The sequence below is a fragment of the Gossypium raimondii genome, chromosome 8 (genome assembly GCF_025698545.1).
Source record: "Gossypium raimondii isolate GPD5lz chromosome 8, ASM2569854v1, whole genome shotgun sequence".
Lineage (NCBI taxonomy): Eukaryota > Viridiplantae > Streptophyta > Magnoliopsida > Malvales > Malvaceae > Gossypium > Gossypium raimondii.
This window is the reverse complement of record NC_068572.1, coordinates 56,549,302-56,620,967: the sequence shown is the minus strand read 5'-3', so window position 1 is coordinate 56,620,967 and position 71,666 is coordinate 56,549,302. Positions and strand designations below refer to the sequence as shown.

Here is a 71,666-nt window from a genome sequence, read left to right as displayed (position 1 = left end):
ATTTTAATATATTGGAGGAAAATATTATATTAAACGAAACGCCAAATGTTATCATCTAATTGGTTCATCAATTTATTTTAACATTCAACATGATCAACGGAAAGGCTTAATTGGATGCGAATTTAATATATAGACGTATAAGAGTTTATTTAAGCAAGATAAGTATAGATACAAAACAAATTAGGAGTTTGTTTAAGCAAAAGTATGGATAGAAGGTAATGTTTTAAGAATAGGATTGTTGATTAAAATGATAAATTATCAATTTAATTATTTTAAAAATAAAAATTAGAAAATAATCTAATAATTAAATAACCTGTAAAATAATGAAGACAGATATGATATATGACATCAAGAGCAGAAACTAAGATAACATATGTATTTATACATAGGCAAGCTCCGTCGTTCCAAACCCTAGCCATTCCTCCAAATAAAACCCTAATTTTTAAGGGAAATATCCATTTCATCCATGGCCAAAAAGCGAAAGCAACGATCCTCCGAACCCCAACCCACCAAAACAACGCCGGATCCTCAACCAATCCAACAACAACCCGAATATGTACCCGACGAAGATCCGAACCCCAAAGTAGAAGAGGAACTGCAACTACAGGAAGTGGAAGAGGAAGTAGAAGTGGAAGAAGAAGTTGAAGTAGAAGAGGAAGTTGAAGAAGAAGACGACGATGACGACGATGAAGAAGCTCAAAATCAAACCCTAGTCGGTTCCTCTAACGCCAACGGAGCCCCGAAAGAAACGGGTCAAGAAGAGGATTTGGACGACGAGCCGTTCGAGAAACTTCTGGAACCATTCGGGAAAGATCAATTGATTACCCTTATCAGGAGAGCCGTTGATAAGCACCCGGAATTTATCTCGTCAGTTCGGGAGTTCGCAGATGCGGACCCGTCCCATCGGAAGATCTTCGTTCATGGGCTAAGTTGGGATACCACTGCGGAAACCCTCACCGCCGAATTTTGTAAGTATGGGGAAATCGAAGAATGCAAAGCTGTTACCGATAGGGTTTCTGGGAAATCTAAAGGTTACGCCTTTATTCTATTTAAGCATCGTAGTGGGGCACGCCGGGCTTTGAAACAACCCCAGAAGAAGATTGGAAATCGAACTACTTCTTGCCAGTTGGCTTCACAGGGGCCGGTTCCGGCGCCGCCTCCTACGGCTCCTCCTGTTTCCGAGTATACTCAAAGGAAGATTTTTGTTAGCAATGTGTCAGCTGACTTGGACCCGGAGAAGTTGCTTGAGTTTTTTAAGCAGTATGGGGAAGTTGAGGAAGGTCCATTGGGGCTCGATAAGCAGACGGGGAAACCAAAGGGGTTTGCCCTTTTTGTATACAGGTCGGTTGAGAGTGCGAGGAAAGCGTTAGAAGAGCCTCATAAAAATTTTGAAGGTCATGTTTTGCATTGCCAAAAAGCCATTGATGGGCCGAAATCGACTAAAGGGGGTTACGGAGGAGGTACTTCCGGTGGGCATCATCAGCAGTACCAACAGCATCAGCATCAGCAAGGACATCAGATTCAGTCTCATTTCCATCATGCTAAGAAGGGAAAGTACTCATCTGGTGGATCAGAGACTGGTCATTTGATGGCTCCATCTGGACCTACTGCAGTTGGGTTCAACCCTGGAGTTGCTGCTGGTGGGTTTAACCCTGCTGCTGCTGCACCTGCTTTAAACCCAGCGCTTGGACAGGCTTTGACTGCATTGCTTGCTGGCCAGGGTGGTTTGGGGCTTGGTAATCTGCTTGGAGGGCTTAGTGGCGCCCCTGTGAACCAAGGGACACCTGCTGCAGGGTATGGGAATCAGGTTGCTGGAGGCTATGGAGTGCAGGGTGGATATCAGAACCCACAGATGGGTCAGGGCGGCGCTGGTAGGAATCAACCTGGTAGTGGTGCTCCTTACATGGGACATTAGGTATGGCCTAAGGTAACCAGATATGATCTTTTGCATGATTTATGGACTTCATTAATGTTACATTTGCATGATTTTCATGCACGATAGAATTAACTAATGCGGATTCAAATCTAATTAAGTAAAGTGTGCTGTATACTGCTAAACATGACCTCACATTTGTGTGTGAGGGGTTGTGGCTAGTGTTTAGGATCAGGTTTGTGTGAGAGCTGTACCAGATTGCTTTTAATTGTTGTTGAGGCTCAACAGAATTGAATTGTTAATGTATGAATAGAGTTCTTAGTATGCTTCAACTTTTAAGTTAATCATTTGGGCGAGTTACTTAGTTCTACAAAGTTTATTTGTTTTAACTGTTGGAGAAAGGGTGGTTATAGGATTTGGTATGTTGATGAGTCTGGTCTTTTCTTTTTCTTCTTCATACAAAGGTTTCATAACAAATTTTATAAATGCCCCCATTTCTTTTTATTTGTTGGTGTTTTTTAGTTGCCTTTCTAAAATTGTAATGAAACAATCTTCTTGGTTTGATCTTACTTTATGTTGTTTATTGAACTCCATTTTGGATTCTTCCATTGCTGTCCATCATGTTTTATTTGGTTAGACTTTATTAACTCAAAATCTTATTTGTTTTTGCCAAAGTTATGAAACTTGTTAAAGGTCATTTTCTCATGCATCTTTTTCCATAAATATTTTGTTTTCAAAACTTGTCTTTTTATGCTTTACTATTCATTGTGCAGATGCTCTCATAGATGCATCAATCATTTTATTTTCGACTCTGGTGATTCTGAAGTTCCAGGCACTCATGCAAACGTGGTCTTTAAATTTGTAACAAAAAGTTGTTACTGTTTGCCCGCTATAAAGATCTGAAATCCTAAACCTGTATTTTCATATTTAATTTTGTACTCTTTCCCCTTCACATGTTTTCAAAAAGGTGTAGAAGAAAAATGTTGGGGGAACAGGTAGAATTTTCATGCGGACGCTACTATGCCTTTTCATGTTTTTCGAGTGTGACTCAAACAATGCCTTTTCTGCCCCCCCCTAAATAGACTGATACACTCGTCTTGTGGCGACTGTTTCTTATGTGAATCAGAAGGTTCTTAATTTAGTTTAAATGTGACAACAATTTTGGGGTTATTCCACATTTTCTTGAATTGTGGTTTTGTAAATGTGTTGATGGGTTGACCTTGTGAATGTTGTTTAGCTTTTGTTTGGTTTCCCCTAATTTTTTAACTTCCATGTGGATTGCTGTGCCCATTATTTTGATGAAGTCATTAAATAATGCTATATTGGAGGAGATGAATTTCCGAATTGCAGGTGCAAAAAATATATATGGTCTCTCACTGCCGCTTTCATGCGTAACATATGGTTAACAGCAGCACGTCCAGCACCTACCCCTTCTCCTGGATATTGCTCTCATTGGTTTTACAACCCTGGGCCTTACAATGGGAACAAATAGAGTTGGGGAACCGGTTAACAAAGTTTTGTTGATGTAAAACTGGAAAACATGGTGTGAAGTGTGGTGTAATCAGCCACAACTTGGGGCTGGGCAGATTTGAAATGTTGGTCCTAGATATTGTTTTGCATTGCATATAAACCTGTTGTTTTTGTAAAAGTATATGTCGTAACTGTCTATTGAACCCCCTCTCCTCATCTCTCAAGGAGTTGTTGGAAAGTTCGTGGCATGCAATGCAAATGCAAAGCACCTGGTAATGATGCGGCTCTTCATTGCTCCTCTGTTCTGTGATCTTTCCCTTCAATGGAAAATGACTCCTGCCATATGCGCTCATGCTTTCTCTTGTCCAGTGGGGAGGAGACTCTTGTGAAAGGAGCTTGGTTGGAGCATCTTTGGCTTCTTTCAGTGGCGATGGTGTACGGTGCCTTAGGCTTTTTTCTAGCTAGAATGTTTTTAGCTCTGATGTTTGGGTTTGATTTTCGGTTGAACCATCATAATGGTATGGTATGTGCTTGACAACAGTTGACCTATCTGTGCGGCTCTGCTTTCATTGATTTATAACTGTTTTCATACAACTCAGGGCAAATCCCATCTTATATGATGGATATCCCACGTTCCACAGCATACAAAGCAGGTTTTAAGTTAACGATAGCTGAGGCTATGCATTGATTATCACCAAACAGGATTACGGGTACTACAGAGGCGAAAGCCATTTAACAAGTGCTAGTCAAACATACCTTCATAGATCCTACAAACAGCAGGGCCAAACACCCAAAAGGGGTGATGTTTCAACCACCACCACATCAATGATAACCCTACTTTTTTTAACTTTCATATAACTTAAAAACGTTTCAGTCATTTTGGTAACAACCAAAAGCCTATACAAAACATGGGGGATCAGCAGAAGAACATGGAATTGCAGACGTTCTCCTTCAACCTCGGCAGCTGAGGGACAGAAATGGCTCCAGGTGCGGTAACTCCACCATGACTCGAGTTTGTCTCTGAGGCATCTTCAAACTTCATGAATGTACCCACCTGTGCGGCTGCCAAATGTGCATAGCAAATAGGAGCAACTACAACACACGTCATGTTGTCATATTAGCAATCCGTAAAACATCACAAACAATCGCTTCAGAAAAAATTGAATTACGAAATCAAACAACTGGCTGGAAGCTTTCACAAACAGAGGTCAAAGCTAAATCAGAATTCTCACCTACAGATATGGCAGTGGTGCTCCTTTGATACCTGCAATAGACAGTTTATAAGGAATCCAGCATTGGTTAGAGATCAAAACATTAGCGGAGCAATTACTATACATGATTGAACACTTACACATACGACAGAGAGTGGACTAGTTCCTGCAGATCATCAGCCGAAAACCCAATCTGATCTAAGAGAACATGATAATGAGTAGGCCTCGTGGTTCCCTGAAAAGCAAACACAAATTATATAAAGAAATGAACATTACAAGGAACAGGAGGCCATCAAGGTTCAGAATAGCAATTTCTCTGATTATTCAACTGCAAGCTTATTGAAAAAAGTCAAAAGAATAGAAATCAGAGCCTTGATTCAATTTTAAAAGGAGACTCAACTTCGTATAAAGGGACAAAAAAGCATAACTACAGAATCAGTAATCAAGAAAACTAAATTCTCGAAGAACTTACAATCATTCCAGCATGGGCACAAAGATAGAAGTCATTGTTCTTAGGATGACAGATTTTGTTGTCTATAACGGTTCCTGCATAAAGGAAAACAGGATAAATTGTGAAAACTATAACCAAGGTACCAAATGACATGCACCAAATCATGACTGAGACTCACCAGGCGGGACATTGTCAGGAGATCCCTGCTGGAAAAACTTAGTATGATGGTTTTTCTGTGCCACAATGACCACAAACTTGGGGTTCCAACTCTCATCAAGAAATTTGCAAGCCTATAAAGTAGAAACGTTAACAACTGATGATTTATCCCAATCACTGTCATCTTTAAGACAATGATTTATCACCAGCAATGTAATCTTACTGCATACCTCAATTACTTGATCCAGTTCAATGTTCAATACTTGATTGAACTGTGACTCGCTAACTCCATCCCTGAGTTGAACCAAGAATAATGAGCAAGGAAGCAATATTCCATCAGCATCTCAATAAAATGTAACAGAAACATCAGCACAATAATCACAAACCAGCTAATAACAAAACGCATGAGAGACATGATTAATCATAAGATAAAACAAAAACTTGCAGCGAAGAACCCTTAAAAACAGGATATGTTTGATATATAGATTAACCAAGCACCATAAGCTTTTATGATAAAATACACAATTCTGAAATGAAAAAGCACTTTTACATAGCAGATATGATAGATTAACCAAGCAGCATAAACACAAACATTTATGAGAAAAAAAACAAAATTCTAAAATGCAAAAATGCTTTTACATGGCAGGTATTATACTCCCATAACATAATTAGACAACACAGATGTGCAAATGATAGACGGAATATCACAACAATCAAAGCTATATAGCAAGAGAAATAAATTAGGAATGTAGACGAGGCTAAAGAATGATAGAGATCTAAGCATTCCAAATTGCAGGAAGCAAGAAACATTCTAGGATGATTAGAAGCTCAAAAAGGACATTCAACTTGTATAATCTGTAAGCAGCACAAAAACACCATGCAGGTAAAAGATGCTTGAATATACAATATTCCCCAAATAACTGTTACATGTTTAGCAAATAAAAGATGATTAGATAGGTAAATATATAATTGCTAAGAAGTCCATACAAATAGTTTGCAAGCAGAGAAGCAATGCGAATTAAGAAACAGGAACACCAAAATTTTGTCTTCGCAAGTTACTTGAAAACGTACTACTCCATTTGAGTTAGAATATGTTATATTTTATAGAGATTGAATATGAGAAACAGCAAAACCTGAATATGATAATTTGATCAGGCTTCCTCTTTCCTGAACTTGTATAAAAGTCCAAGAGAACCTCCCTGTGATTAAAAAAATATTAATTAGGAACACAACCATAAACACTACTAGACCCAAAAGTTAAGATGCTAGACATGAATGTTCAACAAGAGCAACACATAATTTTTTAACTAAAAAGAAATAAATTAAAAAGAAAGAAAAAAGATGTAAAAATTAAATCTGAAAAGAAAGGAACTTCATTGCTGGCGCACCTCATGATACCTTCATCCTCCTTGTCAGACACTTTTTTGAATAGAGAATCTATCATTTCAAGCTTAGGAGATTGTGTACGAACAGATGCTCTATAGCGGGAAATCAAAGGCCACTGCCTGGAGCTGACCACCTAGAAATTCAACAAAAGGAACTCTAAAATAAGTACAGGTCAAGAAGCTACCTCGAGAGGAAATAGTTATGTAGAGTACAGAATGCAGAATCACATATCCATAACTGCCATTACAAGTAGCTAGCAGTTGATGGAAACCCAAGAAACACAAAGATATTGAACAATATCATCCCTACCGCAGCAATTGATGGAATATCGGACTGCCCAGGAGAGCCATGAGACACATCCATTCCAAGGATGATGGTTGGAACCTTTGAAACAACTGGAATTGAAGGTGTTTGCTCAATTGCTAGCATGGAATTCAGTCCTCCAAGCTGCGTAGAGGTAATTAGCAGGTTAGTGTTTAATCTTCCCAAGTTCAAAAAATAAAGAAGAATAAATTTGATGAGAGCATACCTTTGCATTGATTTTTAGAAGCAGGTTTGTAAGGTACTGATCATTGACCCTAGTTGGAGCCATGCACTGAGTGACTATGCCAAACTCAGAAAGATTCTTCTTCTTCCATGGACCTTCAAAAAGTCAAATTTTAGATGCAAGGAAGACTTCAAGAGAAAGAAAAGCACAGTTAACGCACAAACAGGTGAGATTTTGAATACCATAAAGATCAGAATTTTTCCTATCAGGTAAAAGACAAAGAAGAAACTGTGGAGCTCCAGGAAGTTTAGATTGGATATCCTCAAACATTTTCTCGACTCTAACCAAAGGAGAGCAACGTCTGTTCTGATTGGACTCTTGGAACACATCAAATGGAGGGTCTATCCGCTAAAATAGAGACAAGGAAAACAACTTTAGCCCACAAGTTCAATTTATAACCTTGTATATGCCAAGTGACAACCGTCACAACAAAATTTAAAAAAAAAAACTTGGTCAAACTTACAATTCCTTTCATGTCTCCACATCTAATCAGATCCCGGACAAGGCTATTCGTATCACATCGTGCAGAGAAGTTGACAACAGCCCATCTTTCAATCTTAGTTGGCTCCACTAATTTCTACAAAAGCATACACTGTTGAGAAACAATAGATAAACATATATAAAATAGAAAGTTTCAATACAAAAGGGAGCAAAAACCTTGTTATTAAAATTCCATCTCCCGTTCCGAGGAAAGAAATCTTCACCATTCCCCACTTTTAACTGTCAAAAAGAAAAATTAGAATGTAGATCCAACCAAAATCATTAGGATAACTCTAAACACCCAACATAAATGCATGACATATCAATGGATGAAAAAAAGAATTAATCCAGCCAAATATGACTCTACCCTTGGCGCTGGCAGAACACGACCTTCGACTTGGGTGAAATTAGTGCTGATAGAAATACCACAAGAACGCAGCATTGGCTCAGCACCATAGTTGCTCCTCTGTAAAGCCTGCACAAAATTTGCAACAACACTCATTGACATGTATTTTACAGCACAATAAATATGAAGTGAGTCAAAAGCTTAGAGAAAAGACCTACACTGGATAAGACTGTCATTCTTTCCTGAGGCTTCTGTCTTGATTTTTCAACCAAAGAAGCTCTCTGGAAAGTGGTTAGCGCTTTGGTGTAACGTTGCAAAGACACCAGGGAACAGAGCTATTGCAACAGGTGCCCAACAAACCATAGACAAGTATTAGTTACAAAACATAGATTCCATAAACAAACAAAATCACAGTATTAGTTACAAAACATAGATTCCATAGACAAGTATTAGTTACAAAACATAGATTCCATAAACAAACAAAATCACAGTCCATGAATTCACCTCCAAAGGAATATATGTCGGCCGTTTTGGCTTTCCGACATTAATGCATGGCAGGTCTGCAGAATAGCGCAACTGTATGTTGCGATGGTTGACAAAATAATCATAAACAGTAATCTCTAGATTCTCAGCTTCACCATTATCATTCTTCATGCTTTTCTGCTTCAATGAAAACCTACATAAAGGACACAAACATGCAACAAATAAAAAAAGTAATTACTTAAAACTGAAGCATAAGACAAGACTCCATCAGACAAAAACAAATACTAGCTGATTTAAAACAGATTGAAGAAAAAGCAATGGTCTGAAATCAGGAAACCATACAACTGATCTTTGCACAACTGCTCGCTCAATCCAGTGATCTTGTACTCCTGATTGGATGGACTGACCTTTATCCTCAGGTTCTTAAGGCTTCGTTTAGCCTATACAGGGGGAACCAAGCAATAAAGGTTCAATAATTGATGCAAGGTAACTCAAATTCACTTGGAGACAGAGAAGGTTATTGGTTACCTTGGTCCAGTCCAGGGAGTACGGATCTCTAGCATTCTGATTGGCAAGCAAAAAGTCCACAACAGGACCAGGACGAATTATCATGGTAGTTGAGACATCTAAAATAGAAATAAATTGAGTAATTAAAAGAAAAACACAAAGTAATAAATGCATAAGAGTCAGAGGTAAGATTCCAAGTTCCAACCAATATTCAGGGAAAGGCCCCCTTGAGAGGCTCTGAAGCTAGAATGGAAACCCCTGCAGCCCAGGACACCACCTCCAATGTCTGTAAAATTATCAGGATTATTTTGAAAGAATGATTGGCGAACGAGTAGACATCCCCTATAAAATTCAAGTTAATGTCAGAATAAATTTAACATCCAGGACCAAAACCTTAAGTGGAAAAAAAATGACATACAGGCTGATATTTTTAACTCACTGTTTTGCAGCATGCTGCCGTAAAATGATATCCAACACCCTTAGGGCCTCTTGTGAGTTTTCTGATTCCTGTCCACGCAGAGCATTTTGAATCGCTTGCATGGGAATCTTTGCAGCAAAGCTGATCTCCACTTTAAAGGTCTTTGACTGATAAGGCCGTTTAATTCTCTTCCTGTCTTGCCCATTTGAGTCATCGTGGACATCAGGGCTTGCATTCCCGTTGTTTCTATAAATGAGAAGGTCCACAATCCACATTTAGAACTTAATTATCAATAAATGGGAGAATTTATACTAAAAACCAGTCTTACGAGCATGTCTACCTGTTAGATGTAACATCCTCAAGTACAACTGTAAACTCATGCTTGTTATTTGGAAGAGCACCAACAGTAAATAAACTTTTCTCCCCATCATAAGCAAAGTCCTTTCCAGCCAATTCATTGCCATAGGTCTCTTGCACCCTCTCTATCACTTTTCTTCCAACACCCTTGCCATCAACTGGACGGCCATCTTCATAATAAAGAGAAACCTGTTGAACCAAATACAAAAGAAGAAGCTTGCATCAATAACTACCATTAACAAAAACCTGAGGACTATTAATGGAAAAGCATAGAGTGAAGGAATCAAATAGCATACACAGTAATGGAAGAAGTGTCCATCAGAGCTTCCAACATTCACTTTGAAGTGATTGGTGAGAAGAGTTATCTTCTGCCCTTTAGATCCAAGACCACGCCTGGCCATTGGGACTCGCACAACCTTCTTCTTTGCAGGTTCAGGTTCTGCTTTGATAGGCACCACATCAGGAGGCACAGGTGGGGGTGGAGGCAGAGAGTCAGGTGCCGCCCCATTTCCATCCTGCTCAAACGAGTCCATGTCCTAAAACAAAGAAAACAATATGTAATGCAACGAAGAAGAGAAAATACTAGGAAGTACCAAGATTGGTCATATAATCATTTTGAAGGAAGACCGCTTTGAACGAAAACCGCTTTGAAGGAAGATAAGGAATAGTATCATATAATCATTTCAGGCAGAAAACAGTATAGTATTTTTGAGTTGACACATTGGTCATTATTATTAACAAAAGAGAGAAAAAAAGGGGAAAAAAAAAAAAAGAGAAGCAATTACACTTGACATATAACAAGCCAATAACTTTAAGAGAAACGTAAACATGCATTCAGGGAATTCAGTGAACTGAATAATGGCTAAAAGATCTTACTATATTTGTAGAGTGGAACAGGCGAACAGTCAGACATTCAAACACCCAAAAACAGAAGCAAAGTCATGACAACAAAACACTATGATCATGCAGTTCAAAAATGAAGTTTTTCTCTTACAATGTGCTAAGAAATCCAACATGCAAGCATCGGAAAGCCATATTTACAATGAATACAAATATTACCTAGAAATTAGACGATCTGCAGCAAAATAAGCGTATTCTTGAAGACAGCTGGAACACCAACAAGAAAAATTCCGGAAATGAGCATAAATGGTAAAAAAAAAGGAAAAAGATTACCCTTCAGAGTGCAAAATAAAGCACATCTAAGAATATGAGCTTAAGACGCACATACAGGCACACCAAAGTTAACATTAAGTGGCAAATGAAGCCAAAATGTTACAGGTTTTTAATAGTCTCGCTCACAAAAATGAGAAGAAAATTTTTTATAACAAAAAAAAAACCTAGATAAAAAAAAATAACAGGATTCTGAAAAAGCTTACTAAAGTAGCTAAAAAAGACCAAAAAATAGTTACGTCAGAGGGGGAAAAAAGCTAAAAACGTATGAACTTGAACGTTGACTTAAAACTAGAAGCAAAAAACAGGGAATTAGTGTACTCAGATAGTAGTTAAAAAGAAGGAAAAAAACCACTGGAAGAAAAACACACCAAGTGAAGCAGGCATTGCACGGAAAAAGGTTGAAAAAGAAATCCAGAATTTTTTTAAATTACCTCAAAAACCCAGAGAAAACCACCAAATCAGAAAAATACAAGCCCAGAAAACTGAAACTGAAGAGGTTTTGAGAGGAATTTACCTGAAATTTACAGAGAAAACAAGGATAGAAACCCTAAAACATGAAAGAGAAATGTGAAGTTCAAGGCTCCCGTCTGTGTCTCCCTCTTTTTACTTACCTCTCACTCGAAAAACTAAAAATTAAAGACAGTGAAATAATATAAAAACTTTAAGGGCCACTCTTTTTGGTCTCTCCGTTAAGTACAATGTTTTTCTCCTCTACATCGCGCCTTACACCTTTTACTCTACATTTTACATATCTCTACAAAATTATAGTAATTTATGTGTTAAATATTTTAAATCTTCGTTTAACTAAAGATTTGTTTTTTATAAAAAAACATTTGTTTAACTAAGATTTTATATTTAATTTGATAAAATATATTTATTTAATTTCAAATATTGAATTTACAAAAAATTAATTAATTGTGAAATTGTATAACATCTTGCACCCTTAAAAAACACAAAATGAAATTTAAAATTATTCTAGCAAAAAAACACATTAATTAAAAATATATATATAATTAACAATATCCTTGTGAGTTTTTTATTATATTTTTGTCTAGGAGATATAACAAGTTATTCTTACGAACAAGTTAACTAATTAGATAAATTTAATTTTAAAAATTGCATCAAATATTCTTAAATTATGATTTCTATTTTAAATTGGTCCTCAAATTATAAAATATTATAATTAAATTCCTAAATTATTGATGTCATATCAATAAGGTCATTACTAATATTGTTAATTTAATTGTTGAATGAGACATTAGATCTTATATGATGTAAATTAAATGAAAAACTTAAAAGGTAAAATATTGTAAAATTTTAGTTTTGAGGTTTTAAAGCTTTTAGAGAAACTTTCTTTACTCTCTTTATTTTTCGATTTTACTTTATTTTTAGTTTTTAATTTTAAAATTATGTGCCAACACTTTACTTTCTTTTAATATTTTTGTTTTAATTGCGTCATGTAAGATTTTATATATCTTTTAATGATTAAATTAACTATTTCATTAATAGAAGGACCTAATTGATATAATACCAATAATTCAGAGATGTAATTAGAATGTTATGAAATTAGGGACCTATTTAAAATGAGTTTCATAATTTGGGGATGTATGACACAATTAACTCCTATTTAATTAATGTAAATATTATATGAAAATAACGTGTTAAATGAAAAGAATCTTAAAATAATATATTTTTCACTACATTCGAAGATCAATGATGGACGTCTCTGATGTGACCAGTTGGTGAGTGAGATCCGCATAGGAACACCTCTCCACTTTGGGGTACCAACGGATTTGTCACTACCTCGGGTATGGAGATCCGGTATTTTTTCACTGTATATTTACTTGACAGCGCGCATTGAAATTTGAGAATCACAGATTTATCATGAATCCGGAACGCGGCAGTGATTATAGCTGTGACGATATTTCAATAACACGTGGGTGAGATTAGGATTTTCTTTATTTGGTAGGTAATTTTGGGAAATCCTGAATTAGACGCTTTGAATGTGGGACCGAAAAGAAAATATAGCTTTGAATGCGTATTTAACTAGATTTTAGAATTTATCACGTCCATAGGATTCGGTGAATTTTGTTTCCCTTCTTATTAAATTTATCCACCGAAGTAGGGTGGAGTTTGAATCAATCATCCATTTCCAATTTTACAATTTTAAGATGGTGGATTATTTATGTTAATTTTCTTGGTTTTCCTTTTTGATAATTTAGAAATATTTTTTTATTTTTCATTCAAATAAATATTGAACCCTCAACCAATTGTTATTTATAAATTACTTTTCTACCATAAAAAATATGAGAAATAAAATAAAATGATTATATATATATATAAATTCAAACTAATGTATCAAATTTAATATTTTTATTCTTTTCTGATCCATACGTATCTTTATTTTTATTTTCCAAAAATCATTTTAAAAAGATGTGTTGTTTCATATTTTCCATTTTTCATGAAAACGTAAACGTTTTTGTGAAACCAAATGAGGACATTTTCTATGTTTCATTTTGTTATGGTACCTGACGTCAACAATGATCAACATACACAACTTCGTACAATGTGGGGCCACTTTACATCCAGTAGACAATCAGGAGCAATTTTGTGGGCCAAACATAAGACTGATAGAGTATGGGAGCCCAATCCTCTACAAAAAGCTCATCTAACAAGCTCTACTTTGGATGGATCTGGGCATTCTCAGAATTGAGGAAGATGATCGATATTTTGAATTCTAGGAAATCTTGGTTCCAGATCGAATTTCTTGAAGCGAGTCATGCTTGAACGGCCTTCTATAAGCTTAATAGAGTCAAAGATTTGAAGAAAGCGAGCTTCAACGATCCATTTAAACTGTTTTATTTCAACCCAATTATTTTATTTTCATGTTAAAATTCGGTACATGCCCATTCTTTGGACGCATTCCTCTTAGTTTCTACACCTAGTTTATTTTTACTTTCATGTAATTACGATTTTTACTTTCTACCCACTAAGCAAGTAATTCTAGTTGCATTACGCCTCTAGTTTTAACCTAATTTCCCCCATAAATAGGCTATGGCCACCCTATGTATCATACACATTTCTCATTTTATTAATTTTACAACTCTTTGAGTTTTCTCTTCACGACTTTTCTCTTGTTGAGTTTTACAACTTGTATTGGTTGCATAGCTCTAAATATTACATCTCTTAAACAGATCTTTCTTCTCAAAATTAATTGTGTTTCTCTTGATCTATTGGCTATTTTCTCTAATTCTGTTTTGGTGTCTATTTTCCATATATGGCTTGGGCCCTTTTTTTCTCATCAAGAATAGTTTCTTTCTTCATCCAAACAACTTAAGTTTAATCTTGACCGTTGTCCTGTATCACTAGAGGTATCAGTCCCTTAAGAAAACTATTCACATTGACTTAAGTCTTACTTTGCTTTCTCTATTACCCAGTTCCACATTGACTTAAGTATCAGATAACATCTCAAACTATAAGTTTCGACACTCTCAAAATTTACCTTCATATTGCACTAATTTGAGAACATGCGAATCTATTTACAAATCTAAATCATCTCAAAGTGATTATAACAATTGATGTCGTTTGTGAGTATCGAGCAAAATCTATCCCTCAAACCGACAAAGCTTTCCATACTCTTTACTTTCCATCTCTATTTTTTGTTTTGAGTTTCCTCCCACATTATTTTAGGGTTCTATAGCTCCCATTTTTTTATCCTCCATATCTATTTTGCGGTTCATGTTTGATGTTTTTCAACATACTTTTTGTTTTGAGTTTCTTCTCATGTTATGGAGAAGTTTTTTTAAGTTTTCTCTATTTTTGAGGTTTCTTGAAGCTTCACCAATATACTTAATTTATCTTTATTTCTGCGGTTTCTTGAAGCTCCCATCTTTGGGTTTCAAAAACTTTCCAATTTAATCCAAAATTTTTTTGAAGCTCCCTCCACTTTTAAGTTTCTGTAAGATTTTCCAACATATCTCATCTTCATTTTTTAGTTTATCGAAGTTCCATTCATTCCCTTGAAGCTTTGCCAACACTTGCATTATTTTTTAGTCTTTTGAATCTCCCTCAACACTTGCTATTTTTGGATTTCTCTACAATTTCAATGGTACTTTGAGGCCGCGTTTATCAGAATACCACTTTGGAACCACGAATTCTACAGTCTCTATTCTACAACAACACACATCAATTTCTGAGGATATGATTTTATTTCCTCAAGGAACACATTTTCATTTTTTCACGAGATACATTCTCAATCCTCCATGGAGCACAAGGGGATACAAAAATCTATGATGCTCTCTGTACCTATCTAACCAACTGATTTATTCAAATCTTGCTTTACATTTGATAGTTTTTCATCTTGTCACTTTATAATCTACCTCAAACCTAATGAGTAGAGGTGATCATGGGCTGGGCCGAGTTTGGGCCGGGCCCAGATAAATTTTTAGGCCATTCTCTAGTCCTGAGCTTGGCCCGGCCCGAAATATGGACCTAAAAATTTGTCCAAACCTATCCCGAGAGAAAATTGTTAAGCTCGAGCTCGGTCCGGCCCATATTAAATATATATTTAATATATATAATTCGGGCTGGGCCAAAAAAGTTTTACTCGAGGCCCAGCCCATTTTCTAAACAGGCCTCATTTTTTTGCTCAAACCCATATTTCAGGCCTATATTTTTACCCGAACTCTCCCATTTTTCGAGCGGGAAGTCAGGCCGGGTTGGGTAGCCCAACCCATAATCACCTTATAATATATATGTGAATAGGGACAAAAGCGTGACCGTAAGCCGAAGCCTTAAGACCAATCATAAGGCTAGTGCTCTCCCCATTCCCATCTTCCTATATTTCTTTTTCATCTTCAACCCTCCCATTATCTTACATTATTCTTAAGCTTAAGGATTGACTTAAGCAGAGGAAAGTGTCTTGAAGTAAAAACTTCATATTGGTACAGCTTGAGAATATACAAATTCATCTTCAAATTTGATCCATTTAATAGTGACTGAAATAATCATTTAAAAGTGTTCATAATATTTCTTTTCTTTTTAGTATTTTCTCTTCATTTCACTTTCTTTTTTGATATGGGAATAAAAATTCGATCAATATTGATCAATATTGCTAATTTAACACGTAACAATTCTATATATATATATATATATAAAAAGAGTAGCTGTGCTTTATACGTAACAATTCATAATATTTTTTTGCTTGTTGGATATTTACTCATCCGTTGTTAGTCACTTCGCACTCTTTGCTTTTGGCTTGCAAGGAAGCATCCTTTCTAAACTTGAAGAGCCTCATCAGTTTTGGACCAATATAACAACATCCCCACCTTCACTAGGCAAATTCCTTTAGCTAATACATTGCATCGGTGCTTAAGCTTAAATAAACATGGTCGGTTATCTGCTAGTGTTGGGTGCCACCATGCAATGATTCTCCAACTCAATCAATCCCTTTCTTTTGGTGATTGGTTTGTATGTATTTTTAACCTCCCTTCGCTGGTCTCTAGAAAGTTTGCCCTTCCTTTCTCATCTATAACAAATATATTGTTTTTATCTGTTAATAGTTCATGATAGGTTACAAGGATGCTAGTGATATATGCTTGGTGTTCTGCAGTTATTTACCTTGGAAGCATCTTGTTTACTAGTCTTGAACTAGATCGATTGTAGCCCATCTTCATCCTGATAATTTTGATAAGTCGATCTAGCTTCGAGAATAACCCTCGACTCGAAGGTCCAAAATGACACCAACTTGGGATTAGCTATATGTAGTCAAAAGATTTCAAGCGTATACCATCACACGATATAAAGGATTTTTTCTCAAATGCAATCCCCTCGTCTAAATACCAGCTTGGGGTGTATTAGCATATGTCATGTCAACTGTATAATATGTCTGGATTCCACTGAAAATTGTATGCTTGATGGCAATTACATTTTCTTTTTCTCTTCTTTCTGTTTTAATTAATTAAAATAAATGAAATGATAAAAAATAATAAAAAAAGGAAACATATGAAAATAAATAAAATATATTTTAACAATTAAACTATTTTTGAAAAAATATTTTGATTAATAAAATTATAAAATTAATTATATCTCTAAAATGATAAAATTTGTTTTCCAAATTCATTTATATAAGTTTATTCTTAGTAAAATTCCACTGATAATAGTTATATTTTCATATTTTCCTTTTCTTTTATTGCTATACTTTTTTTATTTTTAATCAATTTCTTTATCATTGGAGTTTTCCCAGTAAAAATAAAGTTAACATATAATTGAAGTAAACATAAGTTTTTAATAAATTCAATATTTACTTGAATTAAATTGTAATTTAATTTTACAGCAGTTAAAAGGTAATTATAGAACAATTAAAATTATATATTTTTAATTATAAGCGAAGAAAAATGAACAAAGATAAAAAAAATACATAATTAATAATGGCATAATTATGTTTTCATTTTAAATTTATATAGTATAACCCTTCGGGGGTTTGTGTTTTCTATCAAACTTTGAGGGTAAATAGGTATTTTTCAATTTATACATTCATGTTGGTAGTGTGAGATTTGAGGAATGTGATTGTCAAACATTTTCATGAGACCGTAATTTCACATGCCCAATAATAATGTCGAGATTTTAAAATACATGGGCTAATCTTAATACCACATCTTCATTGCATTCCAGTCAGAATCTTAAATTTTGAATAAATTTACCTTTATATTATTTTAATCAATTTCATCTTTTTCTATGCAAATAAAATATAAGTAAAATTCAAACACTGTTTTATCCACCTATTTATCAAACACTTTCATGAATTGTTATAATTATAAATTATAAAATTATTTCAGTACCATATATTTTCTTATTAATATATAAATTACAATAAAAATAAAATTTATCATAATTTTATACAAATTGAGACTAGAAAAATTACTAAAGGAACTGAACATGTTAAAATAAATTCTATAAGGATAATTTAATAAAATGTATTTTTAAGTAATCTTACATTTCGTCAACTAAACACTAAAACCTTACATATCAGTCAAATGAACCAAATAGCGTAATGTAACAAATGTAACAAGTGTTTTTAAACCGGATCGGTGATCGAACTAGTCAAGCCATCAATTCGTCGATCTAACTAGTTCAATTAAAAAAAATAAAATACTCGATTCTACCAATTCTCGGTCTAACAGGTTCAAAACCACTTTCTGGATCGATCTCCAACTGATTCTCAGTCCAACAATCCGACTGACATATTCAATCTAATTTAAACAACAATGAATATAGCATACCCAATAATGTGCTAAGTAATTTTATATTCATTTGAACGAAACAGAAGGTGAGTGCAGGTTGGTGGATTTTACCTATAGGTCAAATTAGACAATATTAAAATAGAGGGATTAAAGAAAAGTTAGACCATTAACTTTTAAATGGTCTATTGTTTAGAATAAATATTAATAAAATATATATGTTTTCATTTTATTTCAAAAGCAATCAGGATGGTTGAGTGATCTAAAGCGCTAGACTCAAGTTTTGGCCTTCATGAGAGGGCTTGGGGTTCAAATCCCACTTTTGACAGAAATTTAAAATTTTAATGAAGTTGAAAAGAACTGCAGGAAGAGGATTAAGAATAGAGATGATAGCAAGTATGCTATGCCAAAACGAGGCCCCTTCCATAGCCATAAACAAATAGGTACTGCCTTTTAGTTGTCAACTCTTTACTCAAAATACTTCCTGAGTCTTTTAACAATTAATATCATTTGATCTAAGCTTAATTTCTGATGTGCAAGATCTATAGTATGGTAAGCACAAAGCATACTCATAAACTCATGAGAGATTCATTCTCAAATTACTTGAGGCTTTGCTCAGAAAAGAAAGAAGGAGAGAGTTGTAGTGAGACATGGGTTTTAAGAAAACACTTTGAAATTTTTTTTGATAGATTTCACTCTTTCTACAACTAAGTATCTTTCTCTCTTTTATAGGAAAACTTGGATAAGATTCTCCTACAACTGATAAGAGAAAAATGAACTTTCTGACTATTAAGGAGATAATGAGGACTTTTAATTACTGTATTCAGTACTGACATCTGATATGAGGTTTTGCTCTTCAATCCTTATTTCTTTGTCTAGCTTTGCCCTGTAGAGTTTTTCTTCCCATTTGCTTTCATTTGGTGAGCTGTCAAGGTCCATTAATGTTGATTTGTCCTTATCCTAAGCTGGTGTGACTTTCCATGCATTGCTGCAAAACCATGGGTAATCTTGTTACCACTCTTTTGAATCTGGAATATTTTCTTGATATTCTTTGAGTGCCTTTTTTAACTCCATTTGATAGGGTGTTGGTGGTTCTATATCAAAGTCCCAAGGTGCTAGTACATCTCCTAGTAGCCATATTTCTATGGGAATGGTTCTATTGAGTTGGCAGAGATATTTTTGCAGCGTTTTGTAGTTATAGGGATTTGTATCAACCTCTGAGCTGTATGTTTTGTAAATCCAAACTGTTGGAAATGCTCCTAATTATTGGGTTGATGCACCATTTTGCATGAAATATTGTGGTTCATAGAAAATAATTACTACAATTGAAGGAGGTGTTCTTTTGGATTGTTCAAGTGTCAAGGTACAATGGTTTAATGTTATATTAATATAATTTTATACTATATTTAAAAATTAAATATTTATTGAAATATATATATGATAATAATTTAATTTATTAAATGTTATGTTTTAAAAAGTTTATTTTATGAAATATTATAGAATAAAATAATAATATTTAAAAATTAAATTAAATAAAAATATAATATTTTTTTTATCAATATAATATTGCGGACCATCTGGCAAATGTTTGCCTTGCATAGAAGTCTAGCTTACAAATCTTAATTGTGCCTCCTAATGAGGTATTGAGGACTCTTTAACAATATAAAGACTGTGGTGCGATTGAGTAATTGATTAAATATAATTTAACTTTTTACTTAAAAAAACCACAAATGTGAACAAATTTTTATCCCAATTCTCAAGAAAAAATAAACAAAAATAGTTTAAAGTTTAAACGTGGATGCAAAAACTCTTATTTTAGAAAAAAGACAGTTTAAAGCAAAAAACTTAAAAAATACACTAACGACTCAAAGCAAGAATATAATCCGCCTCAATTAAACTTTATGCTGATTGCGGGGTTCTTCAAATCAATGAATTTATGTGGAATTAGTCGCCATATACTTGGACATATGATCAGTTACTGTATTTTGCGACCTCGGAATATGACGAACAAGGACCTTCCAATTTCGACTCAATAAATGATGGATAAGACACATTTCAATCAAATGACTATGTGCAACTCCGCCAGCTAAAATCAATAATGCATTGTATAAAAATACGAAATTGAAAGTTATTTTTATATGATTGATAACCCATTCTTGTTATATAAGAAATCAAAACCTTTTTAAAAAATTGCCTTAGGTATTCTGTAAAAAAACCAATCTAATATTCTTAAAATACAATTTATTTTATTTATTACGTTAATTTAAAGAAAAATTCCAAATCTAAATTGACCAAAATCGTTTTAGAGATTTCTTACAAATCAGATAAGCACCCAAAACAGTCCCTAAGTTGATTTATAAAAGGGGAATTGATGCTTCAGTTACACTTAACGTGTGACAGTTAAGAAAATATGCGCAATATTTGCGCACAATTTCCAGCAAGCACCACAATTTAGCCACCAACGCGCACCATCTTCACCAAGTTTACATTTAAAGCCCACTTTAAATAATATAACTCATTTTTCAAAATTTTGGATCTTTCATATTACAAAATTTAAAATTTTTACAAATTATTAATTTTTAAAGTTACGTGAAATTACATCAACTTCAACGAAGTTACAGTTGGCATCAGCGAACCCACTTCCTTCAATAGGCTTAGTGAACCCACTTTCTCAGCAAATTAAAAAAGGACAATTTATAACCTCCCCTCATCGAGGGAGAAATTGTTATAGCACCTCCGAGAGTTCCCTATATGTGTCATTAACAGGCGAATTACATATCAAACAAGTGTCTGTATCAAGTAAACCTTGAGCATCTGACAACACCATGACCAACCCTCGCTAAACCATTTTCTTCAAGTTGATATGAAGTCTCGGGCTCATTGACCCAACTGTCTTTAAGATATCATATCTTTAGCCTAAAATATCACATCATCACCACTGCAAGAAAATAAAATAGGACTATACCGTCAACAAACTCAAGACGTGCAGACACTCTTGTCTCCCGTATATATAAGCCTAGTCATAATTGCCACCATCATAGTCATCCATTGCCCCTTGTTGATCCTACTCGTCAACAAGCTTTTTTATTTATGAATCTTTCAGAATGAAATAAAAAAATTACTTGGGCAAATATACAACTCTGGAAATATTTGCTAAATTTGAATAGTTGGATAAATTCAAATTGTATTGTTGAATCAAACTCAGCAATTGCACTTACATATGGTAATCCCAATGGTCGACGTTGGTTTTTTTCAAGAGGTCTTTAAAGCATTGTTGTTTGAACTAGATTGAACAGATCGATCGAATTGGTTGGACTGAGAATCAGCTAAGGGATCCATCCAGAGAGTGGTTTTGAATCAATTAAACTGGAAATCGGTACGAATTGATTAAACCGATGGAACAAGCAACAGAATCGGCTAAAAACTTGATTGAACCAATTTTTTTAATTTTTAATTTTTTTAATCAAACCTGTTGGGCGGACAAACTGGTGGCTTGATTGGTTCTATCACCGGTTCAATTTAAAAAACATTGCTTTAAAGTCATTGACATTCAACTAGTTTTGGTCTTTGGTTTTTGGTGTTGTGTTGCTTTGATAGCATCTTCGGTTTGATTTTGGACTGCTAGTGTCGTATTGGATGTAAGAACATTTTGATGCAAAGCGATGTTGGTTGGCAACATCACCTTCTTTTTATTTCAAATTACCTTTCTTCTTTTTATTCTTTAGAGTAAGTTCGTAGATTGATTACAGTCTTTTGTTTTCTAGATTGCTTCTATAACTACACGAATGCAACTATTGTTATCATAGCTTTTGGAGACTAACTACTTTGAGGTTTATTTGTGGGTATTGGCGTTAGAATACCATTTTGCTAGACCATGAACACTACACCAAAATAGGTTTTTAGCGGCGTTTTATTAGGCGCGGCAAAAAATGCCGCTGTTGTCAATGCCGCTAACATTTACGGCGTTTATTTTTATAAACGCTGCTAAAGACCATGTACTTTAGCGGCATTTTTCCCACAAACGCCGCTAATGGTCATGTTCTTTAGCGGCGCCGCTGTCACAAACGCCGCTAAAGGTCATGTTCTGTAGCAGCACTTTTATAACAAACGCCGCTAAATGTCATGTTCTTTAGCGGCGCTTCTATAACAAACGTCACTAAAGGTCATGTTCTTTAGTGGTGCTTCTATAACAAACGCCGCTAAATGTCATGTTCTTTAGCGGCGCTTCCCTCACAAACACCGCTATTGTTTGATGACCTTTAGCTGCGCTTTTCCTAAAAACGCCACTAATTTTGGAATTTTGGCAAAATTAAATTTTTTTTATATTTTCAGCCATCCTGCAGCAACAAATCAAAAACAACCCAATCTAAACCAGCCAAAAGCAATAAATCTATATAATATTTTAAATTAAATGATTAAAATAATATTAATATCAATAAATAAAATATAATTCATATTATTTTTACAAAAATGTTAAAAGTTAAAATGATAAAAATATTTATACAATACACTATGACGGCGGATGTTGCGATTCCTGAAATATCTTCATCTTTTTCTGAAGCTGCTGTTGGAGTTCATCGTACTTTCTACTCTGCTCTGCTTCCCTCGCTACCGCCTCTGCTTCCCTCGCTGCCACCTCTGCTTTAAGTTGTAGCTAGAGTTCTTCATATTTCTTTTGAACCTCAATTGTGGTTGCTTGCATCTGAGCCATCTGGTCTTTTAACCTCTGAACTTCAGCTTGAGACTGACTCGTCGAAGGCATGTATTGCCGCGAGCTGGATCCAAAATATTGGGTTGGGTTAATAAAAGATCCTTGAAATCTAACCCGACCATACCTTTCAGGACCCAAAACTTCACAATAATCGGTTATCAATGTCTTCAAGATGAGCAGAACTTTCTTTGGAAGCAATCGCTTCAGATTCGCTTTTATCATTTAGTTTTCCTAATAAATAAATCACATAGTTAGAATTCAATATATATTAAAAAACAAATGCAACATAACTTAATAATAGTCGCATTACAAGCAATGAATTAAACCATTAAAAAATAAACACTATAAATAACTAAAACAAGTCAAATCGTATTAAGTAAACGTACCATAATTTCACCAGCTTCAGGAGTCATAGGAGACCCATCTTTCTTCCTATGTGTAATTTCAAAAAGTTGAAGGCGTCCAACTTTTTGACCGGGCGACAATTCCTACAATATAGTAGTAAAAATATTATTTAATGGAAAGTTATACATATTTGACAGTATTAAAAATACCTCCGCCTCAGCTACACATGCAAAACTTTTCAACCTGGCTGTGTGAGTGAATTTTTGTTTCTGCCTGCTGCTTTTTCCAACTCGTTCACGATTCTACGTTATGAAATTTTTAGTATGTAAATAGTAAATACTATAAACCAAAATAATTACAAGAGTTTGGAAGTACGTCATACCTCGCCTTTCTTCGATTGCCAAAATCTAACCGCTTCTTCCCATTGGTACCTCAGCATACCTGGCGGGGCATTTTGCAATTTCTCTTCGAGGGTTGTTTTTGTCTTATAATAATCTTTCTTTAAAGTACTTTTATGGTCTCTCCATCTTTTTCCCAATGCCTTCTTTACATAAGTATCCGAGACCTCTAAAGCAAACATCGACTACAAAAAACACAAGTTAAGAAAATAAATATAAATGAAACTTAAACCTAAGTATTACAGATGACATTAACGTTTTGTTACCTTAATATTATCGAGGGTTTGGTTTTGTTACTATCGGGCATTTTATGCCATGACTCGTAGTTGATAGGCAACATATTCGCATTTCGTGCTAAAATGTCCAAGTATCCTGCTAAAAGTTGAGCTTCTGATCCAACAGGCTGACCAAAACTGTTTCGTCCAACTTTGACATGCTCGACTGGATCTAACTCGTATAATTCTCTAAGTAGCGTACGTCCTCGACTTCTGCGCATCCCACCATTTTCAGCTGAAAAATGGTATATTATAATATAAGAATTTGAAAAATAAATCAATTATAAGTCAACAAACATGTAAATTAAATGTAAAATTACTTTGAACTTCTGTAGGATCCTCAAGTGTATTCGGAACATTCGAAGATCCAATAGCTGTCCGTGGTTCACTATTTGTTTCTGCCGAGTTTGGAGCATTTTGAACAATGCTTACATCTCGCATTTTTCTTCTAGGCATTTTATCTGCAATACACATAAAATAGTTGAAAAGTTAGTAACTAATTACAACAATAACAACACATATAAAGTAGTTGAAATAAAACAGCACATATAAAATAGTTGAAAAGTTATGTATTATGTACGTTATTAATTATTGTATTTAATTTGTAAGTTATGGAATGATATGTTTTAAAATTATCAAGTTGTGTAAATTATGTAAGTTGTTCAGTTATAACCATAAATGAATTATTTAAGTTATGATATGATATATATTTATGTATTAGGTAAATTATGTAAGTTATGTATTATATAAGTAATGTAAGTTATGTATTATGTAAGCTATGTAAGTTATTTAAGTTACGTAAGTTGTTTATTATGTTAGTTATGTATTATGTAAGTTATGTGTATTATGTATTATGTATGTTATGTATAATATTAATTAAGTTGTGTATTATGTATTATGTATGTTATGTATAATATTAATTAAGTTGTGTATTATGTAAGTTATGTAAGTTATGTATTTAAGTGTGTGTTATGTAAGTTGTGTATAATGTTAGTTATCAAAGTTATGTACTATGTAAGTTATTTAAGTTATGTAAGTTGTGTATTATGTAAGTTATTATGTTATTATGTAAGTTATGCAAGTTTATATATAAGTTTATATATAAGTTATGTAAGTATATCACTTTTATGTATATTTTTATAATTATTTTTAAAATTATTTTTAAAATTATAAAATTTATTGACAATAAAATTAAAATATAAGTTATATATCCATACCATATATAAAATTTTAAATATATATATAAATTTTAAGTAATGTAATATATTTAAGTAATGTAAATTATAAATTTTAGTAAGTAATATATTTAAGTAATGTAACATATTTTAGTAAGTAATGTAATATATACTTAAAATATATATTTCGTAAGTAATGTAAGTAATGTAATATATACTTAAGAATATATATTTAAGTAATGTAAGTATATGAAACAAGTATATGGACATGCTTCACGTGCTATGATTTTCCGGTATTGTATGGATTAAAATATATAACAAAATAATAGTTTAAGTATTATTTAATAAAATAAAATAAAATACATATTAAAATAAAAGAAGTGTTATTATTTGTGTAAAAGAATAAAAAAATTATAAATTCAAAAATTATAAAAAGATAACATCTTTGTTCATTTATAATCAAAGCGCACTCAAGTGTTGAGACATTTGTTGCACGCGATAAATAAATTTTCTTCAAACAACAAAAAGTAGAGGCAGTGAATATGGTATGATATATTGCTCAATAATTACTTATCCAAAAAATAAATAAAGATATACTAGTTATTAGACCTTAAGTTATGTGCATAACAAAAGTCAGATAAATAAGATCATCAAATTAAAAAGGCAACAATAATTACAACTAGTTCAGACATTATAATGATGACAAGCTTGTTTTAGACGGAAAGCATTTGTAGATAATTTGCAATACTCAACTGCTTAAGACCAAGACTTTTCATTTAATGTAAACAGAATTCTACCTACATTACCATCAGCTTGTATTGCTCATAAAATTAGAAGACCTAATTAGAGATGGGGAGAAAAACTTATTGACCAAATCCCAAGTATTTTACACCCAAAACCATCAAGACCAGTTGTTCCTCTGTGGAAAATATTTCGAGAACGACATTCTCTAAAAGAAGGCAAAAGGATGGAACTTGACTTTTAATTGGTGCATTACTTCAAAAGCAGTTTAGTCAATTCTCGAAGACAAAGAAAGATATTAGACATAAGTTTATAACCAAAATTTGGGGTACAAGCATCGTATCAAATTGAGTTCAATGATCAAATGATTTCACTTCTTGCTTAAGACAATATGAATAATTAAGAGAAAAGCGAAAAATGAACACAAAATAAACCGAGAAATGAAAGCATTACCTTGACGACGATGAAGATAAATGAAAGGAGCGAAAACCCTATACACAGAGAAGACGATTTCACTTAATTCAGGCTCATCAACAAATTAAAAAAACAAGAAAACCCAAAGTTTAAATACATGGGCAAAGAAAACAATCGAACTTTAAAAAATCGAACCTGCTTCGTCTTCACTGTCTGGGTTATGTAAGTATGAAAGAAACCGAAACACTGAAGCTTTTCCTTGTAAGGAAAAAACCAATTGAAGAATGGCGGGTAAGAAATCGACAAACTGCTCTCTCTGCCTCTGACTAGTTAGGGATTTCGATAGCTAGGGGATTTGTGGATTTGGGGCTGGGAGCAGGGAATTGAGGAGAAAAAACCTGATATATGTTTAAAACTGATAAGTTTAATACCGTGTAAAGAAACGGCGCCGTTTAGAGAAATTTTAAGATATATTTGCGGCGTTTTATCTTAAAACGCCGCTATTGCTTCCGATATTTGCGGTGTTTTAATAGAAAACGCCACCAAAATAGAGTACTGAACAGAAAACGGTGCCGTTTTACTAAACTTCAATGCATATTTCCGGCATTTCTAGCAAAAATGGCAATATAAAATCATTTCATGAAGTGAAACGATGCCGTATTGACAAACATTAATTCACACTTGCGGCGTTTTCTTAAAAAACGCCACTATAAGATTCCATTCGAGTAGAGAAACGGTGCTGTAATGGCCCAAATTTGAGGTTATCGGAACAGTGGTTTCGAGACCACAAATCCGATGAGAAAAATTTTATTTTTCTTATATTTTTATGGTTTACAATTTCACAAAATGATTTCGTGAAAATTTCGTTCGAAAATTTCGACGTTTGGGCACTCAATTTAGTCAAAAGGACTAAATTGTAAAAAGTGCAAAAGTTGAGTTCTACATGTTAGAGGTGTCCAATTGTTATGAAACTTTAAATTGGAGGTCCTTATATGGTAATTATACCATTGGTAACTTGGTAGACAAAAATGGACATGAGATAAGTGAAATAGAAAATTTTTAAGTTAGGGGCAATTTGGTAATCTAGTAATTAAAATGAATTAAAAGGGAAAAAGATGGCAAATTATGCTCATCTTCTTCATATGAACGAAATCAGCAAGGGGGGAAGCCATAGTTAGGGTTTTCAAGCTTCCAAGCTCCATAGTAAGTGATCCCAAGCCCCGTTTTTAATGTTCTTTACGTTTTTGAGATCCCGGTAGCTTAATTTAGCTTATTCTAGCAATAATTTAACCTAGGGTTTATATTTGGAAAAATACCCATAGGTGAAAAGTGTTTATCTTGATGTTTTATGATAGAATATGAAGCTAGAAATTATGTTAAACAACTTTTGCTTAGCGATTTTAAGTGAAAACGAGTAAAACGACATAATCGGTAAAAATACCTAATGTTCATAAGTACATGTTAGAGTGGGAATTTGATGTTGCCATAGAAGGGAAAAATGTTCAGAATGTTATAAAACATAAGAATAAGAGATGAAGTTTAATTTCCGAGCCTTGGGGAAAAAATGTAATTATGTAAAAGTTTGGGGGCAAAATTGTAATTTTGAAAAAGTTAGAGTCGAGGGCTGTTTTGATGAATGTGATTATTAAATAAGTTAAATTTACCATTTTAGATCAAGAAGTACGAAACTCGAGGTTAGACAAAGGGAAGAATAAAGTTGAAGATTAAGTTGGTGAATTTGGCTATAATTGGTACCGAGGTAAGTTTACGGTAAATAAATGCAATATTTCAATATTTATTATTAATGCTGTTAATTTCCAGCAATTATGAATTTATTTTATGAATTTATTTGATGATGATCCAAGCATGAAATGATAGAGAATTAAAATTTAAAAGTCCCGTTGATACATAAGGATGGTGCTGGATACGAATGTCATGACATTTGGGTAGAGAGATCCCATGTAAGACCATGTCTGGGACATGGCATTGGCATCCTTAAGATCATGAGTGGTCCCCTGTAAGACCATGTCTGGGACATGGCATGGGCACCGAGATGAGAGGTCCCCTATAAGACCATGTCTGGGACATGGCATGGGCACCAACATGAGAACATCCGATGTAAGACCATGTCTGGGACATGGCTTTGACATGTTATTATCAGAAGAGACCCGAGTATCCTTATTATTCCAATGTAGCTCAACGGGCTTGTAAACGAATCATGTTCATGAAAGTTCAGTTTAAAGCATAAATGGCAAGCTCAGGTAAGTTGTAAGACTTAAGAACTTATTATACTATCAATTGATGTTCAACGATGTAGCAAGGGTTGAGTAAGTTATGCACACAAGTATTCTAAGTAAACAAGTAAGAGAACTAGAATGAGATTAACTAAAGAGTAAACTAGAGACATAGACATTGAGTTTAATTATTTAAGTTAAATATTGTTATTTATTTGCTAGTAAACTTACTAAGCTTTATGCTTACGTCTTTTATTTCTCTTTCTCTTATAGTATTACAAGGCTACTTCAAGGATCCTAAAGAAGTCGGAGATTGTCCACACTATCAACCACAACTCCTCGGTATTTTATGTCGAAACACGTTTGAGTTATGGCATGTATAGGGATTTAGTTATTCTAAATGTTTGTATTTATGATCTTGCTAAAGAATGATGTGTAAGTATTTGATGATGAATGGTTGCTAAAATGGTTAAGTATGGAAGTGTTTGTTGTTATAAAAGTTTAGGTGATAAACTATGAATGGAAATCATAAAAGGGTAAAATTTTGCAAAGAAACAGAATTCAGACAGCACTGTGACGTGACTTTGAAAAATCACCTAGGATGGTATAAAATGAATTAGAGGATGAATGATATATGGAATTAAAGCTTTTTGAGTCTATTTGCATGGAAAAATAACAGTGTAGAAAAAGGAAATTTATATTTTAAGATATGTGAATTTTAGTAAGATAGGGTCAGAATTGTTTTTGGAGTCCCCTGTTCTGAGTTTAGAAAATAATTAAAAATTGTACAAAAATGGTTATGAGTTGAAATTTACATGTTTAGATTCCTTAATGAGTCTATTTTCTGTAGGAACAAGTGGGAATAGCATATGAAAATCCTATAATGAGAAAAGTTATTTTTAGTAACAAGAGGTCAGAATAGTCGAATGGTGAAATAGGGGAGACTTTAACTAATAAAATGTACTAATTGGCTGAACAAAAAATTCTAAAAATTTTATGGTAGGAAGATATATATGAGTCTAGTTTCAAGGAAAATTTACAGAGTTAAATTTTGAGTTCCGTAGCTCAAGTTATAATTAATTTAGTGACTGCTGCGCAATTGGACAACTTTGCTGTAAATAGTGAAAATAATTTGCAAAAGTAAATTTTTATGCTCCGAATTAGTAAGATAAGTTAAGTAATGCCTCGTGCTCGACTCCGGCAATGGTCTCGGGTAAGGGGTGTTACAGGTGCCGTATTGGCAAACATTAATTCACTCTTGCGACGTTTTCCTAAAAAACACCACTATAAGATTTTATTCCAGTAGAGAAACGGCGCCGCTTTGGCAAATTGTAATACATCCTTGCGGCGTTTTTATCAAAATCGCCACAAAAATATTTCATTGCTCAAGATAAACGGCGCCGTTTTGACAATTTTTAAAACACAAGAACCGCATTTTCCCGAAAAATGCCACTAAAAAAATTAAATTCCTCAACTGAAACGACGGTGTATAAAAGAATTTGAATATATATTTGCGGTGTTTTAGGCCAAAACGCCGCTATTGCTTCTGATATTTGCAGCGTTTTAATAAAAAACGCCACCAAAATAAAGTACTGAACAAAAGACGGTGCCGTTTTACTAAACTTTAATGCATATTTCCGGCGTTTCTAGCAAAAACACCAGTATAAATTCATTTCATGAAGCCAAACGGTGTCACATTGGCAAACATTAATTCACTCTTGTGGCGTTTTCCTACAAAACGCCACTAAAAGATTTTATTCCAGTAAAGAAACGGCGCCGCTTTGGCAAATTTTAATGAATCCTTGAAAATGCCACAAAAATATTTTACAATTTTAATAAATCCTCACATATTTTACAATTTTTTATATTCAAATTATTATATATTGCATATCAATTTTAAATTAATAATATTTACAATTTATTATTATCTCTTTTACAATTATATAAAGAACTTATTTAATATATAAATTAAAAAGTACTAATTAATCTAAATCTTAAACCCTAACCCAACTCCAGATCCCTAACCCCTAACTCCTAACCCCTAAATTTTATTTAATATATAAATTAACAAATACTAATTAATCTAAACCCTAAACCTTAAACTTGACCCCAAATCCCTAACCCCTAAATTTTATTTAATATATAAATTAAAAAACACTAATTAATCTAAACCTTAAACCATAACTTGATCCTAAATCCCTAACCCTTAACCCCTAACTCATAACCCTTAAACCTTATTTAATATATAATTAAAACACACTGATTAATCTAAACCCTAAACTCTAACCTGGCATCGAATTTCTAAACCCTAAATCCCTAACTCTTAACATTTAACCCCTAACTTAACCCCTAACCCTGAACCCATAAACCTTAAATCACATTAACCCTTAAACCAGAATCCCTAATCCATAATCCTTAATTCCATAATCTATAAAACTTAAAATTGTAACTCCTAAACCGGTCTTAAATCCTAAATTAATTAACCATATATATACCCTAAACCATATTTATTAAACCCTAAACTATAATGATAATTAAATTAAATATTTTAAAATTAATACTATCTTATCTCTTACAATTATATTTGAAATTATTTAGTATGTAAATTAAAATCAATCAAGAACGTACCCAAAAATTTTAAAATTATGGCTTAATATATAATAGTATTTTAATTTTTCTATTTTTAACAAATATTTTCTATGATTTTTATTTCAATTTATTTATACGTGTCATTATTTTAAATTAATCCATTTTAACAATATTCATTTAAAATTAAATTGAATTTTAATTAATATAAATAAACAAATTAAATAGTAATTAATTCAATATTATTTAATATATAAACTAAAAAATCAGTAATGTATCCAAAAAAACTTTAAAATTATTTTAAATAATAGTATTTTAATTTTTCCATTTTTAAAAAATATTTTAAATTATTTTAAATCCCTGAGCATTAGTGGCGCTTTATTAAAAACGCCACTAACTCCCCAAAAGCTAAGAAAACGGCGTCGTTGGGCTTAGGTTTTTTTGCGGCGCTTTCCCAGAATCGCCGCTAAAGCCCGAAGCATTAGCGGTGCTTACTTAAAAACGTCGCTAAAGCCCCGAAGCTCAGTAAACGGAGTCGTTGGGCTTAGGTTCTTTTGTTGCGCTTTACCTAAAACGCTACTAAAGCCCTGAGCATTAGCGGCGCTTTCTTAAAAACGCCGCTAAATCCCCGAAAGCTCAAAAAATGGCGTCGTTGGTCTTAGGTTTTTTTGTGGCGTTTTGGCAAAAACGCCGCTAAATCCCTCGAAAGCTCGGAAAACAGCGTCGTTGGGCTTAGGTATTTTGCGGCGCTTTCTGAAAAACGCCGCTAATGCTTATTTTCGCGGCGTTTTCCATGGTGCGCCGCTAATGATCGATCTTTAGCGGCGTTTGTCATCCAACCGCCGCTAAAAGTCTGTTTTAGTGTAGTGGAGGATAAATTATTTGCTTTGCTGATGTTGGTTCTTGACTCATAGTTTCCATGAGTTGTTGTTCTCCATAGTAGTGGCATGCTATAACAGATATACAATCAAAAGGGTCGGTTAGCTAGGCTTCGGTTGTTAAATGGCTCTTTAACATAGAACATGTTGTAGACCACAAAGTGTAGAATGGTTGTGTGGTTTCCCTTTTTATTTCAATCTGAAAATAAATCTCCACGCCTGTTGTACTTAATCCATAGTTGTAGTATAAAGCAACTCACTTTGCTTCACCCTGTCAACTCAAAAGTTTTTTTGTGAACTTGTTGCACATTAGCCATGTTGTTTTCATTGGAGAAACTGATATGCTTCAAACCATGCAACAGGTTGCTCTTGATGTAGATACGAATGCCTCAATTTCTTTGATGTCGTCGAGGCTACCGAGATTACATATAGAGAAGGTAAAATCATAACAAGCAAACACAACTTTGGTCGAGTAAACATGATTTATTTAATGATTACATGTGGAAAATTGAGTTATTTTCGATAAAACTGTTGAACCCTAAAATATTTATAAATTTGAAATTTGAAAATTCAAAATTATTTGGATTCATTAAAACTCATCCAGCTCAAATTGATTAGAATCCGAATCCAAAAAAATCCGACCCATATCCGCTCATTTACCACCTATGTTGAGGTTTTGGTTATGAATCAAAGTGAAGTTAATGTTGATTCTCAAACATGTCCCGCGGGCATTATATAGATTCCTTGTCGTTTCAAATGGATGGTCTCTAGTTATGTAGGATTCATTGAATGAAATTATTAGGGAATCAGATGCTCATCATCAGATTTTAATTTAATTTCCTAGTTTAACTATATATTTGAGTTCACCAACATGCACTCGAGTTTGAATCATGAAAAAGTAAACCCCAGCATTTAGTATATGCCAATATGGGATTTGGGGGTCATTGTCTTAAAGCATTTGCCACTTGAGAAAGACGCAGAAAAAGAATAATCTAAATTGACAATAACTAAGCTACAAATCATATGTTAACACGTAGGAAACTTTAATCATTCAAACATGCCAGATACTTAAACCACTTACCAAGATTTCTTAATGTTCATGCGATATCAAGAGTATCTTTTAGCCTGGTGGAGTACTAAAGAAATTATAGGAATCCAAGAATATTAATTTATATAATTCCAAGTTGAGCACCTGGAAATCATGTACGCAACCACAAAAAAAGTAAAGGAGAAGAAGAAATGTACTGGGACCACAGGCCACTGTACATTTTGCGGAAGAGAAGTGGTCTTTTGTAATCTGATAGCTTTCACTCTACTTTTTAAAAAACCCATGGTAAAAAACTTGCAATTATTTCACTTGGGATAAAAAGAATTGCAGTCCATTATTATAACTTGGTTGGCGTGTGTGCCTTGATGTTTGCCACCAAAGCGAAACTTGTAGCTGCAATTCGGGGCAAAAAAGAACCCCGGTGATTGTGTATTGAAATGTCTTTGTCTGAATGAATTGGACTGGGCGAGTGCCGATGGACCATTGAGGCTTTGAGTTTAGTACATTGAAAACCGACTGTAGCCAGTGATATCAGAAGCACCAGATGAGGTACTTAGCTTTACCTGCATTCCACACCTTGATATGATAAAAACATCATTAACATATATGTACCTTTACCAATACATCAATAATTTTATTTTGAGTTAAGATTTTAATTTAAATTTAATTTTTTTAAATATAAAAATATCGATGTGATATAAAACTATTAAAAACGAATAAAAAGTAGAAAAGTTCCTTTCCAAAGAGAGAGAGTGTAAAACCATATATAAAATAGAAGGCAGAAAAGTTATTTTAGTTGCTGGTTTAATTTTTTTCCTCGTTCAACTGTTTTTATCAAAATATCTTAAAATAGATGAAAAAATTAATATTTATTAATTTTGCTCACATAACCATCCAAGATAGCAATTAATTATTTTTTAATTCTAAAACTATATAATATTGTTATATTTTTATTATTAAATAATTTTATATTTTTGTGTTTTTAATCATTTTAATTTTTGATAGTTTTAATTTTTGAATTTTTATATTTTAAAATTTTAAAATTTAATTAATTGTTGGTGTGATGAACACATAGATATCATATCAATAAAGTTAACAGCCATTAATTAACCATTTCATCCATTTTGGTGTGGTTTGGCAAACAACACAAATTCATGAATTAAAAGAAGTGAAATATTAAATTAATAATTAAAATGATTTTTTTAATAAAATTAGATGACCAAATATAAAAATAGCAGTACTAGAATTAATATTTAATTAATTAATATTATTAAATGTCTTAGTTAAAGTAAAACCTAAACTGCAAACGTGGGTGAAAGAATAAAAAGTTTATGTAAAATATATATTTATGGTAATCTTAGTCTTTAAAAGGAAATAGTTTTTTAAATAAATAATATTTAAACCTAAAAAGTATTTTTTTCGTAGTTTTTCTACGTTATTTGGTGTTTGAATTTGGTAAGTATTTTATAAGTTAAGATTTAAATTCTTTTTCCATTCAATTTAATTTCTAAACTTGATGGTTGTTTTTGCATGGGGGTTCAAAATTTTTTTTGTTTAAGTTAGTCCCTAAACTTAACAATTGGTCTCACATTAGGATCTAATTTTTTCCAAGCTAGTCCTTGATATTTCCTTAAAAAAAGTTGGTTAAAAAATTCAAGCCCTGATGTAAGAACAATTGTTTAGTTTAAGTTCCAATGTGAAAAATATTACCAAATTCAGGATCCAAAAAACGGACTAACCCTTATTCTTTAAAATATTATATAAACAAACTAAAATACAGCAAAAATCTTATTATAGTATCTATTATTTTTTAAGAAATGATTTTTAAGTCTTTTTAATTAAGCTATTGGGACATTAAAACCCATTCCAAGATTTTGTAAAATTGTACAAAAAAATTCCAAATGAGACCAAACATTCCAAGATTTTTAATTGAGTTTTTTGTTTACCAATGTATTGTTCACATTGTTTTATAGGGAAATGAAACGTCATTTACGAAATCCGCTTAATATTTGTTCTTTACTAACTTCGAGACCCAATATGTAACTCTGGTCGGTTGAAATTGAGAATGGCCTTTAGATTTTGCTTCAGAGACCAACTCATTTTGTCACATTAATTTTTCCTACACTAAATAATGAATGATGCTCTTGGCATAAAAGTAAAATAAATGTATAATCTTCAATAATTAATTAATTTTAAAATTTTTAATAATATAAAAAATATTTTCATATTTTAAAATTATTAATGATTAATATGGAATATATTAACTATGAATGTCACATCAATAAATTAACTTTTTCATTTATTTTAAAATAATTTAATAAATGATATAAATTTAAAAATTAAAAGAAACAAAAATTTAAATAAAAGTTAAAATAACCTTTTGTAAACTTAAAAGGGTGAAATAAATTTTATCTCTAAAATTAAATAAAAATTGAAAGATAGTGGACAAAGGTTCCACTGTGGATCACATGTTAAAAACCCAAACACTAGCTTCAATTTTGTCATGGGCTTATCATGGTCTAAAATGAAAAGTTTTTCATTTTAATTCTTTAAAATTTTAAATTAATAAAAATAAAATTGTACTTTTAACTTTCTAAAAATGATAAAAAAATTGATTTAATTTTTTAAAAAATTATAAAAATATAGGCTATTCAAATGGTGAATTTATATTTTTACTTTTCTAAAAATTATAATTTAATCTCGGCACCCTAAAAATATAAGCTTCATCCCTAACCTTTGTGAACAGAACTTTTGAATGATACAGGTAATGTGAACAGAGAATACCATATAACATCGATTTTAAAAGCCTAGTGACTTAAATGAAAAAAATTGAATATTTTAGTGACCAAAATAAAAATTTACTCATAGTTTAGTCACTACTAACGTAGTTTACCCATAATGTTATTGATTGAGTAAGTACCACAAGTTAGTTCAACATCAACATGATAAAAATTGTAGTACATTTAATATTCTTAATCTAGTGTATTTACGTGTTTAAATTTCGTTTTACTCATATTTGAATCTAATTTCTTTTCATTTTAATACCATGCATATCGCATGTGTTATTATCAATTAGTTTCAAACTATAATTTTCATTATTTATTTCATTTCAAAACACACTCTTATTTTTAAATACTTAGTTTCCACACATATATGCGTGTGTGATAAAATTTCTAGTATAAATAACTTATTTGATTGATTTGGTGTCATCCGTTAATCTAATCCAGTTCATTTGTAAAATTACCAAAAGTCTATTCCTTTACAAATGAACAAATATAATTTTAAAGGTGTTTATATCTTTTACATTTTGATAAATCTAAAAAAACTCATAATGAGAATCACGAGAATAAATCCAAGCCGTAATAATCTATTACCACAATTTTACAATTTTGATCAAAATCATATTTAGTTTTATATTATTTAAAAAATATTATATATTTTTCACTTATGACAGAGTGAGACATAATCTAACACTCTTTTATGATTTTTGAATTAACTGAATCGCCAGAAAATATATTTTAAAATTAGATCATGGTTGAATAGATTAGGTCATTAATTTGTCAAATTAATTGAACTGATTTAAAAAATATTAAAATAAATTAAACTAAAAATCTAGTTGAATCTATATATACTTATCTTCAAATAATACTCGTCAAAAGGTTGTTCAAGAAAGAATGGCTTAGGAATAAAGCAAAGGCGCGTGGAGAAATGTAACGTGTTTCTTTTGACCTATGCCAGCTTGTCTTGTGCCGTAATCCCACGTTTCAAAATTTAAAAATTGCTTTATTATCATTACTTATCAAACTGCACCTCCATTACTAATTATTATTATTATTATTAAGCTTAATTATAAAATTGGCCACTAATATTTATATATTTTATCAAAATGGTCCTTATTATATTTTTGAGCTTTTTTTACTACCAATCTTTATTTTTTTCAAATTGCGTTTTTAATGTTATAAGCATTAATCGATGATGTGGAATTTCATATGTGAAATATTTTAATGAGATATAATTTATACTTAGATAACTCAATAAAATAATTTCATGTGAAAATAATAAAATAAATAAACAACTCATGAAGTTAAAAAACTCTTAATTTAAAGAAAATAAACATGATTATCTAAAAAATTTCAAAATGAATGCACACCTTCATATTTTCAGTTTGATTTATTAATTATCTTTTTGATAATTACGTTTATTTTTTAAAATTAAGAGTTATATTTTAATTTCATGTATGATTTATTTATTTTATTATTTTTCACATGTAATTATCTTGGCACTTCCATCAAACCTATTAGAAAAATAATTAGAAAAATAAAAATAAAGGTTGATGATCAAAAAGGCTAAAAATATAATTAGGACCATTTTAACAAAAACATGTAAATTTTATTGATTAAATTTGTCATTAAACCTTATTATTATAATTTTATCAAAACAAATGCAAACGATTAAAGTAGAAGAAGATTAACAAGTAGAAGTGGGTGGTGATCACCCATAACCGGTCAGCCACTTTATTACCTTGGAGCACGCATATTATTACTCAATATAATAATATACTGATCTATAAAAGAGCCATGAATTCCCAGATTCCAAAATTAATACTAAGGTCCCTAATTTCAAACTTGATTATGTTCACTTTTTACTGTTTGATTTAAACATGAGGAATATATGTGCTTTATCAACTCATTGACTTATTTCGAAGATATACCCTCCAATTTGAAAACAACATTTTATGGTCCTTGTGACAATTAGCACCTAGTGTGGCAAGATATTTTTTTTTATTTGCGTATTTACATAAAGGTTATTGGTATAAACATTATTACACATTCATGGCTGCTTTGGCTTATAAATACCACTCCCAAAGAGCAAGGAAACGTAAAAAAGCAAAGCTAAGTTTCAAAGCCCTAGTGAGCACCGGCACAGCTAGTCTAAACCTTGCATTAGCCTCCGCTATAAATAGATTGCCTAACACCACTTCCATAAGCCATCCAAAGTCCCTACGACACCCATCCTGGTTTTACGTACTGAAACATGGATTGTAAATCTTGGGGTTCCAGGGATATTGTTTTTTTGTGCATTATTGTTTTGTCTTTGATCCATGTTTCATTGGGTGCAAAGGTTAGGCATTTCAAATGGGAAGTGGAATACATGTACGGAGCTCCAGATTGTCAAGAACATGTTGTGATGGGTATCAATGGCCAGTTCCCAGGGCCAACCATTAGAGCTAAAACAGGAGACACCATTGTTGTTGATCTCACTAACAAGCTTCATACCGAGGGAGTTGTCATTCACTGGCATGGAATTAGACAGGTTAGCATTATCATATATACACATATATATATGTATGTATGTGGTTAAATATGTATATGATGTGTAAGATGTTTTTTATCAGCTTGGAACACCATGGGCGGATGGGACTGCTTCTATTTCGCAATGTGCGATCAACCCAGGAGAGACTTTCGAATACAGGTTCAAAGTTGATAGGGTAATCTCTCTCTCTCTCTCTCATGGAAGCTCTCATCTTCCTTTAAACCTTGAATGAAAACAAAGGTAAAAACTCTTCCTATGGTTGTGCTTGTGAAAATATGGAGAGGTAAACCAATGTTTTTAGGAAAGAAATACAGAAAGGTGGAAAAAATTATATATTTTTATATGAAACGGAAATCTTGGAGTAAGTGGACAGCTTTATTTGAATATTATTCATCTTAAATAGAAATATAATTATATAAAAAGAATATTTTTAATTTTAATTTTAATTTTCATGTGTATGGGTGGAGAAAAGATACTTTTACTTTCCCTTTTCATCTTATCGATCTTTTATTATTATTTTTTAATCTTAAAATTATTATTCAAGATATCAATTAAAGTGTGAGTTTAGATAGATATTTATGTGATAAATTTAACTTATATTTTATCTTCTACTACAATATCGATACAACATCTAATATCGTATCACCAAAATAAAAGCACCCATCCAAATGCACAAGCCTTTTTTTTTAATCTGCAACTTGCAGCACATAGATTCATACTACATACTGCACCAATCTAGTGAAATGAAAAAAAATATTATTTAATGTAAATAACAGTGTTTTTTTTCTCTTTAAGCGAGGAAGTTATATAAACATCTTTATTATTATAAAATTATTATCCTTTTCGGTGAATAGTTTATAGAAAGAATTACGAAATGATAATAAAAAAGTGATATGATGATGCAGCCTGGAACGTACTTCTATCACGGGCACTATGGAATGCAGAGATCAGCAGGGTTGTATGGGTCCCTGATCGTGGATATGGCAGATGGTGAAAAAGAACCATTCCATTATGATGCTGAGTTTAATCTCTTGTTGAGTGATTGGTGGCACAAAAGTGTTCATGAGCAAGAGGTTGGCCTTTCCTCCAATCCCTTCCGTTGGATCGGTGAGCCACAGGTAATTCTAACAATACCCATTTTTATTTATCTAAGCTTCGTTACAAACAGACGAAAGGACACGCACCCCATGTCCCTATTACTAAAATTAAGATTGGGTAGGCTTAATTGGTGCAAATGGTGTCCGCTCCACTTATAATAAATTACAATCACCATGTGGGTGGCAGGCAGGCAGGCACAGTCATTACTGACAAAACCATAAAAAATGGTAAAACAAAAAATCGTAAAGATGGTGATGTGATGATGACACATGATGATGACTCCCATATAGCAATTTGTAATAATAATAATAATAAAAGTTGCCATGATAATGATATACATGGTGGTTGGTGTTTCTTAATCATATTCCCATCTCATTCCAATCTGGGCTTAAAACAGCCGAAGTGCTGGGTACTAATTTCATAAAATTTACAAAAAATAAAATAAAATAAAATAAAATTGTTTGTAAAAATTCTCACATGTTTTGTTTTATATGGTGGGCTTAGAGTCTGCTGATTAATGGAAGAGGGCAATACAATTGCTCATTGGCTTCCAAATTTAGTAATTCATCCATTAGCCAATGCAAGTTCGAAGGAAATGAAAAATGTGCACCCCAAGTCTTGAAAGTCCGACCAAACAAAACCTACAGGCTCAGGATTGCCAGCACCACTGCTTTAGCTTCACTCAACTTGGCCATTGAGGTATTCTCCCTATTTCTTTTTATATGCTCACTTTTGCCATAATTTTAATTAGAAATTGGGCATTTTAATTATGGTATCAAATTTCCTGGAAAAAAGCGGAGCTGGAATTGTCTGGTTGCATGATGTGTTTGGACAGTGGGAATCTGATCTGCAACCCCTCCTTTTTCTGATGTGAAAAATACCAAAAATAAATTAAAAGTCAAAATAAAAAAAGAAGAAGATACTGACTATACTGTTTTAGTGCAACTGTCGTAATAATGTTTCAGTGGCATCAAACTATTGGTGGATGGTGACACAAGGCATAGGTGCAGGAAAATAAAATATTGGCTAAATTGACTTTTTCCATGGGATAAGGATTTTATAATCTCTCTATTTTAGCATGCTTAATGGTGAGTTTGAATGAACGGTGCGTTTATCTACGGTTAGTGTAAAAATAGCAGTGGCGGTAATATTAAATACTGTACTGATACTGTAACGTGAGACAAAAAGTAAACTAAACGCACCGCATCCAATCGCCCATCCAAACTCACCCTAAATTGATTAGTAATATTTTATTTTTATTATTATTTTAACATTTATAAATATGCGTTTTAGTGTACTTCAATTTATATTTTCTTATATTAACAATAACATCCATTTAATTGGTAAAATTGAAATTATTAAAAATATCAGAATAATTTGAATTTAGCCCATTGAAGGATTAGGACACCCTATTTTATAGCGTTTGGCAAGTTGGAAAACGTCAATAAAATTCGAATAGCAGGGACCTGTTTTTCTGTTAATAGGAATCCCACTGTTGTGTGATCTACTTTTGCCATATAAACTGAATAGTAGAAGTAGCGAACCAAGCCAATGCATGTGTCTCACAAATTGCATTCATTCTTTATGGACATCAAAATGTTCACCATGTGATACATACTCAAAACTTTGTCCTTTGTCCTATACACAATAATTGAGTTATTTTATATGATTATGTACGACATGCTAGTTAAAAGATTATGAATGTTTTTCTAATATTTTATTTTTACTGAGAAATGATAAATTATTATTTTTACATTAGATCAAAAAGTAAATTATTTTTTATATTAAAAATTTCATCTTCTTATACTATTAAAAATTGGTATGCCTGATAAAATAATAAGACAATAACATGTGTTGTGCCACGTGTACCGTATATTGACGTATACAGACCACTTTTTAAACATAGAAACAAATAAAATTTTTAATAGAAGAACTAGCTTGAATTTGGATCTTCATGATACTTTTATCCAACATGATATGATTGAAATTTTAAAGAAAATGAAGGATGGAAATAACATTAATTTTTTGTTTTTGCAGGGTCACAAAATGGTGGTGGTGGAAGCTGATGGGAACCATGTGCAACCATTTGCTGTTAATGATTTGGATATATATTCAGGGGAAAGCTACTCAGTGTTGTTAAGAACAGACCAAAACCCTTACAAGAACTATTGGGTTTCAATTGGTGTCAGAGGGAGAGATCCCAAAACCAACCAAGCCTTAACCCTTTTGAGCTATTCTGCCACCCCTGCATCAAAGCTCCCTACAACTCAACCCCCTGTAACACCTCGATGGGACGATTACAATCACAGCAAGGCCTTCACCAAAAGCATATATGCACTCATGGGATCACCTCAGCCACCCAAGACTTATGACCGTCGGATCATCCTTCTCAACACTCAGAACCGACTCAATGGGTTCGTCAAGTGGGCCATCAACAATGTGTCCTTGGTGTTGCCTTCCACTCCTTATTTGGGGTCCATTAAATTTGGTCTCAACAATGCTTTTGACCAAAAAACACCCCCAGACAACTACGATAGCAGCTATGACATCATGAAGCCTGCACCCAACCAGAATACAACACAAGGGAGTGGGGTTTACACCATTACTTTAAACACCACTGTGGATGTGATCCTTCAAAACGCCAACGCCTTAGCAAAGGATGTTAGTGAAATACATCCATGGCATTTGCATGGACACGATTTCTGGGTGTTGGCATATGGAGAAGGGAAGTTCAAAAACGGAGATGAAAAGACATTTAACTTGAAGAACCCACCATTAAGAAACACTGCAGTGATTTTCCCATTTGGGTGGACTGCATTGAGGTTTGTTGCGGATAATCCAGGGGTTTGGGCATTTCACTGCCACATTGAGCCACATTTGCATATGGGGATGGGGGTTATTTTTGCTCAAGGTGCCCATCGTGTAGGTCAAATACCAAAAGAGGCTCTTGCTTGTGGATTAACAGGAAACAAGCAGAACTGAGAGACTGATTTGAGCTAATTTATGTATTAGGCTATTTGGTGTCAGGCTTTTTTTCTTTATTTGCTGGTGTTTGTTAGATGGGGTTGGTCTTGGTTAAGGAAAAAGGGTAGGCTACTTGTCAAGGGCTAGCCATGGACAATGGTTCTAGTTTGGGCCTGGTCTTGTCTTGGTATAATATGTATCTCATGTCAGGTCATTTGGGCATTGGCTAAAGTCTCCAAGTCCATCTTGTTTCAATGGGTTGAGGGAAACTATGTTTGACAACTTGCAAGTCGCACTTAAACTTCAATAATATCGAATTCCGCTATTGCCAAATCGTTTTTCTGATTTTTTTTCATCTAGTTATTTTTTTTTCCTTTTTGAGAGTTTTTTTGAAGGTTTTTTTTTTTTTTGTTTTTAAAGGTTGTTTGGTGTGAAAACGTCGACCTACAGAGTTATTTCTAAAAGATTACAATCATGCCAAAAAGCTTTTAGTCGTTGCACTCTTTTTAGGATCACAATAAACTAGAGGGTAAGTATATATTTTGCTACCTTACTTGGCCTCAAAGTTCGCATTCCTACTTGAAGTTTTTTTTTTCAATTAGGTACTTGACTTCAAAGTTCATTTTGGTACCTAAATATTTTTTTGTCCTATTAAGTACTTGAACTTGACTTTTTTGGTTCAAATTGATATCTGAACTTGGCTTCATAGTTGAAATAATTAAGTATTAATTTAGACTAAAAAGACAAGTTCAAGTACCTAATTGGACAAAAAAAAATTTAGATACCAATTTGAACATTGAAGCTAAGTGTAGGTACCAAATAGACGTAAGGATTTATTTTTATATAATACTTGCTTATTATTATTGATATTTGATGCATTTATCGTGTACATGTTTTATGCACCATCAATTAATAATAAAATGACCAATTATCACTAGTGTCAAATAAAAAGTAAATTTAGTTAACTTTATTTAAACATGATTAATTACTAATTATAATTATTTTATTTCTCTTTCGTGTTTTAGGTTTCATATTTTAATTTTTAGGTTTCAAATTACATATTTGAATTTTAGGTTTTGAGTTTTGAATGTAATATTTTTGTATTTATTTATGTTTAATAGTTATAATTAATATTTTAAAAATAAAGCTATTTGTATTTATTTTTAAACCCTTCAAAAAATTTTGTTTTAGACCAATGGTGACATGTCATTATTTTATTAACTAATGATGAATAAAATTTATGTCTTGATGATGCATCAAATATTTTCTCTCGTTATTTATATTAATTGTTAAAGGATTTTGAAATGAAAGGTCAACTTTTGATATAGATTTAAACATGCATTATTCGGTTAGTCCAAAGTATGAATTTAGTGTTTGAATCAAAATTTCTACATTTATTTCACTTATATTATTATTATTATTTTGTTTAAAAATGTAAATTTTATTTAACCTTTCATAATTTTGAAAATAACCACATTAAATATTGTACAAATCTTTATACAATAGATTGGGTAACCGCAGGCTAAGCTATCACTTGCATAAGCGAGTTTCCATTGCAGTCTCCTGGTTAACCATCCTGGTGACATAGTGAGACATGGGTTGTAAGTGTTGGGGCTCCATGGATGTTGTTCTATGGTGCTTCACTGTCTTGTCTTTGAGCCATGTTTCAATGGGTTTAGAGCATAAGCCTTTAAAATGGGAAGTGGAATACATGCACGGTGCTCCAGATTGTCTGGAACGTGTTGTGATGGGTATCAATGGCCAGTTCCCAGGGCCAACCATTAGAGCTAAAGCAGGAGTCACCATTGTTGTTGATCTCGTTAACAAGCTTCACAACGAGGGAGTTGTCATTCCCTGGCATGGAATCGGACAGGCTTTTCTCCTGTGTTATCTTCCCTTCATGTCATATTTTCGAATTATGTGATCGAACTTTCAAGATGAGATTGTTGAGAAGGTAATTATGAAACTAATAAATTTATTTAATTAATTTAATATTTTTTAAAAATAAAAAAATTAATCTTTATTATATTACATTAATATAAAATTTTAATTTAGATTCAAAATATAAGTGTATATATATAACAACAATTGAAAGCATAATATCAATAGAAAATAAATATATAATCATTCTTCATTTTAATTTCTCTTGCATTTACAGGTAAATTATTTAAAATATGATTGTTATAATATTTATAATATTTTTATTAATTAATTTGATATAATAATTTAAAAGCATATAATTGATAATTAGTATTCATAATTTTGTTAATTATATAATTTACTATTATCCTCTATTATTAATTATTTCCTTTTATGTTATATAAATTTTACTATTATTTTATCCATAATATCTTTTTTACTCTTGTATTACAAAATTTATTACTATATTTACATCTATGTTATCGATTTATTATAAAATTTTATTGTTTCTTAAAGGTAAATTCATTAATTCATTCAATGGAACCATACAATTCAAAGAAAAAGAATAGCAAATTCTCGTCGTAAATGGTGAAGGACAAGCTTTATCAACACAACAAAGGCTTTAGCCTCAGCATCAATAGAACATTATGACACGTTGACAATTGGCTTTGTCGAAACTCAAGCACGATATATCTGAAGTGATTGCAAACACTTAATACGATAAGCAAATCAGTTCCGGATTGTCCAAAGCGAAGAGCAAAAATCGACAAAAGAATTGAGCATTCACTAAACTAGAGAGGACGACAACAAAATCATCCCTAAAATCACTTGTAAAACTAAGATTACATGCATAAGCAAGATCAAAAAACATGCTACAAGAACAGACAAAAACTTCTAAAACTAAAGACTTATTAAACAATGGAAAAACAAACAAACAAAATACCCACTTTACAAGTATTAATAAAATCACATAAGTTGAAAATTATTTATTATTTAAAGTATTAATAAAAAATTTAATCTAAAAACATGCAACTTGATAAATCAACTTATTCAATAGTATATTACAAAGCTTACAATATAATTACGCTTTTTTATTATAAAAATTATAATAAGTAATCAATAATTTATTATTATACTATCTTTAACGTATTTATTTTCATCACCATGGGCGGATGGGACGTCTGCTTCCATTTCACAATGTGCTATCAACCCAGGAGAGACTTTCCGATACGACTTCACAGATGATAGAGGGTAATCGCTCTCTTCTTCAGCTAACCTTCAATAAATTATACACAGATTTACCAAATAATAATATAATGTGTTATGGAGCAGCCTGGAACATACTTTTATCATGGGCACCATGGAATGCAAAGATCAGAAGGGTTGTATGGGTCCCTGATCGTGGATATAGCAGATGGAAAGAAAGAACCATTCCGTTATGATGACGATCGAACTCAACCTATTGTTGAGTGACTGGTGGCACAAAAGTTCTCATGAACAAGAGGTTGGCATTTCCTCCAATCCCTACCGTTGGATCGGTGAACCTCAGGTATTGAATCAACTGACCAACTGAGAAAGTAATTGTGACAAGTATGTATGTCTGCTGATTAATGGAAGAGGGCCAAATTTATCAGTTCATCAATTAGCCAATGCAAGTTCAAAGGAAATGAACAATGCGCACCCCCAGTCCTGGAACAAAACCTACAGGCTCAGGATTGCCAGCACCACTGCTTTAGCTTCACTCCACTTCGCCATTGAGGTATTCTTTCTACTTGATAGTAAATATTAATTTTGAGTAAAAAGATATTTCATAATTGGGTTTGGAAACATTACTAATTTATGTTGTTCAGACTCAAAAAATGAATGTATCAAAAAAATTTCCAAATTATTTTATCTATTTAAAAGATTATATATTATATCATATTTAATAGGGATATTTGGTATTACTGTTAATTAAGCGTATGTTATTTATCTATAGTTCGACAATTTTGTTGTAGGATCACAATGTGACGGTGGTGGAAGGTGATGGAAACTATGTGCAACCAAACCAAACCCTTTCAAAGTACTGGATTTCAATCGGTGTTAGAAGGAGAGAACCCAAAACCCGTCAAGCCCTCGTCATATTGAGCTACTCAGAGTCAAAGACCTCCCTACATGTGAGCCACCTAAAACACCTCAATGGAACGATTATGATCGTAGTAAGGCGTTCACTAAAAGCATTTTTGCCCTCCAAGACAAAGATCGTAAGCCAGTACCCCAGACCCATCACTGTCGGATCATCCTTCTTAACACCCAAAACAAAATCAATCGATTCATCAAGTGGTCTATCAATAATCCATTCCTTACTTGGGCTTCCTTAATCCAACCAATGGTTTTGACCCACTTTTCCCTCCATATGAGTATGACATATTGCAACATGTTTGGTTGGGTGTATTGGCTGCCAATACACCCATAATCAGTGGGCCCCACCTATGCATATGTTTGGTTGAATGTATTGCCCTATTACGGGTCTAATACATTCCGGGTGTATTACTGATGAAAGACCCATTTCTATTCCCTTCAAAAAGTTCAGATTAGCTCCGCTTAACTCTCCCGATTGTGATTTGGCCTGTTTTACCCTTCCAATACAAGAGCCATCTCCAGCCTCTCCCTCCCAAGATCAAGAAGCTCCCGATTTCTCTTCTTGTTTCATCCATCGGCCTCTTCCTGTTTCACTTTCAGAGCACTGTTTCTCTTCCCGATTTCTCTTCCTGATTTCTTGCACCTTTTCAGAGCACTGTTTTGGCCATCAAAACAGACTTGTGTTCTTCAAATGCAGTGAGTAGAGATCAATCCCAAGTATCTCCAAATAAACCCTCAAGAAAAGCTTTCCAATTCAATCAAGGTAAAAATTGTCTGCCCTAACATTCTTTCAACATGTTTTCCATTTTATGTTTTTTTATGACGAAAGATTCAACATTTCTAGAAATTGAATCATGCATTTACCTTTAACATGAGGTTTTAGAAAGTTTAATCATGTAACTCTGCTGGTGTCGAATTTCGTACTCAAAGTTTAGACCCAGTTTAGGCTTTTCTTCTCGATCTGCACACTGCCGTTGTTCTCAAATTTTTTGCTCACGATATCGTTCCACGTGCAGTTCAATATTTATGTGAGAATAATGTTAATTTGTTTACAGATTCTGCCCGTCGAATAAGGCCAAAATCTGGCATCTATGTTGTTCTGCCCAATTTCCCAGTAACATATTTTTCTAACTTTTCTGTTAAACTAATTGCATACCTGAACTTATCATGGTTTCTCTTTTCACCATAAATTTGGGTATTCTCTGCCTCTGGTAGGGAAGATTCCTAAAATTGCTGGAGCAGACCACCTCAAACATTCAACTTAACTTTTCCCTATTCACGGACTCACCCAACGATTGAACAAAGAAAATATTCCCTTTTCATTTTCCCTTTCTACATGTATATAAACTACTCACCGCTATCCGTGCTTGAATCAGGATCATAACTTTTGATACCCAAAAATAATGTTGCTCTCCAATCAGACTTCAACACTTAAACTCCACAACATACAAGAAAATGTCCTCAAAGTCTGGGCTAAACCATATTATACAATTGATTGCCGACAGTGGAGATAGAAAGCGATGTACAGTGGGCTCCAAAAGCCCCTCCCAACAATGCATTGTTTGGTTAGGGGAAGAGTGTTGTGGAGGAACATATGTTAATATTTAATTAAAAAAGGAAGCATGGCCCAGATTTTCTTGGTCAAGAAAACCATGTGATATTCTATTGTATTGTTGAGTTATATATAAATTTTGTTGGGCCAACGTGGGTAGAAAAATGGTGCAGGTGGAGTCTGGAACTTGGAATATGTAGCTTATCCGGTTGGTTCAATCATTCAATGATTTTTACTGACATAAGGGAAAAAGTGTTTTTTTAGTAAAAAGAGTAATGAAAACAACAGCTTTGTTGTGTAGTAATTGAAAATGGGTGTGGGGATGAGTGGGTGTCCCCTTGATAGGTAGTATAGTTCCACATGAGAGACAAGAGTCTTGATATTTTATGGTTCTTTGGCTATGCATCCACTTACTTGTGGACTTATCATATGATATAGATGGTATATGCTTGAAATTTCTTACTTCTATTATTCATCCTTAAATGATGATGCTCTTTAATTACCTTCTGGATTTGCATATTTGGAATCCAATGTTTCTCTGTTTTGTTGCTCCTCATTTTGTTCCGTAGGCTGCAAATGATGGTGCTCATTTTGCTCATCATTTTGTTTACCTTCTGGATTTTGTTGCTTAAACTATGTGATCATTTTGTTCCTCATTCAATGCTTGAAATTGTATTGTTGTTTATTAATTGGAATGATTTGAGGAGATGTAATTTTGTTTTACATATTTAGTTATTAGCTATCTATTATCCAAATTGAATCAACCTTATTTAGTCTTAAGCAAGCAAGAACCAAACACGAAAAGTGTGAGATAAGGCGACTAGTTAAGGAAGAAGGAAAGAAAGGAATATGGTGTCTTTGTTTTGAGTTTTGACATTACCCATGGCTGTATCCATGTACTTTTTTTATAGCAATTTATTTTGGTTAAACTACAGATATGAATGAAGAGAGAAACACATTCTATGACTGCGAAGCTGACGTCTCTTTAGACGACATGGATGTTTCTGGTACAGATCCGCGAGGATATAGAGACCAAGGGGGTTTCTCATCTTCAAACAAGAGAAAGAAGAAATCTGATGCTCGTGATAATGTGTATTCTTCATTTGAGGAGGCTGCCACCTTGTTGGGGGAAAAAATCGAGGCGTTGGCGATAAAATCGATATGAGTATTGCCTCCAGGTGGTAGTTCAGCAGAAGTCAGAAGAAAAGATGGAAGAGAATGCTTCAAATTTATATTCAGCCTTATGGTCAATTGAAGGTTTAACCGACGATCAGCGGTATGAAGCTTTGAGTAAAATTCCCGATCATCCAGCTCAAATGATCGTTTTCTTGATTTACCTTCATTGCCCGATTGGAATGGGTCAAGATTTCTTTCTCACCATTAAATATCAATGTTCAAACTTTTGATGTTGTAAAACTATATAACATATGGATTATGATGTACAATTTCATTTTCATCTAACTTTTCTTAGTATAAGTTAATTATGTTTATGCGAATATAATTCTCAAATTATATTGATTTTAGTAAATTCATAAGAACATTTTATGAAATTATATTTAATAATAATTATTTTAAATTGTATTTAATCATATATTTTAATTAAAATATATTAATATTAATTATAGTATCATATATTATGATTTGAGTAATTTAATATAAGAATATTAATTATTAAGAATTTTATTAAATTATATATTTTAATTAAAATATATTTAATAAAAATATGTTTAAATATGATTAAATTATTTATTATTGATAATAATAATCTTATTAAAATTTAAATAACAATAACAATAATCATTTACCAAAACAAATTTATGCTAATTATAAGAATTTTATTAAATTATATATTTTAATTAAAATATATTTAATAATAATTATGTTTAAATATGATTAAAATATTTATTACTGATAATAATAATCTTATTAAAATTTAAATAACAATAACAATAATCATTTACCAAAACAATTTTATGCTAAGGGTATTCTAGTCATTTTAGTTTTTTCCATTATGCTATTACACCTCTATTCCATTCAACCAAACACAAGATTACTATTACGCCTCTATTCCATTACATTCAACCAAACAGTGGATTAGCTATTACACCTCTAATCCAATACACCTCTAATCCAATACAGCGAACCAAACGCACCCTTGGAGTTTCCATTATTCAACCCAACCCTAACCCACATATATATTTCATGTCGGTTTACCATTCATAAAAATTTATTCATATGAATTTCGTAATTGTTTTTTCAATAATGTGATATTCAAAGTTTAAACCTAAATCACCAACAACGAAAAATGATTTGGGTTGAGAATCCAGTTACAAATTAGATCAAATTTCAACAATATTTTCTCCACTCTCTAAACATTTCCCTAAAAAGTTTCTTTAAAAATGTAAAACTCAATCCAAGCGTTGACTTGTTGTACTTAAAGATAACTAAAATTAGTTATTTATTGACATTTATGTTTGGATTTGAGTGAAATTTTAGACTTTACTTAATGCGAAGGAAAGAAAATTGGAGGGGTGGGAGCTAGAAAGATAGAAAATATAAATTTTCTTTTCTCTCCCCCCATAATTTAAATCTAGATTGATTGGTTTTTTTTTTTTTTTTGCATTAGATGAAAAATAACAACTTCTCCTCCTTCCTCTTACTTTTTTTTTTTCCGAACACAAATTATTTTATTTTCACTTTTCTACTCTCTCCTCTTATTCTTCCATTTTTTTCACTTATATTATCATATTATGTTAAAATGATTTGATTTATAAATATTTTATTTTATTATATTTCTTTAATTTGACACCCAAATTGATTTTTTAAGAGAAATATTTTATGGAATTTTGGAAATTTTAATATTTTGGCCTAAGGAGAAACAGCAAGAATCTTTCTTTGACCCCAAGAAATAGTAAAATGAATAAATAAGAAAACGACCATCCTCATAATTGGAGAAGGGTTTTTAATTATTTATTTAAAATTGAAAGAGTGGCTAAAAGAAGGGGTGTGGGGATAATAAAAAAAATTAGTAGAAACTCCATTACTGAAGGAAGAAAACATTGGATTTGGATGAAAAGTGAAGAGCAATGCCCTCAGTGCATTGTACTCCCATAACCAAGGCCTAAAATAATTGCTCACTTCTCATGTGGTTCTACTGGATTGTTTTTAATTATTTGACTTCATTTTTCTATATTAAATACAATAGCTCCTCATCAGTTTCTATTTATTTATTTTAAATCTATTGGAATTTTTAATTTCTTATATAATGATTTTCAAAAGTTTCAATTTTTATTAATTTCTGATTATATCTGGTTTTTTATATAATGTTTAGAACTATCTATAACTCCTCCTAACCCATAAATAAGAGAATAATGCACTTTAACGCACTCCAACCCACGTCCTTTTGTATTCGCGACAATGCTCATGTCAGTCTAGTTAAGACTCAATTGGCATAAAAAATAGTTAAACTTATATTTAAATTAATATCTTTTACTAATATAGTAGGTTATAGTTTTTTTTATTCAAATATAATAGTTTTAAATTGGGTCAATTCCCTAGTTGATCACTCAATTTTTAGAGCGCTTTCATTTTGGTCATCTAAATAAAAGTTATTGCAATTTTGTCTTTAAACTTTTAGGAAGTTTTCATTTTAGTCACCCAAGTGTTAAATTCCTAACAGCGACTGATTGTACGCGCCAAATCATGTCCACATCATGCTTACACTTTCATTTTGGTCACTCGACTTTTAGGTCGCTTTCATATTGGTTATTGATGTTTTTAGGTCTTGATCCAGGTAAAAAACATAAGTATTAAACTGAAAAAACGGTAGAAACTAAAATAATCCATTATAACATTTCAATTTGTACTTATTTATCCTCTTGTCGAAAATTCTATTTTTTAATATTAAAATTTTAAATTTGAACAACAAACTCAATTCAATAAATTGTTGAATTTTATCCCTTGGTAATTCCAATTAATTTGTTACTATAATATTAAAATTAATTAACTTAATTAATTTAATCTCCTTCTAAATTTTAAAATATTATTTTATATTTCCAATTTATTTTAATGAAACCAACGTCAAATAACTCATATTTGACAAGTTTCTACAAAACTTAAATATCTTTTGATTATATAATCATGATTCTTCCATGCTAAGTTTAAAACGAAGAAAAAAATCTTACAATTAATTAAATTAATCGCTTGTTCTTCTTTTGGATAAAGAAGTGATGAAAATGATTTGGGGTTTTGTTTCACATGAAATATAAAATTAATTAATTACAAGGAATTTTTTCGCTTTTAGCTTAGCATGAAAATTTAAAATCACATAATTAAATGGAATTTTGCTTTTGTAAATAATTATTAAGGATAAGTTATTTTATTTTATTTTGAAAACATAAAGTAAAATTTTAAAATTTAAAAGGACATTAAATTCGTTAATTTTAATATTATAGTAACAAATTGGCTCGCACTATCAAATCATAATTTTTAAAATAATTTATTTAATTGATTTTAATGTTTTAAAATTTAAAATTTCAACATTGAAAAAAATTAGAAGGTAAACAAATACAATACAATACAACAAATTTTTAATGTATTATTTTAGTTTACTACGTTTTCACTTTGATATATATATATATATATATATATATATATATATTACCAGGATCAAGATTTAAAATTTTTTTTCTCGGTGACCAAAATGAATGTGACCTAGAAGTTGGGTGATCAAAATGAAATTTTAAACATGATGTGAACATGATTTGGTGTGTGCATTCAACTATCGTTAATGATTTAATATTTGTGTGACTAAAATGAAAACACTCTAAAAGTTGGACAACAAATTGTAAGGATTTTTTTTGGGTGAACAAAATGAAAGTGCCCCAAAAGTTGGGTGACCAATTGAGTAGTTTGCCCTAAAAATTAACACGCTATATTATTAATTAATAAAAATATAAATTTATAAAATGATTAAATATAAATGGATAATTTCAAGTTTTTAATTAAATAAATATAATTTGTATATAAATATGATTTTATTTAAATATGATAATAGTTAATAATGTTAAGATCAATTTTATAGTTAATAAAAATTAAATGTGTGAGAATAATTTTATACATATAATATTGATGATATAATCTATAATGTATAAATTTATTTATTTATATATTTTTAATAGGATTAATAATGTTTTTGACAAAATCTTGAGCTTAAACTCAACATTTATGGGTGTCGATATATATATATATATATATATATATATATATATATATATTTGAAAATAATTTTTGAGACATTTATTTTTTCAAAAGTATGAAAATACAAAAGTACTAACATAATAATATTAGTTATCATTTAAAAGAAAAGATACATTAATATTTTTCCAATTGAGTTAATACTCGATTAATACGTGTTATTAATTCAGTTAATAGTTTTATAATATTAATCATCACTAAATATATATATATACGCGAATATTTAGCATCCAATTAATCTGTGATACTGAGTTTTACAATAAATATAGATGTAAATATTTTAAAATTAAAATCACTGATATTTTTCAGAAAAGAAGAGAAGATGGTAAGAATTTGATGAAATCATTTACTACTCTGATAGTGGTTCAATGGATTACTTTGGGAAATTTTTATAAGATAAAAATCCATTAATTATTTATTGCATTTAAATGACAAATAAAAAAAACCTCATTTAGGGTAAAATTTCTTTCTTGCTAAGTTGCTAACAGCCTCACATATTTCCTTATATTTCTGTACTTCTTACAGTATTTAATCAGAAGTTTCAGTTTAGCGTCTCCCACTTTGTCTCTGTCTTTTCATTTTTTTATATAAAACTTTGACAATCTACAGGGAAGTAAGCAATCACCGGCCCTTCCCCTCTCTCTCTCTGTAATAATTTATATTCCTCTTTTAAGAGAGTAGAACTTATAAAACCCATTTCCCTCTTTCTCTGTCCATCCATTTCTCCCTCTTTTCTTCTTTTTCTTCTTTTTTATCCTCTCAAAGACCTTTTTGTGTTGCAGAATTTACTCCTTTTTAGTTTTGTGGACTATGCCAAAAGCTGGGGTTCTTCCTGGTAAGTTCTTCTGGTGTGGATCTTTATGTAGCTTATTTTATATGGGTTTTTGATCATTAGTCCATAAATTCAAGGATTGATATCATTTTGGACCTGAGTTTTGATTGCATGGAATGGGGTTTTCAGCTAATTTTCTGATTTGGGTTTTGATTATTTGTTGATGAAGTTAAGGGTTTTCTTTGGCCAAAAATAAAGTTAAAGTTTTGATTGCCTTGGCTTGGTCTTCTTCTTTTTTTGCTATTGATTTGAAAAGAAAAAAAAGTTGAGATTTTGATTGTCTATTTATGTTTTCTACTTATTTTCTAACACGGGTTTTTAATTATTGGTTGATACAGTTAAGCTTCTCTTTGTGTCAGATCCATTCAATTTGAGCTTAGTTCTATTTTTCCATTTACTTCTTCATCTTTAAGTCTTTATTTTTAAACAAATTGATAGTCTGGAGATCTGACTTGTATCTGATAGTTCCTTGGTTTTTGTTTTGTTCCTTAAGATTTATGAATCGTAGTTTATCTTTATTTTCCCGTTTATCTTTCTTATGTCATGATAATTAAAAAACCCATATATGCAGATGATCAGCTGATAGGCTACTTTGATCTGTTTAATTTTTTGGTTACTTCATCTATGTTTCTTTAGCCAGAGTTTGCATATATGTATACATGTATATACATATGTGTCTGTTTGTGTGTGGTGTTAAATTTATATTTTGACTGTGTATATAATTTTATTGGTTAGATGCTGCAAGTTTATCAGGGAACTTTGGGTTTTTGTTAACCAGTATATTTATTCAATTTTTAATAGGTTAACTAAGGCCTATTTTTGGGTGGGTTGAACTTATATCAGTACTAGCAGATTAGAGGTTCTCTCAAGTTTCAGACATATTTGAGTTCCTATCTTGGAACAATGATGATGTTTGACGAGATGGGAATTTGTGGGGATATGGATTTCTTCAGTGCTCCACTTGGGGAAAAAGATGTGGCAGCCTCACAAATTGAACCAGAGGCGACGGTGGAGGATGATTATAGTGATGAAGAAATTGATGTGGATGAACTTGAGAGGAGGATGTGGAGGGACAAAATGCGTCTCAAACGGATTAAAGAGCAGAATAAGTGCAAGGAGGGGATTGATATTGCTAAACAGCGCCTGTCACAAGAACAGGCGAGGAGAAAGAAGATGTCGAGGGCACAGGATGGGATTTTGAAGTACATGTTGAAGATGATGGAAGTTTGCAAAGCGCAGGGTTTTGTTTATGGGATTATTCCGGAAAAGGGAAAGCCAGTGACTGGGGCATCTGACAATCTTCGGGAATGGTGGAAGGACAAAGTCAGGTTTGATCGTAATGGTCCTGCTGCTATTGCAAAGTACCAGGCAGATAATTCGATTCCTGGCAAGAATGATGGCTGTAACTCGATTGGCCCAACTCCACACACCTTGCAAGAACTTCAAGATACAACTCTTGGTTCTCTTTTGTCTGCACTGATGCAACACTGTGATCCTCCTCAAAGGCGATTCCCTTTAGAGAAAGGCGTTCCCCCACCATGGTGGCCTACTGGAAATGAAGAATGGTGGCCACAACTAGGATTGCCCGAAGATCAAGGCCCTCCTCCCTATAAGAAACCTCATGACTTGAAGAAGGCTTGGAAAGTGGGGGTTCTCACAGCTGTGATCAAGCATATATCTCCTGATATTGCCAAGATTCGCAAGCTTGTAAGGCAGTCCAAGTGCTTACAGGACAAAATGACAGCAAAGGAGAGTTCAACTTGGCTTGCCATCATTAACCAGGAGGAAGCCTTGGCCCGAGAACTTTACCCTGATTCCTGCCCACCTTTGTCCTCAGGTGGTGGAAATGTATCTTTGGTTATAAATGACTGCAGTGAGTATGATGTTGAAGGTGTTGAGGATGAGCCGAACTTCGATGTGCAAGAGCGCAAACCCAGGACTATCAGTTCTAATTTGGTCATGGAGAGAATGAGGGCTATCCAACAACCACCTTATTCGACTAAGGGGGAAGTTGTCAGTAATTTGGATTTCACGCGAAAGAGGAAACCATCCAATGATTTAAACATGGTTGAACAAAAAATCTACACTTGTGAATTCCTCCAGTGCCCTTACAGTGAATTTCGTTTGGGTTTTCATGATAGGACTGCCAGGGACAATCATCAATTGACTTGTCCATATAGGAACTCCTCTGCACAGTTTGGTGGTTCGAATTTCAATGTTAATGAATTAAAACCAGTTATTTTTCCTCGGCAATTCGGACAATCCAAGCCGGCTGCACCGCAGGTTACATCTGTCTCAACACCCTTTGATCTATCTGGACTTGGAGTTCCAGAAGACGGGCAGAAAACGATCGGCGAACTCATGTCAGTATATGATAACAACATTCAAGGGAACAAGAACATGAATCCTAGTAACAATCTAGTTACCAAAGGTCAAAACGTTCTTCAGCCGAAAATCCAACATCAGCAAGATGAATTCTTCCGTGGTCAAGGAGTCATGATGGAAGGAAACTTCTTCGAGGACTCCAGCATGCTCCATAATCATCAGATGTTCTCACAAGGGGAAGCTCAGTTTGAGCGGTTTAAGGGCTTGAATTCTCCATTAGACAGCAACCACAATAACAACAACAGCTTCCAGTTGATGTTCGGGTCTTCATTCGATTTGGCTTCTTTCGATTACAAGGAAGATCTGCATGCAGTTGGGATGGATTCCATGCCAAAGCAGGATGTTTCAATCTGGTTCCAGTAACAAAAGTCTCCCCCACTTAAGTACTAATGAGCACCAGCAAAAAAGCCCTTTTGTTTTTTACTTGGTTTGTTTTTCTCATGTTTGTAGATGTAGAAGTTTAGTAAGTTTTAACAGGTTTTCATCTGGGCTTCAATAAAAAAACCAGGAAAGCCCCCATGATCCTGCAATCCTGTTACCGATTTACAAATAGAATGTGATTGTCTCATAAATAAGTTAGTGTTATTATTTACCTTGGTTTTTATTTCTACCATATGATGTTGGGATAGGGAATCTGTCATGTAATGGTGGGAAGGTGATGAGTGGAAACTGTTTTGTCCTATTAATTAAATCCCATGTGAACATAGACCCACCAACAGTTAATGGAAGAAGATGCCTTCAGTTGACTGGGGTGGTGGTGGGGTTTGTTCAAGGACGGCGGCGCTCTCTATGGTTCAGCCAACTGTCTTGGCTGGTTCAATGTTTGGAACTTATCATTTCCATGGTCCCACTCCCATTTCATTTACATGGTGTAATGTTAAAATTCTTTCGTACGTGGGTTCATAATTCATTGGTTTGACTAAATCGAAAATGACGTCTAAAGTGATGTCATGTGTTGCTTATAAGGTTGTGGTTTTATTTATTTTTATAGTTATCCTACAGCAGGTTAGCCATTTTTATCTGCAAAATCCATCTCCCATTGAGATATTTTGGTCCTTTTTCTTATTTACAAAGAAATAAATCAGATCACATGGGATTATTGACTTTTAGTTATAAATTTATGCATCGAGTTAGTTGTCATGAAAAAAAGAAAAACCCACAACGGAAGCAAACAAACAGATCCATTTTAATATATATTGAATCAAAAGTCTACAGTACAACTATTGACTCCTCTTTTTCAAATATTAAAATAGAAATTTGCAGTTTGTGCTCATCAAGTAAGTTGCTTTAATTTGCAATCCATTTCCCATTTCCACAGAGAGAGAGAGCCAAATACATGGGGTATGTTTATGATGATGGAGGCTAATAATCAGACACAATTTGGCTCGACTTTTAGAAATTAAAAAATATAAAATAAAAACGTGTTTCAGGTTGCATGGAGAAATGTGAGTGATAATCTCATGATTTATGGGTTACAATCGAGCTTCCGTGACCTCCTCCACTTCTCTTTTTCTTTAGCTATCTTAGTCACCATCTCATTTTAATATATACTAGTTTTCTACGCAGTACATAGGGTAAATTATTAAGATAGTCACTTTTGTTTATCTTAAGTTACATTTTAGTCATTTATGTTTGAAATGTTACGTTTTAGTCATTGAGCCGTTAATTGCCGTTAACGGTATACCGGTAAGCTGACGTGACACGTTAATCATCATTTCAAACAAAAAATTTAGGTTAATAATCGGTCTCCATATTTTTTCATTTTGAGCAATTTAATTTTTTCCTTTTATGTTCTTTTAACTACATTTTTTTTCCTTTCTCTTCTGCTTCTCCCTTTTCCATATAATTAGTTCAAAGAAATGAGATTTCAAACATGTAGCATTCAACCATATGATGGATTTAAGGGCTTGATTGCATGAAAGTCATTTAAGGCAGCTCTTGATATATCGCCATTAGAATATGGGGAAGGGAGAAGGAACATAAAAGAAAAAGAAAAAGAAAAGAAAAGTAAAATTAACATAAAAGAGATGGAGAAGGGAGGAAAATAGAGGAAGAAGCAAAAGAGAATGAGAAAAAAAAAAAGAAAGTTAAAAGAATATAAAAGAAAAAAAATTAAGTTGTTCAAAATGAAAAAAATATAGGGACTAATTGTATAATTTAACCTAAAATTTTTGTTTGAAATTGTGATTTAACATGTCACGTCAACTTATCGTTACACCGTTAACGACAATTAACAGTTCAATGACTAAAATGTTACAACACAATAACGTAAGTGACTAAAACGTAACATTTCAAATATAAGTAACAAAAATGTAACCTGAGACAAACAAAAGTGACTATTATAATTTACCCTTAAATATATTATATTTATCAGATAAAATTTTCAATATTTTATAAATACAATAATAAAAAATGTGTGACTTTGTTTTAGGAAAAATATGAATTTTAAGACGAATTTAAAATTTAAAGTAAACTGCAATGGATTAATCTTTTCAAACTGATATTCTTTAATAAATTATATATTTTAAAATATGTTTTAAAACTGATTTTTAATAAAATTGTTTTAAATAAAATATTTTTTCAATATTATCTTAAATTTTTAAAATATATGTTTGTTTAAGTATTATCTTACAATTATTTTCTAAATAAATCGTAAAAATTGTTAAAAGTAAATGTTATAAAACGAAACATATATTCATAACGTGGATATTTTTATTAATTAACTTGATACTACAGAGTTTAATTATAACATAAAGCAATGGCGGAGTGAAGGGGTTGGTAGAGGCTGACCTCTTTAAAATCGAAATTTTTATTTAGATTTTTATAATTTATAAAATTTTAATTTAATAATAGTAAATTTGTACTTTGGCCTCCTACAAATAGTAAAGATTTGATTTGATCTTTTACAAATTATAAAAATATAGACTATTAAAATGGTGAAATTGTATTTTTATTATCGTGAAAATATACAATTTAATTCCGACCCAAAAAGAATTTTCGGCTCTGCTACCGACATAAAGTAAAATGTATAAAATCTACAATTAATTATTTATAAAAATAATTTAGAATTTTAAACATATAAGCATCTAAAATTTTAATAATAACTTTTATATATGTGAATCATTAAATATGGAATATGATACTTAAAAATAAATTGAAGTAAAACCTTAAGTTAAATAAAACTACCCAAAATGGTTACAGAATGAAAAACAAGCGTTTGTAAAAGGAAGCAAATTAAGGATATATGTTGGTAATCATAATTTCATTATTTGTCTTGAGTCTAATGGTAAAATATATTATATTTTTAATAAGAGAAATTAGATTCAAATTTCAGAGACAATATTATTAAAAGAGACATTCACGAATCCTGAACATAAATTGTAAAATCGACATGAAGAAACAGACATAATTTTTGAAAAATAATTGCTGATATGAAATGATTACTACTGTTATAAAACATTGAAAGGTTCAAAGGTTTCACCATCATTATCACTTCATTGACCTTACAAATTTCACCACCGCTTCAATTATTATGATTCTCATTTAATTCCAATATCTACACGTATACTCCACATGCAAACAAACCCTAGCTACCTACCTATGAAACTATACCGCGACGACCACGTAAATATAAGCATGAATTTAGAGAAAATTTTAAATGGATGAAAGTATATTTTAATTTACATTTAAAATTATTTATACTTAGTTTGTATTCCCGTATGATGGCAGATCGATTGTCTATATTAAACATATAAAATTTGTATAATATTAACTTTTGTTTAAAATTTTAATGTTTTCAAAAATCATTAATAAATTAAAAATAATGTAATTACAAAATATTTTTGTACTTGTCATTGATGCATGTTGTTTTATCTATTTTTTGTTTTTATATTATATTTTAACTTTTAATAAAAGTCAAAATTTTTATATTATTTTAAATATTTTTACAATTCATAAAAGTGCTTGTTTTTATGATTTTGTTATTGATAAGCAAATAGATATAAATTGATAAAGTTCGATCTGTATACACCTATTAGTCATCACCTAACTTCCCCTCAATTTTAATTTCTTTATTGTCAATCCATATATCATCAAGTTCCAGAAAAAATTTCGCCTTTCAACTACACTTCCTTTTTTCTTATTTGGGTAATTTTTCTACTCAACTTTTTATATTCGATCTATTTTATCTTAAATTTATTGAAATCTGACTTGAGGCTCTAATTTCATGTTTTGATCTTCGTGAAAATTATGTCTACTTGAATACAGATGGTTCTGTAAGGTCTTAGAATGACTTTGCTTTAGTAGGAGGAATTGTACAAGACGAAATTGAGAATTGGATCTTCGGGTAAATTGTGTGACATCTTAGATGACTTAGACATCTTGATTGACCGAGGCTACAATAATGTGCTAGTTAAGACAAATAGTCTTGACGTGGCTACTGTCGTACAGAAGGGACTCACAAGAGGATCAAATTCTGTTTTGTTTAGGAGAAATCTTCAGCGAGTTCCTCGGTTTCAACATTGAAACATCTATCATACCCCCAGAGAAGCAAACCAAGAAGCTGATAGACTCGTCAAATTAACTCATCTGGGATAGTTAAAGATTACGAGTTTTCTAAATATCCTCGTCTGGGGAAATGAGTTATGTGATGTAATTTGTCCTTTTTATTTTCTTATTTGTCACACACAAAAAAAATACTGATATCTAATAAAATGTAAAATGTGTAATATTTTTATTGGATATCCTAAAACAAATTGATACGAAAATCAATGTAAAAGAAAATATTAGATATAGTTTGGGAGCTAATTGTTGTAGTTGAAACAAAGTCGTGTTCTTCATATAATTATATGTAACTTAAACCTTATGTTAAAAAGGGGTGTAGAACTTTTGTTAAGTTAAAATCGGATTAGATTGATTAGATTAGGAATTGGTCGATACATTAGTCCGAAGGAAGAAAAAACCTAGTTAACCTACAAATTAATATAAACCAATTCAAAACCAGTAGAGCTAACAATTGAACTTTTTAATAGTTTAAGGTTAACGAGTTTTGAAGCCATTGAAGCCTTTTCAAACAGTTTCAATTAAACTTTTATACTTAATACTTTTTACACTCAAACATTAAAATTCTAATCAGTCAACCATTAGTATCGACAGAAGCTTTTCGGACCAATTCGCCCCAAAAACATTGGTGATCAGCTGATACGAAAATGAGGTGTTTTCCTTGTGATTTATTTCCAGTTTCCAGTCACAGGCTTGGCATGACTGGATAATGAATACTTTGAATAACACAATTTGAGAGTATAAGGGGTGAACTTTTTCTTTTTTGGTATCGGAGTTCTTATGCTCACTGTTGGGTGAGAAAGAGACTATACAAGTTTTGTTTGAAGCCTCTAATTACAGCTTTGGCCTATATTCTTTATTAACTTACTGAATGTAACACAAGGATACCTAACCCCATACCCTTTTTATTCCCATCTCAAATATCAAAATGCCTCATGCTCTCACATTTCTCTTCAACACAATCCTACCAACATCTTCTCCACATGGTTTTACACTTGCGGCTTCGGTTGTTGATCACTGCCACTTTGGTTGTTGCTCTCGGCGTTATTTTCTTCATTGGCAACCTCGACTCCTTTGACAGAGATTTCATAATTATGTTTGGCTTGTCGAATATCCCTGTCAAGTTCTGCGTACATCTTCACAGATGCTTCTGCAAATCTCTTCAATTGACCAATAAACAAAACTAGGCTTGTCTCGAAAGAATCCTTCAAAGCATCATTTCTGAACATGTTATACGCAGAATCACTAATTTCGTTGGATGCTGATGTGCTCTCTTTCATAGCCTCGTCTCTTGACATATTGATTGCAGAATCAATGTTGGAATCGTTCCCCGATGCTTCATGTGGTCGCTTGGCATTCTTCCCCTCATTCTTTTCTTGGTGCGGTAAAAAGCCAGATGTATCGGCTGCCAAACGTTTGATGGAGTCTGAGACTTGCTTTGTAGAAGGCTCCAATGCTTCAAGCTCGTCATACCAACAACCACAGGTTACATAAATTGGAGGGCCGCGTAGTCTCAAAAGTTGGGTAATTTGGGTTTCAATGTTTTTCTTCTTTGATCTTTTCAAAGATGTTCCAATGGTAACACATTTACTGAGCCAACTGTTTATGGCTTTCAGATAAGCTTTCAGGGCACCAATCCACTTTGTAAAACTCGAACACAGCAAGCTTAGTTCATGTTCGAGATGAGCGGTGATATGCCGATGTGATTCCGGCAGCACAGAGATTCTCATGATGCCATTCTTGTTTGCAACTGAGATGATTTGAAACTGACGCCTATGACATTCAGACATTACTTCCCACATTCGACTCAACCTGTGTTGGCATAATTAGAAGAGTATTTCAGATCCGAGCAGGAGAAAAACTATTTTAGGAAGTATATGCTCCACAGGCTCATAAAAGCATGGCAGAAATCGCAAACAAGACATTATAGATGAAGACATACCCTTCGATCAACTCCTCAAGTTGTGGTTGCAGCTCATTGTCCCGTAAATCCTCAATCCTTTTTGATATTGAGTGAATTCTTTGGATTGCAACTCTAATTCTAGAGTGCAAATCCTTGACAACGGCTCGAGTCTTGTCAATTTTGCTTGGACTCTCTGCCCTTGACTCCAGCTGTCTTAACATTTTACACTTCAAGTCATACTCACTACGGACTGCCTCACTGGCCTTGAGTTATGAGAAAAACAATACAAATAAATTATCAGCAATCAGATATTTTAATGCCTGATAACACATCACCACTTGACTAGATAACCATAAGGATTCAAACACCTACAGGAGCAAAGCTGGATAACTTTTGACCTTGGAAAACAACAAACAAGACACGACCAGACTCGGATAGAATTAGAGTAAACTATTTGAAGTGCCAGATACATAACTGCGCACGTCTCCACATACAGGCAAAGTTCATAAACATAAAACCAACTACAAAAGCATTTATTTTCCTAGGACTTCGAAGTTAAATTCTCAAAGGATTCCTTTTTAAATGGCAATCAGTAGCACAGAAACAAAAAACGAGCACCCAAGCAAGCACATTCTTGGGACATCCTATTTCACCTAAGCTGCATTAAATGTCCAAACGTGAAGGTACATAACGAAAGGGAAAAGAAAAACAAAAGGAAAAACGAATAACACCTTTACTTCATCATAAAGCTTCCTCTCCCATGCATATAGTCTATCCAAAGTTGAGGCATGACTGCCTGAAAACATGCAGGTATTGTAGAAAATATTGGTGTGAAGTTCCTCAACATCATCCTTTGAATTTAATCCCAGAGGATTCCCAGAAGAAGATGATGACGTTGTCCTATGCCAAGTTAAGTACTTCACATCACTTTGAGGAGGTTCTATTTAAAATAGGAAAGGATTAGCATAGGATTCAGGAGCCAAGAATCAAGAACAAAATATAAACTAGAATCATTATGAAGAAGAATCATCACAGAACTTGCCCTAAATTTTAAGATATAATGACATACCCCATTTGTTACCTTTGCACAGAGCTCTATCTGCCAAGTATATGCTATTCGGTAAATAGAACATGCAGTCACTACCAAGACATGTATTTCATTACTAAACAAAAATACACGGCACCGAAATTTAAGGAGCTCAAACCGCTTCAACATGGTCATGATTTCCTAAACTATAATGGGTTGTGTAGATTTACCTTCTTTAACCTGGCTTGGATCTTCTCCACATGAGAAACATGCTCTGAAGAATGCGGATGCCATCAATCCACCTGAAACGGTACAAAGTCCTCTTAGTAATAGCTTTCACAAATTATAGCAGTATACAAAAACTATCAACCGTTTTACAAAGACCCTTCAATGGAACTGAATGAATGGTAATTTCTCTCAAATCTCCATAAGTTCAAATTTATTTTTACCAAATTTTCACATGCCGAGACTTCTACATGACAGAAGAGATAAAGTCTAGATCTAACCTCCTTTTCCAGGAAAAATAGGACGGAAATGCAACTTATTAGCCTCGAGCATCCTAGGAACTTCTTTTCCAGAGTCTGAAGCTTTTACAAAGTGAAACTCAATTTCTTTCATGACAGAAAGGAAATCTTTAGGGGCAACCTTGTTTTCGGAAGCATCTTCTTTTACAGGCATTTTCTTTATTTCAATCGGAATAGAAACACTGCTGGGTGTCCCCCTTAGCGGTGACAAATTGGGAGAATTGTTCTTTTCCCTACTGACAAAGTCCGTTTCTGAAGCTACACTACCAACAGATGGAATAGCTGATGGTCCATTGACTATTTTATGGTCATTGACTCTGTTCAGATTTTCAAAACTTCGAACCAGAGTATCTGCAGGGGGCTCATCATCAAATTCATCTTCTGAACCCTGAGTTTCTTCTCTATCATGTAAAGAAGACCCCTCTTCATCTTCCAGCTCAGTAACAACCTCCTCTTCCCTATGTCGTCTAAAATCATTAATGGCTTCTGGACCTTGGTTCACCTCCTTCCCTTCTTGAAATGACAATTGATGGTCAATTGGATGCCAAAGACCAAAGAAATCCCATTCCGGTGTTCCTGACGGCAAAGAAGAAGCTTCGAATGGTGATGATTCTGGTTTTTCAGTGGAACGAGGAGTGGTACTCTGTGGAGTACTTGATGAGGTTACCAATTTGATATCAGGTAGAGGGGGTTTCTCTTCGACTTTTCTCGAAGATGTAACCCCAAACCTCATATGGTTCACCTGAAAATGACTAGAAGTGGGAGGAGAAGGTGATGGAGAAAAGGTTTCAGGTGCATCAACACGTGAGAAAGACGGAGAAGAGTATGAAAAGTGGGAAAGAGACTTTTCGGTTAAAGCAAGGGGCTCAGGTGTAGCATTAGTTGAAGTGTAAAGGGAAGACTCGACTGGAGCTTCAAGCTCGACAAACTTCCTAAGGGCAGTTCCTGAACTTTTTAGTGTCTCAATGTATGCAACATGAGCGGCAGCCAGTAAGCATCTTCCATCAAGTGCCTGACGAACATACTTCTTCCGCTCCCGGCATAACTGCAGGGCCTTATCCTCTTGTATTTTAGAGGCAGAGGCCCCCATATTACTACCCTCTACTGATGGATATTCCCCTTAACAATCAATCAAGATTCAACACGCAAGGATTCTCCTGCAAAACAAATCAAGCTTATGTCAAATTAAACGAACATCTTAAACCACGTAGCAATAGTAACCATGATTGTGTTTACAAAACCTCATAGGCTAAACTAATTCAAAATCAAAGCTACCTCTACTGGAGCAGAGCACATGCTAAAGAAACATTAAAACAATCAAGAAAGTTAAACTAATTCTAGAATAACATGGGATGGTAAACAACTCCTCCGACAACAAGAAGAAAATAGAAATACCAGTTCAAAATTGAAGCCAACAAAGCAAGTGACAGCAGGTCAATGAACAAGCTTAGTCTCAAAATTGGGAATTGAACATGAAAACATTGGCTGAAAAAGGATTTGAATTATGATTTTGAACCCAAAACCTATAATAAACTCACAACCCTAGTGTAAAAGTTAAAAGAGCAAGTATGATTAAAGAATGATCAGATATCTTTTAAGCGTTCACCACAAAGCAACATCAAAAGTGAGGAAAAATATAAAAACAAAAAGCTGCAAAGTTCAAAATTTTTAAGGCAGAAAAAGAAGAAAAACAAGAAAGGGGAAGATGGTAGGGAATCTATGTGGATATTCACGTGTGCAGCTTTCAAGAAAAAAAACCCAGTATAATTATACCAACAATAGCTATCAAACAACATAATCCTAACATGATTTAACTTTTCTTTCAACTCAAAAACATTTCGCAAGAAGTAGTTCCTAATTTTATATCCCAAAACAGTCCATCTTTGCTTACCAAAGCTATGAAGCATAAAACAAACACAAAACCCCCAAAAGGAAAATAGTTTACCTTAAAGAGTTTGGGACTCAAAAAGTTGAAGCAAAATAGAATCAAATTCAAAACCCAAAAGGTTAGATTAACCCTGAAAAACAACAGGCAACAAACACTGTAACAGTTAGAATCAAAATTCATGAACAAGCACCAATCGTTAACAATAAAGAAAAAGCATTCAATTCAATGGAAGAGAAAACCCAGATAATAAAACCAATAAAAAAACTGAATCAGACCCAAATCAATAAAAGCAATTACCTTGAAGGACAAAGCATCAAATTTAGAAAAAGGAAGATTCATAGATGTCAGGCAAAAATATGGAAAACAAAGAAAAGGCTTGGATTTCAGAGCAGGGTCGTCGTGTTCATGCAGAGAGATGAGTCATCTAGACACAGTCATCAGAGAGATAAAGGAGGGGCGAATCTGATGAAGGTTTCCTATATATGTATGTTATTATTTTAATTATACTTTTAACTTTGGGTGTAAGAAAGAAAAATACAATGGCAATGGCAATGGCCTGTTGCTTCCATGCAAAAGGGCAGACTTGGAAAACAAAAGGCCCATCCATCTATAGTCTCTAGCTTTGTGGATTGTGGTCCCACTTTGCAGGTAAAAACAAAAACAGAAGGTGAACACACTAAACAGCTGCTGCCTAGTACTGTAACTTGTTCCAACAAAAACCAAAACTTAATCTGATGTCCTAAATACAAAATCAAACCACTAACCATTCGTATAAGCCGTTGAAAGTTGATACCTCAACATCTATTTATATATTTTATGCCATTTTCTGACAATGAAAAGTACCAACAAGCTGTTCTAATGGGTAGTAATCAAGATTGTACATGATTGGGAAGCTAAAATTTGTTTTTGTGGATGGAAATTAAATTATATATTTTATGATTTTTATTATTATTTTAATAGTTTATATCTTTATAATTTTAAACAATTAATTTAAATTTGTATTATTTTTGAGAGGTTAAAGTGCAATTTTACCATTATTAATTTAAAATTTTATAAATTATAAAAGAGTCTAAATAAAAGAAATTTCATTTTAGGGTACTTGCAGCCCTTGTTGTCTAATATAATTTAAATATGTTTTTGGTAACTTTTATATATGCTTCATTGTAAATTTTAGGATTTTGAGCCCTCTTAATAACATTCTCTTCAATATTAAAGTATGTATTCTTTTATATTTATTATTACATTTAATAATTTTGAAATTATAAAAAAATTTATACTATAAGTAGATATTAAAATTTGTCATTATATTTTGTTGTCATTTATATTTGTCATTATTATTTGAAGTTATGAGTAAATTGACATTCAACTCTTATGTAATTGAATTTTATCATTAAAATTTGAATTTTATTAAAATTTGTCACAAACTTTAATTTTAATTAAATTTTATCGCTCAATATTAATTTTAATGATTTAAAATATAAATTAATAAGAAAAATTCTTTCAAATATTTTATTTTAATAGTTAACAATAATTGAACATATAAATATTAAGAATTAGTAAACTTAATTAGAATTTCTATTTAATAAAATTAAACTTGAAAAAAATACAGATATAGTAAAAGAAAAAAGTAATTTTATTTTTATAAAAAGTAATTTTATTTAATTTTAGTATTATATTAATTTGTTATTATTAAATATCAAATTAAAATGTAAAAATATTTATTATAAAATTTATCTTCAAATTATTTTTAATTAAAATTGAATAGCAACATTTTATTAAAAAATAATTTTAGTGGCAAATTTCAATTAAATAAAAACAAAGCCACAAAATTGAATATAAAGTTAAAATGTAGTGATAAATTTCTCTAGTTTATAAAAATAATAGTAAATATTTTGCATATTAACCTAATAAAAAATTACACAAATCAATCCTTTTAATTTAGTTAGGTGAATAATGAATACCTTGAAAGTCTCTCTCTCTCATGAGGTACAGTAGTACCATTTTATCTGAGAAAAAACAGCTGGTTTCTACTGGAATTTTCTGAAATTATTCATGATTATTTAGGACCAAAGATCATCAATGGATCCACTATCCTGAAAATGTTCTCTCTTTTTTCCAATTAAAGTGAGTTTGGGTTCTTTTATTTAATTATAATATGATGATAAAAGTGAGAAAGGAAGGAGAAAGATGCATTTTTGAAGGGGTTTTAGTTGGGAGAGAATAAAGTGAGAGAATTTAACAAATCTTATTAGAATAAAGAAAGGGATATTGAAATAAGAAGAGCATCTTCTTTTCTTACCTCCTTTTGGAAAACACCTTTAAATGCTTCTTTTTGGTTAAATTATGTGTAGGAGCATCCAGGTTTTAAGTATTTGTTAAAAAGTTTGACATGAAACCACTTCAACTGTGGGTTCAAGGAGCTTGACCATCATTTTCAAGATTGGAAAAGAGATGTATACCAAATTTAAGAGAGGCTTGTAACATGTTAAACAATTGGAGTTTAATTTTTCAAAATGTATTTCATTGGCTTCACTCTCAAACTTTTATAACTTGTGTTAACTTCTTATTTTAAATCAAATTGATGAGATTTTAATAAAAACACTGATTGAACTATTATTCGTGCATATGAGAAGTAATTTTGAAAAGTGTCGTAAAATGTATTATTTGTTAATTTCAAGTGTTTGATTTTATTATATAAAATTACCGTAAAAAAGTTAAAATATTTTTTAAACATATTGTTGGAAAATAAAAAAAAACTAGTTAATGAATAAACAAAGTCAATAGTTGCAAGACCAAGGAAGCAATGCTAAGAGAAGTGACAATTGCATTGGGAAAGAACAACAATGAACACAATGCAATTATTTACGTAGCTCGATTTTCTTACATTTGTGGGGTCTTGCTTAGAGAGATAATCCACTATCTTTTAACATCGTACAATCAATGATTTAAGTGGCATCCAACCCTGATATATCAACCTCATTTTTGTACCTAAGATCTAGATCTCTTTCCACTAAGTTTTTCATCCTGAAAACTTAGTTTGTAACTCAAACAACTCACTTGTTTACTTACAAAAACATACTCACAATAATGAATTCTTAATGAATAGATAAAGTGCTAAACTCTCAATACAAAATTTATACAAACCTATAACGACCCGGTTTCCAATGGTGTCAAAAAAGGCTATTTTGATACCTTGTTTTCATAAATCAAGTACGTAAATATTTAATAGAGATTTTCACAAAGTTATCATATTGATGAATTGAAATTTGGTTAAGTGATTTAACCGAAATTGTGAGTAATTATGGCTCAGGGACTAACTTGTAAAATTATAGTCGCTATAAATTTTTAATTAAATTAAGGCTTGGAGACTTAAATAGAAATTAACCGAATGACTATAATAAAAATAGACCTATTTTAAATATATGTTAGTGGATGGCATGATGTATGTTAATTAGTTCAAATAATTAAAGTTTAAATTAACTAAAACATATTTAATTAAATTAGTTAACGTTTAATTAAGTATATATATATGAAATTAGTGGAAGGAGAGATGAATTTCATCTTCTACAACCATTTAAAATTTCAAAACAAAGGGGAGGACGCCATTCTAGGGTTTTCAAGCTTTTTGACCTTAAATTCAAGTAAGTCTCTAGTCATTTTTCTTTGACTTTTTATGGAAATTGAGTCGTGAGAGCTTGATTTAGCTATCCTATGTACTAATTTGTAATTTTTTTAAAGTTTTATAAAGTTGGCATGATTGAGAATTGAATGATTTAGGTGTTAAATTGTTAGAAATTAAGCTTAGTATATGAAAAGAAACTAAATTGTAAAGCTTGATTGTTAATTTCGTACATTATGGACCAAATTGAATAAAATACAAAACTATCATGAATTAAGGATAGAAAATAGAGGGTCTCTAATGAGTTTTGGTGGAATCAAATCCCAAACCAAGACCCTAAATTGGAAGTTATGCTTGTCCTGATTTTAGGGACTAAATTGAATAATTTGCAAAATTTGTGAAATATGATAATTGTTTTTGATTCGATTGGAATTTTATAATTTGGTATGTTTTATGATTATTTGTAGTTAACGACAACACCGAAATGTCGAGAGGGAAAGGAAAAGCGAAAATGATCAAAGAGTGACGTGAGACCCCAATTTGTACATTTATGATTTAAGGTCATTTAAATTGATCAAAAAGCGACGCGAGACCACGAGATGTTGTCATATGTCTTATTTATTTATTTTTAAAACACATGGTAAAATCTCTACCCAACTTGTGAAGTTAAAAATTTCCACAACCAGTTTATTAAATATTTATCCTAAAATTTATACTTATGCTTTCGCAAATTAGAAACTTGAATTTTTTTTTTTTAAAGTTACACTTAGATCAAAGTACAAATATAGTTTCATTAAAAAAAGTACAAATATAGATATTGAGCCAACAAAATCAAACTATTGAGTCAAGGGCAAACATAAATATATTTGAACAAGTAGAGTCAAATTATTACAACACAAATTGACTAAGAATTGAAAAATCCAAACTAAGCCCACTAACCAGACTAAAACTCAGGCATGGCATCAGCGTTTGGTGTGACTTTTAAACCTATATCTATATAATCGCAAATGATGAATTTCGAATATAAATATTCAAGAATAACTACCTTAAATCACAATTAAATCTTAAATGTTAACTCTTATCTAAATCCTTGTGAATTTAAAAGCAGAGTAGGAAAATTGATAATGAGGTTTTCATTAATTTATATTATTCCATATAATAATGGATTCAACCTTAACATTGTACTGTAAAATAAAATAACGTATGTCCTTGGGAAACATTGTTTGGAATTTGGCATTTATTTGAAGAGTTTCAACATTTAAAATCATAAATTAAAATGTAAAATCATATATATAGCAAAAGAGAAGGCAAGATATGGTCATGATGATACACTGACAAGGAGACATTTTATGTAACATATTTTAATTTGTAGGGTCCATAAACTATTAATGACTAATTGGAGGCTTGTGGGTCCAAGAAACATTTATCACCATTCATTTTTTATTAAAATTAATATAAAATTTATTCTCTATAAGTATTTATTAAAAAAGTTCATGGGTTTTAAGCGATAAATATTAAAACTATACATAAATTTGGATTCTATGTATAATATTATACATGAAATCTTAATTTGATTTAATTTTCACAAATTACTAATAATATTATCAAATTAGCATCATTTTACATTGATATATTGCATACACAAACAATTATATTTATCTAATATGAAAATAGATGTATATATTTATTTCCTTAAATGTGTGCAATTGAATCAAAATCAAAGTTTTATATATACATATAATTTAAACCACCGTTCAAATTTCATGTGTATAATTTAAACCAAATCAAAATTCATATATCGAT

At 32.1% G+C, this 71,666-nt stretch overlaps 6 protein-coding genes, 1 long non-coding RNA gene and 1 pseudogene across 18 annotated transcripts; 5 read left to right on the top strand and 3 right to left on the bottom strand.

Moving 5' to 3' along the window:
• The first annotated feature begins 363 nt into the window (after positions 1-363).
• On the top strand, positions 364-3,892 carry LOC105792380 (UBP1-associated protein 2B). 9 transcript variants are annotated; one of them, XM_052634573.1, is made up of 2 exons: positions 364-1,915; positions 3,572-3,892. In XM_052634573.1, the coding sequence occupies exon 1, from the start codon at positions 467-469 to the stop codon at positions 1,913-1,915; it is 1,449 nt and encodes a 482-aa protein (XP_052490533.1). In that variant the 5' UTR covers positions 364-466; the 3' UTR covers positions 3,572-3,892. The 9 variants fall into 9 exon arrangements, with proteins under 9 accessions (XP_052490533.1, XP_052490530.1, XP_052490532.1 ...); XM_052634570.1 differs by having other exon boundaries at positions 3,569-3,892; XM_052634572.1 differs by having other exon boundaries at positions 364-1,927.
• Positions 3,893-3,997: 105 nt separating this feature from the next.
• On the bottom strand, positions 3,998-11,524 carry LOC105792379 (protein argonaute 4). 2 transcript variants are annotated; one of them, XM_012620925.2, is made up of 24 exons: positions 11,373-11,524; positions 10,745-10,792; positions 9,982-10,221; positions 9,669-9,874; positions 9,350-9,574; positions 9,116-9,252; positions 8,932-9,029; positions 8,746-8,843; positions 8,425-8,596; positions 8,139-8,255; positions 7,942-8,049; positions 7,752-7,814; positions 7,558-7,671; positions 7,277-7,442; positions 7,077-7,189; positions 6,857-6,994; positions 6,550-6,680; positions 6,295-6,360; positions 5,392-5,455; positions 5,184-5,295; positions 5,027-5,100; positions 4,695-4,789; positions 4,576-4,607; positions 3,998-4,435 (listed from the first exon to the last, which is right to left on the bottom strand). In XM_012620925.2, exons 3-24 carry the CDS (start codon positions 10,216-10,218, stop codon positions 4,260-4,262), a joined length of 2,742 nt encoding a protein of 913 aa, XP_012476379.1. In that variant the 5' UTR covers positions 10,219-10,221; positions 10,745-10,792; positions 11,373-11,524; the 3' UTR covers positions 3,998-4,259. The 2 variants fall into 2 exon arrangements, with proteins under 2 accessions (XP_012476379.1, XP_052490529.1); XM_052634569.1 differs by lacking the exon at positions 10,745-10,792 and having other exon boundaries at positions 11,373-11,502.
• A 6,825-nt stretch (positions 11,525-18,349) lies between these two features.
• Positions 18,350-19,458, top strand: LOC128042851 (uncharacterized). 2 transcript variants are annotated; one of them, XR_008198319.1, is made up of 2 exons: positions 18,350-18,539; positions 18,976-19,458. It is a non-coding gene; the product is annotated as an uncharacterized LOC128042851 (long non-coding RNA). The 2 variants fall into 2 exon arrangements; XR_008198320.1 differs by having other exon boundaries at positions 18,829-19,458.
• A 4,354-nt stretch (positions 19,459-23,812) lies between these two features.
• Positions 23,813-26,228, bottom strand: LOC128043075 (uncharacterized). The gene is made up of 3 exons (XM_052634894.1): positions 26,195-26,228; positions 24,146-24,286; positions 23,813-24,060 (listed from the first exon to the last, which is right to left on the bottom strand). The coding sequence occupies exons 2-3, from the start codon at positions 24,279-24,281 to the stop codon at positions 23,813-23,815; spliced, it is 384 nt and encodes a 127-aa protein (XP_052490854.1). The 5' UTR covers positions 24,282-24,286; positions 26,195-26,228.
• An 11,544-nt stretch (positions 26,229-37,772) lies between these two features.
• Positions 37,773-42,609, top strand: LOC105792378 (L-ascorbate oxidase). The gene is made up of 5 exons (XM_012620923.2): positions 37,773-38,214; positions 38,297-38,389; positions 39,120-39,332; positions 39,817-40,011; positions 41,350-42,609. The coding sequence occupies exons 1-5, from the start codon at positions 37,936-37,938 to the stop codon at positions 42,292-42,294; spliced, it is 1,725 nt and encodes a 574-aa protein (XP_012476377.2). The 5' UTR covers positions 37,773-37,935; the 3' UTR covers positions 42,295-42,609.
• A 1,261-nt stretch (positions 42,610-43,870) lies between these two features.
• On the top strand, positions 43,871-48,501 carry LOC105792377 (L-ascorbate oxidase-like; annotated as a pseudogene).
• A 5,165-nt stretch (positions 48,502-53,666) lies between these two features.
• Positions 53,667-56,934, top strand: LOC105792376 (protein ETHYLENE INSENSITIVE 3). The gene is made up of 2 exons (XM_012620921.2): positions 53,667-53,960; positions 54,759-56,934. The coding sequence occupies exon 2, from the start codon at positions 54,861-54,863 to the stop codon at positions 56,703-56,705; it is 1,845 nt and encodes a 614-aa protein (XP_012476375.1). The 5' UTR covers positions 53,667-53,960; positions 54,759-54,860; the 3' UTR covers positions 56,706-56,934.
• Positions 56,935-61,542: 4,608 nt separating this feature from the next.
• LOC105792374 (protein ROLLING AND ERECT LEAF 2) lies at positions 61,543-66,806 on the bottom strand. 2 transcript variants are annotated; one of them, XM_012620918.2, is made up of 7 exons: positions 66,542-66,806; positions 66,302-66,374; positions 64,339-65,513; positions 64,063-64,134; positions 63,537-63,745; positions 62,845-63,068; positions 61,543-62,714 (listed from the first exon to the last, which is right to left on the bottom strand). In XM_012620918.2, exons 3-7 carry the CDS (start codon positions 65,444-65,446, stop codon positions 61,892-61,894), a joined length of 2,436 nt encoding a protein of 811 aa, XP_012476372.1. In that variant the 5' UTR covers positions 65,447-65,513; positions 66,302-66,374; positions 66,542-66,806; the 3' UTR covers positions 61,543-61,891. The 2 variants fall into 2 exon arrangements, with proteins under 2 accessions (XP_012476372.1, XP_012476373.1); XM_012620919.2 differs by lacking the exon at positions 66,302-66,374.
• Between the last annotated feature and the right edge of the window lie 4,860 nt (positions 66,807-71,666).

Coding starts and splice junctions, on each gene's coding strand:
- LOC128043075 (XM_052634894.1), bottom strand. CDS start 24,281: ATGCCTAGAAGAAAAATGCGAGATGTAAGCATTGTTCAAAATGCTCCA. Junction 24,061..24,145: donor GGATCCTACAGAAGTTCAAA/GTAATTTTACAT, acceptor ACCATTTTTCAG/CTGAAAATGGTGGGATGCGC.
- LOC105792380 (XM_052634573.1), top strand. CDS start 467: ATGGCCAAAAAGCGAAAGCAACGATCCTCCGAACCCCAACCCACCAAA.
- LOC105792378 (XM_012620923.2), top strand. CDS start 37,936: ATGGATTGTAAATCTTGGGGTTCCAGGGATATTGTTTTTTTGTGCATT. Junction 39,333..39,816: donor GTTGGATCGGTGAGCCACAG/GTAATTCTAACA, acceptor TGGTGGGCTTAG/AGTCTGCTGATTAATGGAAG. Junction 40,012..41,349: donor CACTCAACTTGGCCATTGAG/GTATTCTCCCTA, acceptor TTGTTTTTGCAG/GGTCACAAAATGGTGGTGGT.
- LOC105792379 (XM_012620925.2), bottom strand. CDS start 10,218: ATGGACTCGTTTGAGCAGGATGGAAATGGGGCGGCACCTGACTCTCTG. Junction 8,844..8,931: donor ACTCCCTGGACTGGACCAAG/GTAACCAATAAC, acceptor CCCCCTGTATAG/GCTAAACGAAGCCTTAAGAA. Junction 8,256..8,424: donor CGACATATATTCCTTTGGAG/GTGAATTCATGG, acceptor CTGTTGCAATAG/CTCTGTTCCCTGGTGTCTTT.
- LOC105792374 (XM_012620918.2), bottom strand. CDS start 65,446: ATGGGGGCCTCTGCCTCTAAAATACAAGAGGATAAGGCCCTGCAGTTA. Junction 64,135..64,338: donor TATTTTTCCTGGAAAAGGAG/GTTAGATCTAGA, acceptor GTACCGTTTCAG/GTGGATTGATGGCATCCGCA. Junction 63,069..63,536: donor AGCTTTATGATGAAGTAAAG/GTGTTATTCGTT, acceptor TCATAACTCAAG/GCCAGTGAGGCAGTCCGTAG.
- LOC105792376 (XM_012620921.2), top strand. CDS start 54,861: ATGATGATGTTTGACGAGATGGGAATTTGTGGGGATATGGATTTCTTC.